Source organism: Corticium candelabrum, chromosome 1 (assembly GCF_963422355.1).
Source record: "Corticium candelabrum chromosome 1, ooCorCand1.1, whole genome shotgun sequence".
In the NCBI taxonomy this organism is placed as follows: domain Eukaryota; kingdom Metazoa; phylum Porifera; class Homoscleromorpha; order Homosclerophorida; family Plakinidae; genus Corticium; species Corticium candelabrum.
Window position 1 is genome coordinate 9,660,917 of NC_085085.1, and position 54,795 is coordinate 9,715,711.

The 54,795-nt window shown below is 42.8% G+C and overlaps 7 protein-coding genes and 1 long non-coding RNA gene across 8 annotated transcripts; 3 read left to right on the plus strand and 5 right to left on the minus strand.

Annotated features, from left to right (window-relative positions):
* Window positions 1–11,161: 11,161 nt before the first annotated feature.
* LOC134196037 (uncharacterized protein K02A2.6-like) lies at window positions 11,162–12,224 on the minus strand. The gene is made up of 2 exons (XM_062665153.1): window positions 12,185–12,224; window positions 11,162–12,123 (listed from the first exon to the last, which is right to left on the minus strand). Exons 1-2 carry the CDS (start codon window positions 12,222–12,224, stop codon window positions 11,162–11,164), a joined length of 1,002 nt encoding a protein of 333 aa, XP_062521137.1.
* Window positions 12,225–19,830: 7,606 nt separating this feature from the next.
* Window positions 19,831–22,640, minus strand: LOC134196148 (uncharacterized protein K02A2.6-like). The gene is made up of 2 exons (XM_062665250.1): window positions 20,877–22,640; window positions 19,831–20,526 (listed from the first exon to the last, which is right to left on the minus strand). The coding sequence occupies exons 1-2, from the start codon at window positions 22,638–22,640 to the stop codon at window positions 19,831–19,833; spliced, it is 2,460 nt and encodes an 819-aa protein (XP_062521234.1).
* A 9,096-nt stretch (window positions 22,641–31,736) lies between these two features.
* LOC134196329 (igE-binding protein-like) lies at window positions 31,737–32,177 on the minus strand. Its single transcript, XM_062665464.1, has one exon. The coding sequence runs from the start codon at window positions 32,175–32,177 to the stop codon at window positions 31,737–31,739; it is 441 nt and encodes a 146-aa protein (XP_062521448.1).
* A 3,754-nt stretch (window positions 32,178–35,931) lies between these two features.
* LOC134196505 (G2/M phase-specific E3 ubiquitin-protein ligase-like) lies at window positions 35,932–37,468 on the minus strand. The gene is made up of 4 exons (XM_062665686.1): window positions 37,332–37,468; window positions 36,904–37,268; window positions 36,684–36,835; window positions 35,932–36,363 (listed from the first exon to the last, which is right to left on the minus strand). Exons 1-4 carry the CDS (start codon window positions 37,466–37,468, stop codon window positions 35,932–35,934), a joined length of 1,086 nt encoding a protein of 361 aa, XP_062521670.1.
* A 214-nt stretch (window positions 37,469–37,682) lies between these two features.
* Window positions 37,683–39,200, plus strand: LOC134194221 (uncharacterized). The gene is made up of 3 exons (XR_009972169.1): window positions 37,683–37,777; window positions 37,826–38,249; window positions 38,307–39,200. It is a non-coding gene; the product is annotated as an uncharacterized LOC134194221 (long non-coding RNA).
* A 35-nt stretch (window positions 39,201–39,235) lies between these two features.
* On the minus strand, window positions 39,236–40,029 carry LOC134196591 (uncharacterized). Its single transcript, XM_062665806.1, has 3 exons — window positions 39,843–40,029; window positions 39,450–39,721; window positions 39,236–39,346 (listed from the first exon to the last, which is right to left on the minus strand). Exons 1-3 carry the CDS (start codon window positions 40,027–40,029, stop codon window positions 39,236–39,238), a joined length of 570 nt encoding a protein of 189 aa, XP_062521790.1.
* Window positions 40,030–40,589: 560 nt separating this feature from the next.
* On the plus strand, window positions 40,590–43,716 carry LOC134196673 (uncharacterized). Its single transcript, XM_062665921.1, has 10 exons — window positions 40,590–40,826; window positions 40,921–41,079; window positions 41,150–41,248; window positions 41,697–41,828; window positions 41,911–42,194; window positions 42,372–42,632; window positions 42,699–42,801; window positions 42,878–43,177; window positions 43,255–43,525; window positions 43,608–43,716. Exons 1-9 carry the CDS (start codon window positions 40,590–40,592, stop codon window positions 43,462–43,464), a joined length of 1,785 nt encoding a protein of 594 aa, XP_062521905.1. The 3' UTR covers window positions 43,465–43,525; window positions 43,608–43,716.
* A 2-nt stretch (window positions 43,717–43,718) lies between these two features.
* Window positions 43,719–44,520, plus strand: LOC134194210 (uncharacterized). Its single transcript, XM_062663139.1, has one exon. The coding sequence runs from the start codon at window positions 43,753–43,755 to the stop codon at window positions 44,338–44,340; it is 588 nt and encodes a 195-aa protein (XP_062519123.1). The 5' UTR covers window positions 43,719–43,752; the 3' UTR covers window positions 44,341–44,520.
* Window positions 44,521–54,795: the final 10,275 nt, after the last annotated feature.

The following is a 54,795-nucleotide window of genomic DNA, read 5'->3' on the forward strand; positions in this document are numbered from 1 at the left end:
AGCTGGTCCACAAAAGAACGTCCGATTCGCTTGCCAAGATGTCTACATCGCTTGAGCATTGCGACAGCCTTTTGTTTTTGTTTTTGTGCGTTTTGTTGGAAAGAGACCCCAAGCACAAAGCACGACAGTCTGGATCCATTGTGTAACTAAAAATTAACTTCCGTGGTTTTGATTACACGTTTACGTTAATGTAATTATCTGCCACCCGGAAGTCGGTGGTGGGTGGCACCACTGCTTGTGTGCAATTTCACCAAACCCTTTCCCGCTGGTAGATATAAAAATGGAGGCGTTTGGCTACGCGAGACTATCCCACAAGGTGGACGTTTCGACTCACTTCCGTCAAGAGCTTCTTGATGAGTTACTTGATCATTCTGAAAGCCCTGAGGGAAATTGAGCAAGGGCATGATGACTATGCTGCAAAAGCAAGTGGCTTGCTCAATAGAATGGAGAGGTTTGACGCATTCTTTGGTCTGCAACTTGGGCGTCGAATTTTCTTTTCTTCTGAGCAGTTGTCCTCAAACCTACAAGCCAAGGACATTACTGTACAAGAGGCAACTCGTGATGCGGCTCTACTTGTTTCTCATTTTCGAACCCTTAGGACAGAGGCCATGTTTGACCAAATTTATTTTGAAATAGTATTGGAGTCTGAAGGCTTGACTGATGAACCTGTACCGCCACGATATCGCAAGTTGTCACGAAGGTTAGATCGAGGTCAAGTTTCACATCAGTACGTATCTCTACAAGACAGATGCGCCTTGTTTCTGTGATCTTGCCCAGCATCATTCCTTCACAATTGATGTCTGATATCACATGATATTTTGGGAGCTCTTCAATGGCTGTCACAGTAGGCTTAGCACTAGAGTTGTCAATTGCAGAAAATAGTCTTGATGACTATAAGGAAAAAACAAACACACGCACATATGTGTATGTATAGCTACAGATTATACATCCTATACTACAATACGCCAACCCACGCTTCCATCTGTCTGGATGTCTAGATGGATGGATGGATGTCTGTCTGTAACGCGCCGATCGACACGACGCCGGTCTCAGGTCGTCGCGAAACGCGGAGGCCCGGTCGAGTTCGGCCGTCGGAGACGAACAGTCGAGTCGGATTTCGCTCGGACTGCTTCCGACGGCCAAAAACGAGACTTTGTCGGCCTGAAATGAGATGCGCCGGAGTTTGTTTGTTCAATTCATTAGATGTGACGTGTAATTAGATGTGACAGGTGCGCTACGACATTCTCTAATTCCACCGCCTGCGCTGGAGATGCGCCCGCTGCAGTCGCAGTTTAAGCCGGCTCACCGGCCGCTTCTGCGTGCGTGCGTCCGTCCTTCTGCCTGCGTCAGTCCGTCCTCGTCACAGAAGGTGTGTCTTCTTTGCGGAAGTGGCATGGCGTCATTCTCCACAAATGGATCCGTCCGTGAAGGTGCGTATTCTTTGACGTTACTATAGTATGTAGGAAGAGAGTACAGTACATGTGGGAAGAGTCTGACTAGAGTCTGATGGGGATGCTAGAGAGTACAGACTGTCTCCGACAACCAGAAACGAGACTTTGGCATTCTCAAATGAGATGCCCAGGAGTTTCTGTAGTCAATTAGCCGAGTGTGTGTGTGGTGTGTATGTGTGTGTGTGTGTGCGTGCGTGCGTACGTATGTCTGTCTGTGTGTGCGTGTGTGTGCGTGTGTGCGTGTGTGTGTGTGTGTGTGTGTGTGTGTGTGTGTGTGTGTGTGTGTGTGTGTGTGTGTGTGTGTGTGTGTGTGTGTTACACGGTCGATGCCACTTTTACGACTTTGTTTTATTAGGCGTTCTCTAAATAATACGTCAAGCTATAACCAGCCAACCTGAAACGTCATCAAGCTATACTTATTATAGGAACTGGAACTGAATAGCCATGATTAAAAGTTTGATATACAACTAGAGCAGTATAACCTAACATTAGTTGCTTGCAACTATGTTCTCTAACATTTGCCAATTAATATACTTATTACAGTTAGAGCGTCACAAACTGTTTGCACCTTGCATGGATCTTACAACTTCAGCCCAGTCACCATCAATATCGCGTTGGGTCACTGTACGGAATGCGCAGAGGCAAAGTTGTCTCTCTTCCGCATCCTTCCTTTTTCTTTCAACAAAGGATTTCAAATCTTGGCTTGCCTGTGTTTTCTTGAAGTTTTTCCTATCTTTCTTGGTGTCATCCTTTTTCTTTGTTTCCACTCTATAGATAACAAATACTCTGTATCATGAATTATATAGCCTTAGAAGCATTTCTCTAAGTTATCGTGTATGTAAACTCACTTTTTCCGTAATTCCTTCACAAGATGATTTGCAGTGCCTTCTCTGCACTTGGGTTTTTCTCGTTCTCTTTCTATTTTTCAACTCACTTAAACCAGGTATACCACTTTTGCTCTCGGACATATATCTTTCTACGAGTACAGTCACTGCATGAAAACGTTGAACTGTAAACCGTAATTTCGTGTGGCCAGTATACATGCATTTGCTGTGGCATGATTACACATGCATTTTACGTCCATTTCCATTTTATTACTGGTGACTTCCACATTATCTTGCGTGTGTTTATAGAGTGACGACGTTGATGTGCCAAAATTGATGACGTATCGATTTTACGTCCATTTCTCATTTACTGCATGGTTGCGACGTTGTCGTGCACGTGCTGCCTACCTAATAAGTGAATAAGTGGCAACGTTGAGGTGGGTGATGACGCAGGATTTTCACGTCCATTTCCACTTTACTGGTTTTGACTTCTACGTTACCTTGGCGGCGTGTTCTACCCACGACGTTTAGGTGGAGTGATGACGCAAGACTTTCACGTTCATTCTAATTTACTGGTATTGACAGAAGTCAATACCTTACCTACACCTACAATACCTTACCTACACCTTACCTTCACCTACCTAAGGTAGGTGAAGACACCTACCTTAGTGTCTTCACTTCTTCCTCTGTACTGCAACTCACCTGATTGATGTGGCGTAGCGGCGCAAAGATTGACGCCAGTTTCCCAAATTAGCAGAGCTCTTGCTCCTGCTTCTTTTATGCTTGCACTCGCGTTGATGTCAGACACGCAATGGTGTGTGTGAACAGTAAAAACTTACCACAATTAACATCGCTAACCAAATGCGTGGGCACTGCACGTACATTAGTATAAATAAATGCCAGTATATAGTTGCAAGCAGTTGTTATGAACATCACTATGCGTGGAACCAAACGACATCAACATTACTGTACTTCTGCAAAGCGTCAAATGACACACGATTATCACGCTGCTGCAGCACGGCAACGCCAACGACGCGCAGCAGAGAGTGCACAACAGACGACTAATCGGCTCGCCGCCCATGCAGCACGACTATGGCAACGTCGCACCGCAGAGAGTGCACAACAGACGACTGATCGGCTCGCCGCCCATGCAACACGACTACGGCAACATCGCGCAACAGAGAGTGCACAACAGACGACTGATCGCCTCAATGGAGTTTTTAACTGGACGGGAGTCTGTACACTCAATACAAAGTGTGTCACGAGGTGTCATCGATATATTTTGAAAACTTCAGACGCACCACCCACAAACGTAACGTTTACGGAGTGAAGAAAACTCGTTATTTACAGACAGCCCCTAAGGACACATCATCGCAATAATTAGAGTTTGCCTTTGTCTCAGTCAATTATTTATCTGATAAGCCCTCAAGCTTGGGTCTATCACGTCATGATCCCTAGAACCATGTTATAACTATCATTTATCTTTATTAATTTTGGTAGATATTATTAACCCGAGGCGCGCATGCGCTAGGGTTACAGTACTGCTTTTGCTGGAAATGATGAATGACTGCACAGGTGATGTCATTATGTAATTGCATCAGGGCAAGTTGCAGTTCCTTCCCCTTTTGTGTTCACCTAAACAACGTGTTGTTTAAACGGATCACATAGATTGCCTGTCTTGTCAAACATATTCTTGATGTGACTACCCACCAATCCAGCAGGTGAGCCCAGCAGGGCGCATGTTTCTGTACACACACCAGGATCAATGACTATACTAGCTAGATTAAAGAAATTGACAGTATTAAGATGATTGCCAACTCGTAAACAGCATACCCAGTGGATAAATGGGAACCAGAAAAGCACTGAAACACCATACCACAAACTCCCCAACCACAGAAAAAATGCTCAGTCTTATGTGCAATATTCCAAATGTGAAAAAGAGAAATAGACTAAGGTTCTTAGTTTTCTCTTGTCACACACTAACCATAATTAATGCAGTAGCCATTGCAGAGTTGCCACACCTTTTCTAGGAATACAGGTGGGCCTACGAATAGATATATCGTTGAGGATGCCGTGGCTATCTCACAAGCACAGCGTCTCCAAGCTTGTAGGTGCTATTCTTCTTCCTCACAAAACTATGGTCTCAGAGATTCCGAAACCGTTCTGCAAGAAGTAAACTGGGCATATTAATTAAAGGAATCATCCCGTTCACGACGTTCCGGTGGTCGTTTGTGTGCTTCCGGACTTCACAAGGCTAAAACCAGCTTGGATGCGTTCACAATCCCGGATATGTGCAGAATAAATAATAGCTAAAACTTTAGTAGCTCCTCTTCGTGGAGGATCATAAGGTGCTGAGCAAAGGAGAAATCCGGCAGTTCGACTCAGAAATGAAAGATCTCGAACTTGTATGAAGAACATAGCTTGCAAAAGCTGACTTGTCTACGCAGATTTTGAACAGTTAGTGGGTGTGGTTCCAACAAGACCAGGTGGACGTGTCACCATAGGCGACATTCGCCTACGAATTTTCAGCGGAAGAGTGTGGCAATTCTGCCTTTAGTAATGAGTGAAGCTACTTTGAACTCGTTCGTTCGCTTCAGATGAAAGCGATGCACAGTGTACGAGTTGCATGCGTTTACAGAAACGGTGTTCGCATGCGTGTGCTCTTTCGTTCTGGATGTGGAAATCTGAAAGAGAAGAAACAGCTTGAAGACATATTTGTCACAACACGTGTTTATCTTTTAACTTATTCAGGAAGAACACTATACGCAATTTAATTAAACCTCACGTATTGTGTACACCAATACTAGTTTTTCTTCAAAGTGTTTTCTTAATTGGTAGGTGAAGACTAGTTGTTCACGGAGGAATTGACGAGTTTTCGCGATTGCTGGTTTACTCGCATTGTTCAAACAACAATAAAGCGTCTACAGTACTAGCCTTGTTTCAAGAAGCTGTTGCAGAGTATGGACTGCCTTCAAGAGTTAAGTGTGATAAAGTTTGCGATAACCTTGACATGGCTAGGTATATAATTTTACACCCCAGTCGTGGTCCTGGACGTGGAAATGTCATTGTGGGCAAAAGCGTCCACAACCAGAGAATAGCGCGGCTATGGCGAGATGTCTTTGCTGGTGTACTGTATCTCTACTATGGGTTGGTCTCCCATTTGAAAGAGTCTGGACTCTTGATCCCGACAGTGACACTGATTTGTACTGCTTGCATTACGTCTACCTTGCCCGGATAAACAGCTATCTAGAATGGTGGAGGCAGGCGTGGATCGCTCACACCATTACTGGTGTTGGCAGAACACCATATCAGCTTTGGGTGGAAGGCATGCAGTCAATAGCGTTTTCTTCTTACACACCTGCTATTGAAACATTTAGAGGAGGATACGTTTGTGTTTGCTTTGCTGCTTAGTTCATTCTTATTGTCATAACTACAGTATGCTCTTTTGATCAGATTGCATATGAGGCATGGAATAGATTGGGAAGGCCCGTTGCCTCAAAGTGACCACAACCATGTCGACGTGGCAAACATTGCATCACCTGTAGATGCCCAAGAGCAGCAGGGTGTAGGCATTGACCCTCTAGCAGATAGTGATTCATTTGGCATCGATATCTATTTGGCTATGAAGGATATTGCCTAATCTCAAATAAGAGATCCTTGAATAGAATTTCGTTTAGTATTGAGTTGTCACGAATTTTGACTAGCAAAAGATTTGCCCTACGGTAGGACTCTTACACTGTATCTTGCAAAGTTAATCTTCTCTACCGCCAATAACTTGAATGTACAATCAACTCTTCTCTATATGGGTACTATACTCAGGTGGTGTAAGTCACGAGCGATCTCCAGCTCTAATACAACATTACATCTTTGTAAACACAGCGTAGTAGCGCTAACTCCAACTGTACCTATTGCCGTAAAGATCAGCCGAGCGATGGTTGCTGTAAGTCACTCCTTATTATTGAGCCTCCATCATTGAGAATGTCCATTACCATTTTCTGTTTGAACATTTCGTAGTCATTGTATTGTGTTGGGAGAACCAATTCCAATAGCACATGTAGAGGCGGTTATGAAACTTCATCTCTATTGAAATGCAGAGAAGGAGCAGAAAATAGCCCTAGTGGACCTGGGATCTCTTCGGCTTCTGTAAGAAATGCCAGCAAGTCTCGGAGTGAAGCTTCACATTCGCCACCTACAGCGGTGCAACAAACTACAAACCAAAGCGCTCAAATTGCGAGAACATCCGATACTTTCGCAATCCCCTGTGAAGTCAAGAAAAAAATATACTTTTTTTCCTCTTCCTCTCGTTCAGTAGTACCTTTGTCAGAGAATTTCCTTTGTGCAAGAGGTTTTTCAGGCAATCTGAAATATAGTAGATATAGACAAGAGCTAATATCACGTATATACAGTAAAGCTCCAGACCAAAAGTCACGTATACACAGTACAGCTCCAGACCAAAAGTCAGCGACTTTCGCTCTTCGCTGGAGAAGTATCTGGCAAATATCTTCGGGTAGCGTCTACGTCGAGCACACCCATGCATAGTGGGCAACCCTTCTCTACAAGGAAACAAAATGCTATATGTACCAACTAACAAAAGATGTTAGTATCTATATGTACCAATCAACATAAACAAATAAGTAATTTAATTAATTAATTATGATACGACATAATTCTCATCTCTACATAATTCTTGGTGACTATGTCAATTTTATCCAACTTTATTTCCAAGAAAGTTTAGAGTTTAGTTTGTAATCAAAGATGGGCTAATTAGTACATAACGTACGCTATGGCTAAAAACTTCATAAGTGGGTGTACATGTCACATATTATACAGTCATTAGCCTATAAATGTCTAAAGAAAGGGTGGCAACCCTGATTACATAATATAAGTAGAGGGAAACAATACATGCAGTAGGTCAAATAAGCAATAAACAGCAAGTTAAATTAATAATTAAGTAATCTTTATTAATTAAAATAGAAAACTAAATAGTTGGTAAACTTACTGATCGTAATGTTCTATCAGTTGATCTACAGGTTTTCCTCCATCGCTCCTTCCACTCATATTCACAGTTCGGTTGTGAGTGTGAATGAATGCAATAGGTTTTGGCCAGTCAGCTTTAAGATTTGCCAGCAGATTTGCCGCCTCGACTGAGTAGTTCTTGCATCTGGCACCTAGGAATATGATTAGCCAATACCTTTAGAAAGATAATTTTGGGCCCATTTTTCTTTCTAATGCCATCTCGTAGCTAGTGGTATAGGAAGCCCATGCACAAAATCCTCCGATGCATTTGATAAAGGTGGTCAACTTTAGTAAGGTCAGATGGGTGGGTCTTTAGGAAGAACTGTCTTGTACATGATAGCTTCTGCTGTCGCTCTTAGCCACTTGAGATTTTTTCCTTTATACACTAGATATGACATCTGTAAATAGCTTGTGACGGCAGCAAGCAGATAGGCTTCAAAGGCATGAAATAAGAGCTCGTCACGTACATAAAACACTCTGACATCCTTGCTTGCATGTCTTCTGCCACAAAAGTTCTTCAGATGACAAAGAGAGCCCCTGTCCAACTCTGACCCTCACACTGCACCAAAGACTGCTCTCATACACTCCCAGAGAAAGTGAAAATCTCCTATAATAAAGAAACACACTGAAACTACCTCTTGCCTCAGAAAGACAGTTGAAAACCAGGAAACTCACCAGGACACTCACAGGCCCTTGCAGTTTATGCAACAAGTTGCTTTCAAACGATCGATAATCCTTAGCTCTTCTGATATTACTGCAAGTGTTTTGGTCACAACAATTGCCTATAAATAACACAACAAAAAAACCAATTCAATTCACTTGTTTTGAGTATTAATCTATTGTTAATAGTTAGCATAACGAATATGCTGAGATAAAGGCAATCAGTCTAACTCTCCTAAGATATAGACAGCATTTTAATTAATTAATTAAGACACACCTGTTTTAGTGGATGATGTTTAGGAGTGTCCTTGCAAAATTGCTCCAGAATGGTTATGTTGCCATCTATATATGCCTCATCAATATCCATTATATCTAAGGCAGCCACTTCTGACTTCCTGGCATCAGTCGTTGTCCTGTCCTGCAGCTCGCTTGTCAGATGGCGAAGACAATTGAGATGCCTAACCATAAACTTCATAATGTACTTGAAGGCATCTTCAGCAAGCATCTTATCATCTGCTTCACTTGGCAAGAAATCAAGGGTTTTAAGGTCCGATCGATTCACCTATCGTATAAATTGCAGCTTAGTAAAGCTTTGTCAAATTTGCACTTAATTACAATTAAAAACAGCAAATTTTTCTAACCTGAGCTTTGTCATCCCATTCTGCAGGAAGGTTTTCTAAAAGAATAACCAATCTTGTGGTCAAATTCCACATATTTGCTTGAGAATCTGATTACAAGTTGTAAACTTTAATACTAACATAATGATAACTAAATATCAAATCTCTAGCACTTACCTTTCCGTTCATGGCGGACTCCACGGTAGATGTTTATTAGGTTGTCATAGACCCAGAGTAAAGGATGCTGTAATACATAGCTTACTTGAACTTGACTTTCTGTTGACATGCTTTGAAGTCTTCGCCACGTTTGTGGTAGGAAAGGGCAACACCCAGATGGTTTAGAGTCGTCATTGCCTCCTTCTTCGTTCCTTTAGCTATCGGAATTAAAGTTGCAAGCAGTTGCATCCCGCTAGCTTTGGCATCCCTAAACTTCAGCATCAAAGAGCTGGCAATAGTCGCTCCCACCCGAGAAGTAGCTTCCGAAGTAGGAGACGAGACAGTGGAACGACTATCCAAGTGAGGACTATACGACTGCAAGGCGTCCTGAATTTTTGGCAATGAAGACAGGTCAAGGTCAGACGGAGACAAAGGACCTTCTAGTAGAGGCGAACAGGCGGAAGCGCGCAAGCCTTCCATTTCTTCGCAAAGAGCATGTGTTACCACCTACCAGTTGACCTCAGTTACACTTTCAACTTGGCTTAGGTAGCCAGCTGCAGCGGGAAGCAATGACTGGCTTCTTGACGGGTTAGATTGTATGTGAAGAGAAGAAAGCGCGGCTAGCGAATAACTGGATGTTTCTCCACCTTGACTTGTCGGCCCTTCTCACTCGCAGGCACCGAATCCTGTTCTGATGGTGTCTCCTCAGGTGCCTCACGCAACACACAATCCCGTCGTAGACATAAGTCATTGTTTTCCTGTCCATTCTGCGGCGCAAGAATGGAAAGGCGGCGGCTACAATGCAATGGATTTCGACATTGCTGATGTCTGCTTTATAGTGTTCTAAAACCAAACGTTGCACAAAACGGACAGGAACGCCAATCGTCTTCCTACCAGGTTCTTGAGTAGGAATAAATATTGTTCTTAGCCTTTAACAAACGGTTGCAAATTACAATTTTGCCTACGTCGGGATTCTCGCAAAGCAACAAGCAAGTGCAAGTTACCATTCTGCTCTCTCCTGTCGAAAGTCTTTCTCAAGCCAAACTCGGATCCGCTACCAGTAGTCATTTTCACACGACAATAATGAGCTTGCAACTTGGGTGAGGAGAACAATCGCTAATAACCGTGTAATTGTGAAGGTAATTGCTCTGTAATGTCTTGTAATTGGATTCTACGCGTGTCTTTGTAACAACATTTTTTCGTCTCGCGTTACAGTTTTGACCAATCGACACACCGAAAACCTACCACGTGAGGAACTAGTTGTTCACGTGACATAATATGTTACTAGTCCTTCTCCAGGCAAGTGGAACAAAAAGCACGTGCCAAAACACGTGGAGCGCGCGCGAGGAGGAGGACTGGGTACGATTCTAGTTTCTTTCTGCAATGAAGGTATAAATAAAACGATGGCTCATTATCAGCAGCTCAAGTTACAAAATCATATGTTACACAAGGACACGTGTATATACTCTTGCACACACTTGATGTCTAGCTAGAGTTGTGTTTTCATACAAGGTCATTCATTTTCATTTCAATTTTTTGACTAATTTTCTCATTGTCATGCTCGTGCTACCTAGTTCAACTTGACTCTGATTGTTTTGTTTCTCTAAGTCCTGTTTTCTTTTACGTTTCATCTGCTTGCAGAGAATGTGTAAACGAACAGTCAGATACTTTGATATAGTTTCTGCTTGATATTATGACAATTGAGGAACAAATCATATACTGTTATTTCTTCAGCCTTGTCGAACAATAATCTTTTCACATTTTTTGATGTCATCAACACTGATTCATTGAAGTTCCTTAGCATGACTTCTACTTTGAGCATCATAGAGAATGCTTTCTCTGATACCTGAGTAAGGCATCTTTGCTTATACTCTTTTAGAATAGTGAACGTTGCTCATTGCTATGGAACACCAGATTCGCAAATGTCAAATCGCCTCGGAGATACATCGAAGCGATCCGCGAATTCAGCGCATCGTCGATATCAAAACAAACTGCAGATTTCTTCATTTTTCTTTATGCTGTTGTAGTAACTCAAGTTATTAGGACAAACAAAGGCTACTTCGGGCTACTTTATAATCCGAGCCCACGTGACCCGGGAGCCCCGTATTATTTAGAACGTGTAGAAGAGTCTGTCGTTTATGGCAGAGTGGACATCCATCATTTGTTCTCTTCTTCCACAGTAGGAGTAGCCTGAGGCCTGCTTGCTTGAGGCGTACCAAAACTTGCTCCAGAATGGTCAGATGTTCCGTCTCTGTCCTTCCGCCAATCAGTATGTCATCTAGGTATACCCCCACCTGCGGAATATCCTGTAATACATTCTCCATCGTTCTTTGAAATATCCCTGGCGCTGAGGCCACTCCGAAGGGTAATCGTGTCTACTGAAACAAACTCTTGTGTGTGTTCACCGTTACTATTCTTCTGGATTCTTCGTCTATTACTAACTGCTGATATGCTGCGACATATCGAGAGTCGAGAACACTGTGCAACCCGTCATTTTGGTAAAAATGTCCTCAATCCTGGGTATACGGTATCTGTCCAGCTTCACAGCGCGGTTAACTGTTAGTTTATAATCGCCACATAACCTAACAGTTTCTTTATCTTTCTTCAGGACAGCCACTACAGGTGCTGCCCAGTCAGCATGCGTCACAGGTTCAATAATCCCTAGTTCCTGCAACCGGTGAAGTTCAGTTTCCACCTTGTCCCTCAATGCAAATGGGACTGTTCTGGCTTTGCAGTATCTAGGACACTCCTTGGTGTCCACCAGTATTTTCACTTGATCGCCTGTGTACGTCCCCAGCTCTTCTCTGAAGACCTCTTCATGTCTCTTCAATACCTCCTCGAGAGACTTGTGGTACTCCACCTTGCAAATAACTCTCCAATCCAGGCGTATTTCTTTGAGCCAGTCTCGTCCCAGTTGTGTGGGACCCGACCCACTGACGACTACCAACGACAGTTTCTTGGATTGGTCTCCATATTGCACTTGCACCATTTTGCTTCCCTTCACACGGATTTGCTGCCCTGTGTATGTCTCCAATTTTACATGGGTTGGTCTTAGACTTTCATTGATGTTGGGCCACAATTTTCTGTAGGTGTCCTCCGACATGATGGTGATGGAAGCACCCGTATCGATTTCCATCTCAACACCTACCCCATTGATGTGCACTCGGACAGTAATTGGTGTTTCCCCTTTCTGGGTGGTGTTATTTATGCGATACACTTCATCATCCTCTGCATGTTCCACCTGATGTGTGGTTTGCAGTTTTGGCTGTGTTGTCATAAATCCGACTGGCTTTCTTGCCTTGCCCTTTTGATCTACAGATTTGACTGAGGTGTCCCACTTTCTTGCATGCAAAACATTTGACTTCTTTGAACCTGCATTCAGTAGGAGAATGTCCTGACCTTCCACAACGATAACAGATTTTGGGCATTTGCGGTTGCACTCGGTTTACAGCCGCTGCACCCTCCGCTTCTTCTGTCTTGTCAACAACTTTGGACGTCATTATCTCCCCGCATTCTTTCCCGCCGCTTCTGTAGCGCGCGCTATTTCCAAAGCCCGCGCAAATGACAACTCCTTTTCTGCTAATAACCGCCGCTGTGTGCGCTCATCGTCAATACCACAAACTAAACGATCGCGGAGCATCTCGTTCAGTGTCTCTCCATACCCGCAAAACTTGGATAACGCGCGCAACGCGGACACAAACTCTGCAACTGACTCACCCGTATGTCGGACTCTCGAATTGAATCGCAGTCTCTGTACCATGACCGACGGCTTGGGGTTGTAGTGGTTGGAAAGAGCTTCCCTCAGATCTGTGAAAGACCTTTTTCTCGGTTTGGCGGGAGCCGTCAAGTTGCGCAGTAACTTGTACGTGCGTGCGCCGACTGCTGACAGAAAAATTGCCTTCATTTTGGACTCATCCGTGATGCCGTTGGCTTCGAAATAGCACAACATTCGTTCCTCGTACTGCGACCACTCGTCGGACTCCACATCAAAGGCGTCTAGCCTGCCGAACGCTGCCACCGGCATTGGTGTGGCTGTTGCTATTCCACTCGCTGTGGCTTCGTCCATCCTCGTCGCCAATTGTAGTAACTCAAGTTATTAGGACAAAGAAAGGCTACTTCGGGCTACTTTATAATCCGAGCCCACGTGACCCGGGAGCCCTGTATCAACGCGGTACCACTATACTACAGCTGTGTAGGTAGTATCCTACAAAGTAATATCCTAAAGTTTTAACTCAGCCTTCTGAATGTCATCTATGCAATTTCCTTCTGATATTTCCACTTCTAGATCTTTCAGATCCAGTTCAGTACTTGGTAACTTCAATACCTGGTCAAGAAAGTTAATTGGTATGTCTCTATCATCTTCTTAGTAGTTTCCTTGATATGGATGAGGTTGTTTCAGGAACTGTGCAATGCAAATGACCTTTACTGCGTATTTAAATGCCATTGTGAAGGAATAGGATGTTTTAGCCTGACCAAACTGAAAAGATTTTCAAGGCAATCTTGAATAAGACGACTTGTCAAAAGGAACTTGTATCCCATTGAAAACAACTCTTGGATACCAAGAACACTGTTTGTAGACATCATAATCCCTGCTTGCACGGGTTTCCAGTCATTTTTATCACCAATTTTCATGCCTTGCACTACGTTGATAATAGACGTAAGAAATATTAGAGCTTCACATTTATCACAATTCGATCTGCTTAGTGCAACTGCAGGGTACCTGCTTGTCATGAAATCAAACCACCTGTTAAACACTTTCAGAAACCAAGCATCAGAAAGATATTCAACTCCTCGGCCTTCTTCTTTCACAAGGTATTGAAGTCCAGAGCTCCCTGACTTACTAAACAGATGCAGTGCATGTGATACTTTCATATTCTCAAAATGCAATGGAGAAATAGCGGCGTTAAAGTACGTTCAAAGAATGGAGAGCCCGTGAGAAAGTTCCCGTATCTCGGCAAGTACGCGCCTACGCTGTTGATAAACATATATTCGAGAGCACGTGACTAGGTGGAGTCAGATCTCTGGATAAATTAACTCTATTGATCCTTGGTTAGGGGCTACAGCATGCTTCCGGAAAGAGACTCCTCCCATGCATTACCGACAAAGAATACCACCAGTAAATGACACGCACTAGACAAATTGTATTTATCATTGTTGTCATTCTCGTATTCTCCTAGGAGGATCTTTTCACTGTCTGAAGAGTCCTCTGCACCTACTAATCTTTCTACCTCTTGTTCTACCACGCCGTCTGACGTTCTGTAATGGTTTTCCACTTTCTGAATGACGTGGTCGACACACTTTTTCCATTTCGCCGCCATCACATTTTCAACGCCTTCTTTGGCCATTTCGAATGGCAGAAAACTGTTGAACAGGACTGACCCTGACGTACTAAAGTAGATAGGTAGTAGGCAGTGAGGGCTGCGTAGCAACGATTGTTCTAATTGCTCATTTATTGATTGTTAGTATTACAATGTAGGATGATAGCAATATTGTTGTTTCCGCCCTATATGTCTTATCTGGTAACCACATTTCTCACAGGCTCTCCATTCTTTGAATAGACTTTAGTTAGCTTTGGTGCTAATTTTTAAATCATGATATGGTTCTCAAACTCACTAGATCTTTTACAGGAGTAATGGACACAAAACTACAGTTTAAGTTGTTTGCTTTAACAATATCATCAGGTAGAGTGATGACTTTGCAACTAACCAAAGCTGCCTTAAGGTTCTCTATTAGGTGAGGAACATCAGCGAGAAAATATAACCATTTGGTTTGAGGATGTACTACTTTGCTAACAGTTTTGCTGTGTCTTCCAGTCATGAGGCCAAAGCTTCTCCACAGTGCTCGGTTTGCAGATCCTATGTCACTGCTCGCAGCTATGACATGTAAACCTATCTTTGCAGCACATTCAATAATATCCAGCACAATTGGTTTCATTAGAGCTCCATCAGTGGAGTTTCCTGTGAAATGGTATGCTGTCTTTCCACCGTGATGACAGTCCTCCCAACATAAACGCAAGAGCAAGAGTGGGCACTGGCACTACCACAATGACCAGGCAAAGTCACTTTCCCAAGCAATTGTCCACTACTTGCATTATACTCAATACTAGGTGTAATTGACATTTCATCTAATGTGAGACAGCAGACTCTTTCCTCTTCACACAAATCATTTACCTTCACTGCTAAGTATTTAAAAACTTGGTTGAGTATGCTGGGCTCAAATAGAACTGTTTCCATCCGTCGTTGAACAGTTCGAAGAGATGGTTAAGGAAACTGCTGCTTTAAAAGTAAGTTATATCCAGTGGCTCCACATGCAAATTGAAGCTGTAAGGCTTTTTTTTATTGTGGCAGATGACAACCGAGTTCCTCGCATTCCTCGGGACAATGCTAGCAGCTGATCTTTAGCCAAAAGTTTTTTAATCTTTCATTCCTGACTTGCCATTTGCTTAGTGAGTGCATTATTTCTTCTTGTAATTTTGTGCAGTTTGGCTCTTGAAAATTGTAATTTGGCTTTCAATCGTACGACTTCTCTAGTTGTTGTAGAGCAATCTATTGAAAGGGTATTAGATTCATCTATATCTATCTATAGATCTCCCACACTGGTTTCATATGCTACAGAGTCGTGTTGAGTTGCCTCATCATCATTGGAATTATGTTCAGTTGTACACTAATCAATTGAGATAGATTAGTTAACTTGCATTAATTGTACTTGGTTCTTCATAGTAGTAATTTAAACAATTGAAAAATGAAAACATTAGCAAGATAAGAAACTTCTAAACTTTGAAATTATGTGTACATGTTATTAAGTAAGTGAAGAACAATTCATGCACTGATATAAACGTGTGATCTGTTGCATAGTGACTTACATTTTGAAAATGCTTCTGGTGAAACACCACTGATTGAGTACGTGTGGTCTCTCAAGACCAGATTCACTTGCTTGGAAATGTCCACTGGATGTCTTGCTAATGGTGATTTTCTAATATGTTGACGTCGTTCCTTGTGAGAAATATGGTTGGAGCAGCGTTCCACTTAAGTTTTCTTTTTCCATCAGCCCTTCTACACTCAAATTGTGATTCATCAAAGCGCTCCTTCAAAATGATGAAACTCCATTTAATTATAAAGGAGACGCTCATCATTATTTTAAAAATGTCCGCAAGTGGACCAGCTTAGCATTTAGCTGCCAGATATACCATCTAGGCAGTCTACAAATAATATTTATATTAATTAGTTCAAGATATGAGTCTACTAGAACCAAATCCGCTTTGGCAGACATCACAACGCGTATCTACTGTAGTTTAGTGCGTGAGAAACACGATAAACGTTACGGTATTTATGTACCTCGCACAGGAGCGCATAAGGCGATGCTATCCAGGTTTTGCGACTTACTCCAGCTTTCCAAACTATTTTCTTCTGGCACGATCCTTAGAATACCGAAAACATTCTGTATCCATTTCTGATGTATTACTACAGTTCCAAGCGCAGCAGTTAACCATAGTCTTGCTAGTGGTCCGCAGGCGTGGATCCAGAGACCCAAGATGGGGGTGCACAAGTAGTATCAATAAAAGTGTATTTGATATTAACAGAAACTCCACCTACAGAGGCTCATTAGTTTTGAAACGGCACTACGCCATAAACTGCCAATTAGCTATCTGAGTCTAGAATATTGATCAGTTCCATCTTTCGGGGATATTTTCTGGCAAAAACATTGATGTCTTCCTCGTAGTCTATTTCCATAGCGTAGTGAAAATGTAGCAAGGCGAGACCGTTAAGTCTTCTCTGTCCCATTGTGGAACGCAGGTAAGTTTTAAGTCGTCGTAATCCACTTATGCTGCGCTCGCAACTACAAGTGTTTACCGGTAGTGTGCAAGTAATTCTCAAGAGTGTATTTACATTTGGGAAATATGTATACTGTTCATCTGCACCGGCTGCTAGAGCTTGCTGCGGAGTTGAGGGCAAGTCTACAATTTCGAAACCCTGCCAGTAAACGTTCCAACATACCTGCTCCTCGTCAGAAGTCGTAGGACTAGGGAGATCCGTCTGGTAAAACGCTCCAGGCTCTTCAGCGTGTCTTTTCCAGAAGGGTCTGTACTCATAGCGAGAGGTACAAGGCTTGGGCCAAGCACTGACTTCTTCTGCGTGTCAGAAAATCGTTCCCTGAACAGCACAAACAAAAGAGATCGTCAAGGTACCACCAACATTTGTGTTAAATAAACACTTACTTCATTTGACCAAAGATGTGACCCAATAACGGAGTAGCAAGTCCTTCTAAAGTACTCTTCTGCCGTCTCTGCTGAACATTTGCGCGATTCCTTTGTCTACCACAACGTCGGGGTAAGGACGGCTCATAGTCCGACTCCCATACAGCTTCACGAACTTTTTCAGCCGCATATTTGAACCATCGGTCACTGTGTTCCGACATGTTGTCTCTGAAATGCTGCAGCCCTTGGCAAGTCCTGTTTACATCTTTATACGCTTTACTTATGTCTGTAGAGGACAACTGTAGCTTGACATTAAGACCCTTTACAATAGACATCACTTTGAACATCGCTGTGAAAGCCATCACGAACTCAAACTTACTTATACAATGGAGAAGGGTGGTAGCATCTGTGACGGTTTCTCTGTTCCATCCTGTAGAAGAATCCTTGATGTCTTCAAATACTACTATGAGAGTTGCAAATAGTTGGTCAAAGTTCTCTAGAGCATCGTGTCTCTGAATCCAGCGCGATTTACAAAGCCCTAGAAGTTTCGTTCTCTTTGGGGCCTGATCCTCGCCTTGCTCACAAATTTTCTTCTCCAGGAAGACCTGCCGCTTTGGTGAATATTTAAAAAAGTCAGCTACTTTGGTTATACCTCCCATGGCATTTCTGACTGCTGGTATTTGACAAGCTTCTACAATGACCAAATTAAGCTTATGGGATGCACAATGTACATACACTGCCTTGGGCAACTCTGCCTGAATTCTAGCCTTGACACCCCTGAGATTTCTGGCTATGTTTCCAGCACCATCGTAACCCTGCCCTCTGAGGAAGTCAGCATCTACCCATGTCGCCTTATTGAGTCAAGTATCAAAGAGGCTAAGGCTTCACCAGAGATGCCCTCTTCACAAGAAAAAAATCCGATAAAGTCTTCTTTCCATTCCCATTGGCTATCAACGTATCTGATGACCAGACTCCACTGCTCGATATGTGAACAGTCAGCTGCTTCATCTGCTAGTACGGCAAATTACTTGCCTTTGGAGGTTTCATTCACAATCTTCTCTCTGATCCAGTTGCCTATGATATCAATCAAGTCATTCTGGATTGTTTTTGATCGATATAGCGCGTTCTTTGGCGCAGACATGAAGTGTTCTTGTAGTTCTTTGTCGCCAGAATCAAGTCGAAAGTCAAGCAGGGCTTGGAAATTTCCAGGATTATGACCAGTTTCAGCTATCCACTTGCTGTCATCTCTATTGCCTCTGAAAGGAATATTTTGCTAACCAAGGAAGATTATGGTCTTCACTATTGAGCGCAGTATCGACCTGTTCTTATACACTCTCTTAGCAACAGCCGCCTGTGCTTCCTGAATAACTGGCAATCGTATCTGCTTCATTCTGGCAGTGAATTCAGCCAGAGCTACCAGGGCATGTCTGTGATACTGACAAGATTCATGATCTTTGAGCAGCGTCGTGGCCTTGTAGAACTTAGTGAGAGGCAAAGACACCAATGCTCCTACATTGTCTCCGGTTGCAAGCAACAGACACGGGGCACAGAATCCACCATTGCAGTGCTTCGAATAGCATAGCCATGAATACTTCTTTGGCCATGTTTGTTGAAAGCTATGCTTTTTCTTCCCATGCTCTTCGACCAAAGGGTATACAAAATCATAGCTTGGCTGGTCAATATTTTGGAGTAGACTAAACCTGAAACAAGTTGATATCAATCAATCTTGTCTCAAAGAACATTTACGTAGATACCTGTCAGCTGATGAAAGAGCCCTAGCAAATGTTAGACGTACTAATCCAACATTGTAGGGACGATTTAAGCAGCTTAGACCCAACTCACTAACGGCTGCGCAGGGTCCTGGGGTACCACTAACAACAGCTGCGCTGGTTTCACGTTCGGGGTTTCCAGTAGGTGTCTCTAGAATCTCTCCGCCTTCCGATCTCAATCGCTTCACTCCAAAGTCAGTCCAGCTGCCCTGCCGCTTTTTCATGATACTGTGCACACGTGTGACTGACCACATCCGGTAAATTTCTCAAGACACGCCCACTGAGTTGGGGGTGCACGTACACCAAGTGCACCATGCCTGGATCTGCGCCTGGGTCGAAACGCGCCTAATCCCTGATACTACAGTACACACTGCTTAGTAGAAACCACCAGGTCTGGCATCTGCTTACTAAATTATGTAAGCTCTTTCTACAAAGGAAACCAAAAGATAACACTTTTTGCATATCAAGGACATATTAGCCAAGTGGAATGGTTATTATCCAATTATTCTGTGAGATCAAGGGATCATCAACTGGAACCATTTAAGATAATTGGTGTAACATGCTCTAGTAAGCACACCTGGTGTGACCTCTACCTCATTACTCACTTCCCAGTTCAGGCTTATCGGGGATAGAAAGATAGTAGATGTACTCCAAGTAAACATACTCTCTGATAGTGCACATAGTGTGACGCCATGTCGCAACTCTATATATGGCTCTGCTTCGGACCAGAGCCGTAGAGAGAGAGAGAGAGAGAGAGAGGAGAGAGAGGAGAGAGAGGAGAGAGAGGAGACTTGCGACAACTCGTATTTTGGACGCCATTTTGACTCCAACTGCGCAACTACAATAATCTGGAAAAAATCGTATGAAACAAATGACGTTTCCATAATAAACTGAACTGTTACCCTGTAATATCTCGTGGTTCGCTATTGAAAGATCTACTACCAGGATCAAAACCCCCTGGATCACCAACACCCGGATACTACACCCCTTCCCACTACCTTTAGCTAACTACGCAACACAACAACAACTCAGTCAATTTACAGTCACAACAAGTCTAAACGGTTCGGCTCCTTCCGCATCTTTGTCGATCGTCTTGGTGCTACCGATTCCGGCGTTGACATTGGCTCAGGTGACAGTTCCCTTTCACTTGCTGATTTTAGGTGGACTTGTCATCGGTGCCCAGATGACTGGCTCTACTGGTGTAACTAGAGAATCCTCTAGTGTTAGGTCGAAAGGACCACCAGCGACCACAGGGTCTGGTGCCTTCTGAAAACTGTCCACCATCTCTGGTAGTCCTTCACCACAACTCAGTCCTTCCCTAAGTACTGGAAGTGTTACCTCTTCCTCCTTCTCCCGCAACTGATCTTGGTGTCGGCGTACTGGACGTCCATCGACTAATTGACACTCATAAGACAGTGGCCCCGTGACGGCTAATATCACCCCAGGTACCCAAATTGGGCCATTTGCATAGTTCGTGATAAATAGTCTGTCTTGTACCTGAAATGGACGGTATCTAACATGCTGGTCATGGTAATTCTTCTGTTGTAACTGTGTTTGGACCACTTTCCTCGACACATCCGGGAACAGCCTGTCTATGGATGTTGTCAGCCTTCGCCCCATTAATAGTTGCGCTGGTGCCACTCCAGTGGTTGTATGCGGGGTGGTACGATAGTTGAGTAAAAATTTTACCAACTTGGTCTTTACAGACCCTGATGATTGCTTCCGCATGCCAGCTTTAAACGACTGTACTGCCCTCTCTGCAAGGCCATTAAAGGCGGGATGATAGGGTTCTGTCCGAACATGCCTAATACCGCTGCCCTTCATAAATCCTTCGAAGTCCTGTGACAGAAACAAAGTCCATTGTCAGACGCTAATGTATCCGGCAACCCATGAGTGGCGAAAGTGTCACGTAGTTTCTCTATTGTGATGGCTGATGTTCAAGAATAGCCCGTGTAGTGAATATCAATCCATTTGGTGCGAGCATCCACAATGACAAAAAGCATGCTCCCCATAAACGGCCCTGCATAGTCGACATGCAATCTACTCCATGGCTTTTCTGGCCATTCCCATGCACACAGTGGAGCTAATGGCGGTGCTCTCGCTTGCTGCTGGCATGTAAGACACTTCCGAACAGTTCCTTCTATTTCAGAATCAATCCCTGGTCACCAAACTATGGTTCTTGCAATCACTTTCATTCTTGAAAAGCCTGGGTGCCCATCATGCAGTTGTGTGAGCACTGCCTGCCTTCCTTTCTCAGGCACTAACACGCGGGCACCCCACAGAACACAACCATCTTGCACTGACAATTCATTTACCCTGGATTTGTACGGCTTCATTGCGTCTGCAAAATCACCTAGTACGTTAGCGGGCCATCCTTGCAGCACGTATTTCAACACTCTCGCTAGTACAGGATCTTCACGTGTCCACCGTTTGATTTCGTCTGACGATACAGGACTTCCGAGAACTTCCAACCGATGCAAGAGACTAACAACTTCGGGTGGCGGCGACTCCTCTAAAACATCCGGCTGTCCTCTTAATGGCAATCTGCTCAATCCATCAGCGTTGCCATTCATGATTCCTGGTTTATGCCTGAAAGTGTAATGATAGCCAGATAACTTGAGGGCCCATCTTTGAATCCTTGCTGACGCCATTTCGGACACTCCATTTCTTTCATTAAACAGGGTCTGAAGTGGTTTATGATCTGAGACTAATGTAAAATGTCTTCCATAGATGTATTCTTGAAAACGTGTAACTCCAAACACTACTGCCAAGCCTTCCCGTTCTATCTGGGCGTAGTTTTGTTCTGCAGTCGTCAACGTCCTCGAAGCGAGTGCTATGGGACGTTCACTGCCATCGTTTTCCTGATGAGACAATACCGCCCCAATACCTACTGGTGATGCATCACAAGCTAGGATCAGAGGCTTTCGTGCATCGTAATGAATCAAAACTTTCTGAGAAATCAATACTCTTTTTGCTTCCTTGAATGCCGTTTCCTGTTCTTTTCCCCAGTGCCACTTCACTCCCTTCTTCAGTAATTTGTAGAGTGGTGCCAATACACTTGAAATATTGTGGAGGAACTTGCTGTAATAGTTTAGTAACCCAAGAAAAGCCTTGAGTTCTTTCACAGATGTTGGTGCGGGAGCTTCCTGGATAGCTCTAACTTTGTCTTTATTTGGATGAGTGCCTTCTGTATCGATGGTGACTCCCAAATACTGCACTGATGGAACCATGAACTGACATTTCACTCTCTTGAGTCGCAGCCTTGCCGCGGACAACCTCTGGAGGACTTCCTCTAACCGCTGTAAATGCTGATCCTGACACTTTCCAGTCACTAGGATATCATCAAGATATACTACCACCTCCTCAATACCTTGCAACAGATTCTCCATTGTGCGTTGAAATATGGCTGGAGCCGCAGACACACCAAAAGGTAATCGATTATATTGAAATAACCCCTTGTGGGTGTTTATAGTGACGAAGGGTTTTGACTGCTCGTCCAGTGCCAGCTGTTGGTACGCTTGTGACATGTCGAGTTTGCTAAAAACCTTTGCTCCACCCAATCGTGCAAGAAGGTCATTTATCCGTGGCAGGGGATAGCTATCAGGTTTTGCTACTTGATTGACTGTCATTTTATAATCCCCGCAAACTCTAATAGAGCCATCTGCCTTCAAAATTGGGACTATTAGTGCTGCCCATTCAGAGTGCCGTACAGGCTCGACAATTCCAGCGTCCACCAATTTGCAAAGCGCTTCTTCCACTTGTTGTCTGATTGTATGTGGTACGTTTCTTGGACGATAGAAACGGGGAGTTGCCTGAGCGTCAACGTGGATCTTGACTTCCACACCCGCAAGGAGCCCTAGTTCATCTCTAACTACCTCCTCATACTGCTCCAGGATACTATCCAGCTCCTCTCTATCCAGCCGCAAAACCTGGTGGGATGCCTGCCAGTTCATTTTCAGTTCACTCAGCCAGTCACGCCCACACAAGCTAGGGCCACTCCCTTTCACCACTAGCAATGGTAGCTCTACCCCTTTCTGGCCTGAGGGGTACTTGCCTTGACGATGATCCTCCCCAGTAAAAGAATTCTCTCCTGTATAGGTCTTCAGGACAATGGCTGTATTACGCAATGCAGGGCGCTGCTTTTTCCACAGCTGCCTATAAACAGCTTCACTGATGCACCAGTGTCGATTTCCATGTCAAGCTTTTTCCCTTCCATCATCACTGGAGTGAACCAGGGCTTCCGATTTGACTCCAATGAATTTACTATCTCCTCTTTACTCACTTTGTCAGTCATATAGTGATGATACTGTTGTGACTGTTCACCATCCTCGGGTAGTTCCCATTCTTGTTTCACTACAGCTGCTCGCTGTTCTTGCTTGCCTCCCTTCCCTTCGGCCTTGCATGCTGTAAGTATGTGCCCCATCCTTTTGCACCCGTGACAAATTGCTGACTTAAAACTGCAGCGTAGTGGAACAAGGCCCTTATAGCCACATCGATAGCAGCTTGACAGAGTGGGTTTCTGGCTGTTTCCATTTTGGGCAACCACTACTGGTGGTGTCTCAGGCTTGACATCCACACTTGCTCTAGCACTCAACTGTTCAGCATTCTTAGCTGCCAACTCCATTGCTGGAGCCACCTCGTACGCTTTCTGGAATTTCAGATCTCTGTCTGACAGCAACCGTCTCTGAATCCTCTCATCTTGAACTCCCACTACCCGTCTATCTTGCAGCAAATCACTCAACGAATCCCCAAACTCACAATATTCGGCCAGCCTACGTAATTCCGCTACGTAATTCGCCACTGATTCACTTGGCTGGCGGCTTCTGCTGTTGAATTTGAAACGTTGCATCGTAGTAAAAGGCTTTGGGTGGAAATGGACCGCCGACGTGGCAAAGATGTCTGCAAACGGCTTTCTCCTGGCTTGTCCGGATGTAACAAACTTCTCAACAGTGTATACGTACGAGCTCCCGCGCTACTAAAAAAATGGCGCGCTTTTGGCGGCATCTTCTATCTCGTTAGCCACGAAGAACTGTTGCATCCGTTCATCGTACTGCCGCCAGTTGTCTTTGGCTTCATTGAATTCTGCCAATCGCCCAAACATCGCCATCCTCGTCGCCAGTGAAATATCTCGTGATTCGCTATATATTGAAAGATCTACTACCAGGATCAAAACCCCCGGATCACCAGCACCCGGATACTACGACCCTACTCAAGCAGAATCTTGTAGCGTAAAATCAAGGTCGACTGAACGTCAGTACGTATCGCTTCTCGTTGGTCCTGGTTTCAGAAAGTAGTCGCTGAGAGATATGAAGCTTACAACAAACCACATTACACCCTAGATTTGTTTCTCGCACCCTATGCACTCTAACAGAAAACCTTTGAAGGAGAACTAGGCGATCGGAACGTCACTTTCCAAGGACTCTTGCAGAACCTCTCGTGTTAGCCTCGGAATTCGATTCATGTCACTCGCAACATGTATCTTAGATTTATCTGTGAGCAAAGTGAGACGTACAATCTTTTGAAAACGATCAGTCAGTTAAAGAAATAGACAAGCGAGACTACGCAAACTACAAACGGCAGTGTGTATTCTACGCAGTAATCATACACTATATATACATATACATATATATATATATATATATATATACACATATATATATACATATACATATATATATATATATATATATATATATATGTATATACCGTATTTCCGTGCTTTAAACGGCATGCCGGTTTATAACGGGGTCTAGCAAGTGCCGGTATACCCCAGGGCATACCGGTGTCTAGAGGGGTAAAATTACAAACATCCTTCACCAAGTGTTGAAATGGAAAGTTGCAGAGCTTTGTGTGGATAAACAGACATACTTAACATTAACACTAATACAGAAAGAGAAGCATGCACTCCCTACTGTAATGTACTACAGACAGTCTTTGTCATCGTCTTCACTTTCTTGGGAAGAGCATTCATCGTCGGAAATGCCGGTGTGCTCTTCTGTTGCCACTGATGGCAGAGCTTCATCCAGTGGTGGAAGGTCATTAAATATACTTGCGAGTCTGCAGTGGTAGTTACCAGCATCTCCTTGATTTCTGAGAATGCCACAGTTGACGAAGGACATGCTGATGATGTCTTCGGATATCTCCTTCCAAGATTGAGATACCCAATTGACTATCATCTCATAAGAAGCAGATTTTCTCTTCCCAGTTTTGGTGTAATGAGCTTCACCATCAGCTAGCCATTGTATCCATTTATCCTTCATTAGACCTTTGAAAGGTTTATTCCAAGAAACGTCCGCTGGCTGTAAGGGTGGTGTCATTCCTCCTGGAATGACTGCCACATCCGTAGAGTAATGCTGATGGAATGAAGATAGGACAGTCTTCTTGACGTGACTTGTTGCGCTGTCATAAACTATGAGAGATTTAGGTTTAAACATACCCTGAGGCCGTTTGCTCCATACCCCTCTTTTCCAGGTATTCATTAATTCAGACGTCATTGACCCTTTCGTAGCGACTTGAACAACAACATCTTTTGGAAATTTTCCCTTTGGTATGTTCTTCAAGTTTCTGAAGATCACCATAGAGGGAAGCTTTGTCCCATCTGCCATAGCTGAAAGCACCACTGTATACCGTACCTTTTCTTTGCCGGTAGTGTTAGCCTTCACTGACTTCACACCTCGAGTGTCGTAGGTCCTTGAACTCGGTAGGTCAAAGTAGAGGGGTGTCTCATCCATCCTGCCAATTGCTTTCAGGGGATATTGATACTCGGCATACTTTCCATCCAAGAAAGCAAAGAACTCCTCTGCTAGCTGCTTGGCATTGCTAGGAACTTTTTGACCCTGCGAAGTTACAGCCCTTGAAGTTAGGTTATGGCGCTTACAAAATCTGTCCAGCCAGCCGTTGGAAAAATGGAAGTAACGCCTTCTTCGTCCTCAGACATATCGTCATAGAGCTTTCGAGCTTGTAGCTTGATACATCTCCCACTGACAGTTATGCCCTCAGCACGTCTTTTGTCTACCCACGACGACAACTCCGTTTCTAGTTCAGGATACCAAGCTCTTCTCTTGGCTCCATCTGATCCAGCCATTGCGGAGGATCTTCTCCTCTTTCTTGTCGAAATCTGCTTGTCATTCTTCATTGCTTCGATCTGATTCTCAGCCTTCGACCAGTCTTGCACGCAACTTCTCGGTACTCCGCATTCCCGAGCTGTTCCCGCCACGTTTCCACCCAGCTCTGCCAACCTCGACAACACTTCCATCTTCTTCTGAATCGTGTACGATTTTCTTCCTTTCTTGGAAGAGCAGGATGTCGTCGACTGGACGTCGTCCGCCATCAGCAGGCATGCGCACTAGCATTACGTGGTCGCGCACTCGAGACCTGAGTCCAAGGCTACCCCACTCTATATCGGCATACCTCACTCTATACCGGCATGCCGGTTTAGGGTACCAGAAAGGGTTGACACTGTTCTTGGTAAACCCCGGTTTTACCGGCATGCCGTTTAAAGCGCGGAAATACGGTATATATAATAGTGTGTATACAAAAAGTCTATACAAACTGCAAACGGCAAAAATTAATAGTTGCTCTAAATGACAAAAACTCTTTATGCCCATAAAAAAGTTTTAAATTTACGTGAGTCACTTAGCAACCTAAAAGAAACAACAATAACAGCAGCAACCACCACAACAGCAACACCAACAATAACCCCTTTAAAGTAAAAGAGAAAACAAAATAACAAATTAAGTAAAACTCAAACGTTAATATTAAATTTTTAAAAATATTTAGTTAAATTTTAAATTCAAAAATATTAGGTCTTTCAAATTACTGTTTTGAAAATAAAATTAAGAATTAGAAAATAAAAACAGAAAATTACAAAGTTAAACACATAAAAACTGTAATACAAAACATATTAGGGTGCAACCGCCCATTGACCCTTTATGTCTACATAAATAAGACATGTATATTTTCATTAACTGTTGACAATGTTGTCCCTGAGGAGATGCATAGTAATTTAGTTAATACGTTAATTGATGTATATGTAAGTACAAAATGTGCTTGCTGATATACATTCCTATAGACTAGGAATAAACGTATGGACATAGTTTTGAATGCATGATGAAAAAAGACACTGAAACATACAAGTGGGTGTAATGAAAGCAATAAAACGTTTACTAATTAATCAAATATCGCAAACAAAGGGAGAGTGATGTCTTCCATTCTACATAACTACATGGTATACACAATGCACATCCTTCCTACTTCACATTCGTTATCAGTTTTCTCATTGCCATGCTTTGACTCCCCAGTTCTCCTCCTACTTTGGTTGTTTCCAAGTTCTGTTTCCTTTTCCTTTGTACTCCCTTGCAGAAAATCTGAAGACGTACTTTGAAATAACTAGCTATCAGTTTCGTCTTAATATTATGACATGTGGGATAGGCACAGTCATCAGTGAGTTCTTCAGCCATTCGTATCAAAACCTCTTTCACATTTCTGGTAGCCATTAAAGTATCTTCTGCTATACTTCGAAACATTAGCTCTACTTTCAATATCATATCAAATGTGCGACCTGTAACATGCTCAAGACTGCACTTCTTGAATTCTCTCAAACTTGTTAGTTTTGCAAAACTGCTATGATCTGGAGCTGAACTTAAGACATACTCAAGGCAAGCATCACACACTACCTCATTTTTCGTAATACTATGGACACAATAACCCACGAGATAGAACAAACTGTTACACTCCGCTTTAGTCAATTCCTCTACAGACTTGGCTTCTGAGATTTCAATTTCCATCAACTCTGGATCAGGATTCACCGATAGTCGTATTGGTTGGGAAAGGAAATCAACAGCATAATCTGTGTCGTCATCATCTTGATAGCTTTCACGATTCCACCTAGAGGTTTCATAAACTGAGCAATGCTGATGATCTTTAGTGCACATTTGAAAGCCACAGGTGATGGTACAGGATTGTTTAGCCTTACTACGCTAAAAAGGTCCTCAAGACAATCTTGAGTGAGGCGTGAAGTCAGCAGAAACTTATGTCCACTACCAAGCAACTCCTTTTGTATGTCCAGCACAGAAGTTGTTGCCATTATGACACTTGCTTGCACAGGCTTCCAGTTTTCTCTTCCATTAATCTTCAAAGACTTGAAGACTGTGACCACAGACCTCAAGAAATTTACAGCCTCCCTGTGCTTAGAAGGGTGCAATATACTTAAGGCCAACACTGGATGTCTCCTAGACATGAGGTCGAACCAATGATTGCAAATTGCAATAAACCAGGCAGTGCTGACATAGTCTGTAGAACGACATTCCTCCTTCGCCAAATAGTGTAGTCTAGATGCAACAGCATTGCTGAAGAAGTTCAAAGCATTCGAATCTTTCATTTTTTTCGAAGTGAGATGGTGCAAGGGTTGAGGTCGATAGCTTTGCAGCTAATTTCAAAGGTTGCAATTCTTGAAATTCTGCAAGATCCTTGACAGGTGCTATAGACACATTGCAGGAAGAAAGGTTATGTTCACTTACCATTGATTCTGGCAATGAAAATACGTTCCCATTGGCCAAAGCAGCCTTCAAATTTTTGATCACATGTGGAACATCTGAAAGAAAATGCAAAGATTTTTTGGGAATCCAGCGGGTGAGGTATCTTGTTAACTGTTGCACAGTGTCGCCCAGTCCTAAGGCCGAAAGATCTCCACATGGCTCTATTCATACTACCCATGTCACTAGCGACAGCAATCACATACAAGCCAATGCCTGCAGCTTTTTCTATGATTTCTAGTACGAGTGGTTTTTATGACAGTTCCATCAGAAGAGTTTCCAGTGAAATAGTAGGCCACGGTTTGCTTCCAGGGAGATGTCACCCCACCCAACATGATCACAAGAGCATGAGTGGCGACTCCACTGTGACCTTCTAAACTTACATAGCCAAGCAGTTGACCACTACTGGAGTCATTCTCCACACATGGACTTATAGACGTTTCGTCTAATGTGAGGCAACAAACCTATTCTTCCTCACACGGTTGTTTCACTTTCAGCTGTAAGTAGATGAACACCTGATCTAAAATGCCAGGACGAAAGGATACCGTTTTTAATCGTCTCTGAAGTGTTCGAACTGATGACAAAGGGTATGACTGCTGCAAGAGTAGCTGGTAGCCAGATGCTCCACAAGCAAACCCCAGTTGCAAGGTCTTCTTAACAGTAACTGCTGACCATTGAACTCCACGCATACTTTTCCGCGAGAGAGCTTGTAGTTGATCTTGACAAAACAATTTTTGTAATTTTGTCCCTTGCACTGCTTTCTGTTTCATAAGAGCTTTTGTTTTCCTTCTTAACATAACAACTGCATCTTAAGCTGCTTGATTTGCTTACACTTTTCAGATAGTTTTAGTCTACTCTTTGATGGAGAAGGGTCCCTGTCATCTGTCTTCTGGGGTGTATCAACAGAACACGCATATGCCCCTACATCAACCGACCCACAGTCAGCAAAGCAAATCAGAGGTACCATCTGCATTAGATCATTGCCACTATAATAAGCCTCCTGCAGCTGCCTTTCATTACCCGACACGTGTAACGCTAGGGATAGTAGTGCAGTCAGATCACGTGACATACTATGTACGACCATACGACCGTATCTACGACCATCTGATCTGCTACGCAACGACATAACACGTGACCAAATAAATTTCCCGTATGTTTAATATGGTGGACGCGAATCAAGCTGCATAGCTATGGCACGCGGAGGGTTTGCACTGTAGTGCTTCTTCATTATGTTAGCAGGAGTACAGCATGCCAATGAAATATGTGATGAGAAAGAGCATGCACAAACTAACATGCATTCATGATCATTTCAAACATGATGACATTTCTCAATACAGACCATTACCCTCATCAGGTGACAGATGGCCTTCTTGCATAGCATCAGCAGCATAGCTGTGATCTTGCACATCTGTTGTTACTTGGACACCAGCATTCAGAGAGTCTTCTTTCTTTGTGCTGTTTCGAGACTTTCTGCTATTCTTGGAGCCAACTTTCCGGTGGGGAAATATTGTTGGTACTGCATTCCATTTCAGTTTCTTTTTTCCATCCTTCCTGTGTTGCTCAAATCAAGACCTATCAAAATGAGCCTTGAATAAATAAACAGAAATTTTACAAGGCGCTTCTTACGGTAATTTTACTAGTATCAAACGTGGGTAGTAAATATATAGGCATACAATCGCAAAAGTTACTGCAGGTAGCGTGAGAGCAGCCAACAAGCACTAATTTCAAACCTTACCGAACTGTGTAGTGTTTTAAGGTGTACTGCAGATATACGAGCTTGTCGGCACCATCCAAAATGCCGCATGAAACTAACAATCAATTATATTCTTGTACCCTGTGCACGCAGTCTAACTACAGCACTCTAGCAGGCCTAAGACGTTTGCTAAGACGTTCTTTTGACATTTGTTCATTTGTAGCAATTCGTATCTTCTGAAATGAAGCGTACAGACTCTCAACAATGACATCCCTTCTTCCATATTTGTCTCGAAGTGTGCGAAGTGCTATGTCCTAGTTCTCTTCTGTCACAGCTATTCCTGCATGTCCCAGAATTCCTGCCAATGTAGAACAACTCCATCAAATGATAGTTGGAGTTCGGTAAAGTAACAGATTTTGGCTTCTCATGTCTGTGGTCCGTGGGCTATTGCTTCAATGACTTCTCTCATCGCTTGAATTGCTTCAGTTGCACAACATTTGTATCTCTGTTACCTAGTCTAAGTGCCAGCTCCAGCTCAACAGTTGCTATCTGTTGTTTCTTCAAGTTATCGAGTCGAGAAAGTTGGCCGTCAATCTTGACTTCCATATCATGACAATCATGTAAAACAGCAATGAAGCCAGTTTCGCCTTCAGCTACAGAAGCGTCTCTGTACTTCTGCAGTCCAGTCATCGTCTTGTAGATCCTTCAAAATATTAGCTCAATCATTATTACATCTCTCCAATAATCTGCATCCCTTTCGAATTCGACTCGAAATATCTACCAATCGTGAAACTCTTACGTCAATATCTTCTATACCCTTTCCATCCTCGACGTTTCTCTCAAGGATCGTATTTATCTCTTTGAAATATCACAGAAGTCTTGCCCTTGTTGGCCCGATCAACTGTCGTAACGGCCCAGACATTTCCTGAAGCCCTCTTCGCAGCGCCAATCTTTTGTCCGCAAGTAACACAAACGAAAAGGAGAATCTATTAATTCTCTGAGAGAAACAGAACTGATGACTCGACAACTAAGTGTCCAACAGTCTCGAAAATACAGTTACGTCTGCTACGTCAACAGTTCTTGGCTTGTGGCACAAAGTCATGACACCAAGTGTACTGTATTTGTACTTATACGCACGCACTGATTCTACACCACGGAAGACTGACGCTCTATTGCTATAGACACACCGAACTATATCAGAACGCGGAAGACAGACTCTAACAATGCAATTGCCCTACGGCTATCTTATACATGTCATCGTAACTCCGCTTCTAACTATAATTAGTACACACAATACACCACAGTCCTCCTTCCTTACTCTTGTCGGTATCTAGCAGGAGGTCTCCTGTTGGATCTCGCCGGATATCTTCTTTCTGCTCCGGGTGATAACTTGGCTGTTGCTGTCGTTGGTGTCTCCTGGCTTGATTCACCTAGTTCAGCTGTTGTGTTCTCTTCAACTGCTGCTTTATCTCGCTGTGTGTCTTGATCCAGGGCCACTGAAAAAATTGATGTTTCTTCTGTCTCTGCCACTTGTGGCATACTCCTCTCATCTCTGGATCTTAGTTGGTCCACATGTACATATCTAGTACTTCCTCCGACATTGACCAAGTAGATCGTGGGACCCAGTTTCTGAACTATGGTACCTCTTAACCACTTCCCTCTACTGTCCTGTTTCGGGTTCCAGACACTTACAGTTGAGCCTGGTTCGAGGTCTCTTGCTCGAAAGGTAGCATCTTCATATTGATCAGTCTGCAGATCTCGCATGTTGTTCTCTGTTTCAGGTCGTAAAAGAGTTAGTCCAGTTCGCAATTCTCTCTTCAACATCAGATCCGCTGGGGCTTCCCTGTTGTCGGTTTGGTGTCGTTCGATACCGCAGTAAGAATGATGACACCTGATGACTGATGGATCTCCCGGTTGGCCGACTCTTCAAACTTGAGTTCTTGGACCAGTCTTTCAGTCCGTCCATTGGATGATGGATGATAAGGAGGTGTTAACTGATGTCGAATTCCATTGGCCTTCATGAACATCTGAAATTCATGTGACCTAAATTGGGGCCCATTATCCGTCACCAACCTCCTGGGTAAACCGTGATAACTGAAGGTCCGTCTCATCGCATTTACGGTCTGCTCTTGGTGGCATGAGTGCCCAACTCGTGTACTTCTGGCCACTTTGAGAAAGCGTCGATCATCAGCAAGTACTATCTTCCCGATAGTTCCGCGAAGTAAGCATGCACCCTCTCCCAAAGCATTGCTGGGTAGATCCATGGGTGAGATGGTAAGACTCGTGCTGGTCTTCCTTTTTTACTCTGACATCTCTCACATCTCTTAGCTAAGTCTTCCAAATTTCTGTCAAGATTGGGCCACCAGATGAAGCTCCTCGCTAAAGCCTTCATCCTGACTACTCCAAGATGTTCATCATGAATTTTTTCTGCCACCACCGTACGTAATGCCCTTGGTATAATTACTCTACTCCCCCAGAGTAGGCATCCATTATCGATTGACAACTCTGTGGATCGTCTGGCGTAAGGCTCTAAACGCGAATCCTCTGAAGTTCTCCATTCACTTCGGGTATATTCATAAGCCTTTCTCAGTATCGGATCTCTGGGTTTGTCTGGCTATTTTGGTTGCCGTCACTGGCAACTGATCGCAGTAGTCCACGTGGTAAATCTCCTCATTTGGGTCAATTACTTGCATAGGTATCGGTAATCTAGACAATAAATCTGCTTTCTTATTGTCTACTCCTGACTTGAACTTCAGGTTGCAGTTGTATGCACTGAGAAGCAGTACCCATCGTTGTAACCGTGCTGCTGCCAAAGTTGCGACGCCTTCATATGGACCCAAGATCTTCAGAAGGGGTCGATGGTCTGTAAACAACGTAAATTCTCTGTCCACTAGATACTTGTGAAATTGCTTCACTGCGTATACTAATGCTAATGCCTCTTTTTCCAGTTGGGCGTACTTTTTCTCCGCTGTCGACACTGTTCTGGATGCTAAGGCTATCGGTCTCTCCTCGATATCTGGCATTATGTGTGTCAGACAGGCACCTGCCCCATAAGGTGATGCATCACAACTCAGACATACATACATACACAGATACATACATACATACATACATACATAGATACATACGTAGATACATACATAGATACATAGATACATACATACATACATACATACAAACATACATGCAATTGCGTACATAGATACACACATACCTACCTATACCTACCTACCTATACCTATCTACCTATACCTAACTACCTACCTAGACCTACCTACCTAGACCTAAATGCCTACCTAGACCTACCCATACCTATACCTACTTACTGTACCCATAGCTACCTACCCACACGTGATGGCAGCGCATCCGGGGCTGTAATCCACACTGTGTCTGGGGCGAGGCTCTACTTACCTACCCGCCTACCCGCCTACCCACCTACCTAACTACATACATATATATATATATATTTTTTTTTTTTTTTTTAAATTTTATATTTTTTATTTTATACATCAGGCTGGGATATCCCAGCCATGACAATCAATTCCATAGTCTAAATAACTACAAATCATTTTACTATTGAACTGCCACAAACGTACTGATAACTGTTGCATTAGGTTGGCAAATACTGTGCTAAAAGATTGAGTAGATCTTGTCGTCATTTTACTCGCGATCAACCTCAATGTTCTCAGACTGTCATCTGACCAAATGCCAAAGCTCTCTACAACCAGAGGGAAAAAGGAGCCACCAGCAGCATTCACTTCTTCTTCGTGATGGAAATCTTTCTCCTCTTCTCCTGCCCGAGCAGCTGCTCCTCCGGTGATTGCTGAGTGTTGAATGAATTTTGGTTGAAAGGAATTCCGAACCGACACATCGAAGTAGGCTGGACGACCGTTGAAAAAATTGGGGTGGAATACATCTCCAGGACGGTTGTTCGTATCTGGTCCACAACGTTGTTCTTTTCGAGCACCATTGTCATCCTGTAGGAGAGCATGCCAGATGATGTCCCGAAGGGCGTCGTGACGTGAGCATCGGGTTGGGTCTAGACGGCACCCTAGCAGGTGATCTCCCTCAATATCAACAAGTTGACCACAAATACATCTTGGGACCTTGGACGAAGAGAAGACTGGAAGCCCGAGCCACAGACGGAGAGCAACGAGGTATTCATGACGTGCCATGGCGAGGCCTAACTTTTCGTTTGGGATTGCCCGCAACCAACTGGCAGCATGAGGAGCAGAGACAGAGTTGAGACGAGCTCTGTCCCGAAGACTTCCTGAAGACATTAGCTGAGTGATTATAATTTTATCCGTTTCAGCTTGCAGAAGATGTTGAGTTGTTGATGGAGATAACAAGTCCAGAGCTGGTGGTGATACATTGTGTTGAAGAAAGAAGCCATTGAATAGTTCACGTGTTGACACTTCCCCTGGAATGGTAACGGTTTGGTTGGACGGGTTATCGGGGAGAAGACGTAGAAACAACTCTCTTGTTGTATTGCAACTACCAAGGTAAGCTGCCAATGCAGTTGTTCTAGCTTGTCGTAGGCCAATACCTCCCGATCGTGTTGGTAATCCTGCTTGTAGCCAGACCTGATCCGTTATGGAGCATTGAGAGATTACACCAAGAGAGCGGCGAAGCCCAGTGTCAAATCGTTTCCACTGTTGGTCGGCCATGTCTGAGGGGATTGTACGTAGAAGGTTGTTTACTTTGCAAAAACCAAGACAGCTGCGGAGGAGAAGTAATTCGATCTGTGGGTCGTGAATTTCGAAAAGAAGTGATTGATTGTCCAGAACCGAGTCGACACGTTTTCCGATAGCAGTGCTGTAGAAATCTTGTGATCCGAATATCGGGGAGCCTAGCAGTTCCATTCCGTCTTGAAGGCGGTTGATTTCTGATGGGAAATTTGGAAAAGACTGATCCCCAGCAGGCCAGAAAATTTCACATTTTCCCAAGTTAAGTTTGAGACCGAAAGAGGCACCTTTAGAGACAACAGAGCGAAATAAGGTGGAAACAGCATGGCGAGTCCCAATAAAGGTTCCATCGTCTAGGTACCACAGGCTGAGCTTGAGGTCATCGACAGGGCCCACAGAGTCCATCAATTCCATCACAACCAGTGAGAACAGGAGTGGTCCCAAGGGGTCACCCTGTTGAACACCTGACGTTGAAAGAATGCGATGAGAACCGAATCTCATTTCTCCCGCCGACTTGTAAGACCAATGAACCCAGCGAACTAGTTCAGGAAATTCTTTCTCAAGGCGAGTGAAATATGTTTGTCGGTTGCATTCGTTAAACGCATTGACCATGTCTAGTTTAAGACAGCAATAGTCTGGATTGTCTTGATTATCATGAATGAATGTTCGGCTGACATGGATGGCAGCTTCAAGACCGCCCTTGATGCCCACGCCAACTTGCCCATACGGGATGAAAGTATCCGGGAGACGAGATCTTACTGCGCTACAACAAAGACGGCTTGCAAGTCGTCGTAGAACTTCCCCCACAGCAATCGGACGAAAACCTCCCTTTTTCTTCAAAAGAGCTGTTAGTGGAGCTCCAGTAAGCCATGGGGCAATGCGGTCATCAAGTTCTCCTGCCAGCATTGAAGACATAAATCTTGTCAGTTGCTCAAGGCACAGTTGAGAAGAAGGGGCAACGGATCCAGTTACAGCGTCGAGGAGATGCTGAGCTCGTAAACGAGTTGCTCCTGGACTCGTGCCCCGAGGAAAAGCTTTCAAGGCTGTGATGACGTTAGCCGGAGTGATTGTTAAAGGCGGAGGTGACGAAGAGCTGTCCATTGAGACTGAAGGAAGAGGATTTTGAGGATGACGGTGATAGAGATCTTGAAGAGCATCTTCAGCGTTAGAAGAGGCACAACCTTGAGATGTCAGCCTGTATGTATATATATATATATATATATATATATATATATATATATATATATATATATATATATAATTTTGTAATCATACAGCTTATACCAGTCAAATAAGTAAAATTGTGTGCAATATACAACAATGCCCAAAGTGACTACTTACCAATTGTAACACCACCTCTGTTCACATCATCCAAAAAGCGATACCAATGTAAAACAATCTCTTCCTCTTTGGCTCTGCGAATACTTCCCTTTGGAGATGGTTCTGGCTGTAAACGTTTGCGCAGTTTCATGGCATTCAATGCGTCATGTTGTTGTTGGCACGTAAACAAAGCCATCGATAACCTGGTATTGCTTTCGATCAGCTTAGTCAGACTATGTGAATTGAGTCCCTCCAACAACTGATCAAGAGCTGCTGTTTTACTGTAGATGATTTTGTGCATGCAGACACCTTTCACCAACTCTTGTATGTTTTGCTTCGTGAAAGAAGCAGCTGGTTTTGAAAAGCCCAATTCAAATCTCAAATCATACTCTTCTCCTTTTTCCAAAAGTACGTGGGCTTCCTCATTGCTAGGAGCTTCAAGAAGCTGTTGAAAGAAATACAATATGTCATGGGAGAACAAAGCAGTGAACTTATATTTACGAGATGGGTATTGATCCGCACATACAATATACCCTTCCTTAAACTTAGTAAGATCTATATTCCTTTATCCATTTCCTTATGCCTAAATTTATCGATTCACTCACTCGTTATATTCTCTTTTCAATTACACGTATCGTATGCCTTTGTATTTTGGTCAATATTAGTGGGCTGCACAGTGCATCTGTATGTATGCTTTGACATCAATATGATGTGTGCGTAACAGCGTCAGCATACCCAGCAGTCATCAAGAGCATGACATTATACCTTTTTCCACAGCTGTTGTTCAGAAACATCTGGTAGTTCACTGACGGATGGATTTATGTTCTCCCAACCATTTGCTAAATATTGAGCAACAGATGGTGCTAAAAAGGTGGGAGCTGGGCCGCCCTGCAAAATTGACATAGCCATTAAGCGACCTAACCACAAACACTGAATAACCACCCAACAATAGCAATAATTATTAATTGGCAATCAGTAATCTCACCAGCTACGAAATACTTTCTTTTGCGAATGGCATCTACATTCATAGACAGCGACTTGCATAAAGGAGGTCCCAAGAAAAGATCCGATGTGACACATTCCTGAAGTGGCAAACGAAAGAACTCGCGTCGTGGGCCCCCATCATCAACAGCCTCTTCAAAAACAAAGTGCACTCGTAGCCACTTATGACCACTAAAAGTTGGAGCAGTCATGGCTTGAATGGTATCATTCCATACATGTGATCGCCTGACATCAATAGCATCTACTTTATTTGAATTGTCTTCCAAAAATTCAAGGTCTGGTAGAACCAGCTCCTGATGTTTTCGTACAATAGACTGTACTTCTTCCTTATCAGGTGCTGTACACGTCCTGAAAAGGACATATGTTGAACTGATTACAAAATGATGTACCTATACCTCAATACTCCCTTACTCAGCTGTATCTTGCATACTGGCAGAGAGTGCAGCTTGCAGGTCTAAGTCAAACTGATTGTTCTCATGGTCCTCATCATCACTGGCAAGTAGATCAATAAACATGCTAATTACAGATTCAAATAACTTTGTGACCATATTTGACACTCTAGATCTAAGATCACAATTACTCGTATGTATCACTGGACTGGTGATCACTACCAACTGATGATGACACTGGTATGGATGCTGATGATGCTGATGCCAAAGTCCTTGTACGTTTACTCTCAGATTGATCCTTGACAACTGTTACTAGTCTCGCGTAGCCAGACCCCTTTCCGCCGCGGCCTCCCCGGCGAAATGGGGTCTGGTGTACGGCCTTTGATGTCGCTGTGTGCCGCGTAGCCAGAAATCGGCTATCTAAAGACCGGATTTAGTTTCTTAAACGCTTCACTAAAGACGAGACTGGTATGCACGCAATGCAATCCTATCTCGATAGCTTCTCTTGTTTCGTAGAGAACAACTCGAAGACTACAGCTAGAGTCGTTGCTGTTTGTGAAATCTGCATGTCTACAGCAGCGATTAAACGCGGCCGCGGGGACGTTGACGTCGACAGGCTTCGATTTCATGCAGCCATGATCGACGTCGTACGATCTAGCGTTGTGCGCTCGTGTCACAACGGAGACTGAATGCGAACGTACTGGATGGATGCGAACGTACTCAGTGCTGTTTGCTGTTTTTTGACGTCTAAAGCGACCGCATACAGTCCGGAGTGAGCGATATCTGGAAGGGCTTGGAGTTGCATGACGTCATCGAAACAAGATGAGTCGTCTTTCTGTGTTTGGGTAATCATTTGATGTGTTTTGTGCATTGTTTTGGTGAACACATACAGTAGCAACCAGGAAGAGACCACGTTGACAGAAATCCTGGACGTCCCAAGGTGGTACAGATTCGATGTGTTGTTTGGAAGAGCTAGATATTACGCGTGTTTCTGCAGCGTAACTTCCAGAGTATGTGGAGCTTCAGGGAGACTACTTCCATCCAACTGTTTTCTCTTGCTCAACAAGGTGATAGCATCTGGTGGTTTCATCAAACACAAAAGCACGTCGACATGTCAGACAGTTATGTTTTATTGCATGATCTATGATATGCACGCAGCGCTACATGATCTAGAATTCTAGACAGTTATTACAACATGCAGTTATTTATTTCACTGGAAGGTCAAAGGTACAGCAGTTACCACAGTCACAACTAAGTGCACAAACATCACAACAATCACATCCTTTTCCTGCACTGTCTTCACTACCCGCAAATAGAAAATCAGCAAATAAGCACTTCCTACGACAAGTTGTAAAATTTTGTCCATACTTCCTCATCGAGGATGAAACTGTCCTGTGCAGATGTCCATATACAAGCAGTGCAGTTGCTGTCAAGCCATCCCTTCCAGCTCGCCCAGTCTCTTGGACATAATCTTCAATGAGTCTTGGAGGACTCCAATGAACAATCCACCTAATGTTGGGAATGTCAACACCCATCCCAAATGCTGTTGTAGCTATCAGAACTCTCAATGTGCTGTCTACTTTACTAAATGACATCAAAACTTTTTCTTTCATCTCGACTGTGGAGGCACTCGAATACATATCAACTAGACGAAATTCTTGCAAATCAATACAATCTGATGGAAATGTAAAGTGGGATCCCAACTTTGATCTGGGCAGAAGATACAGTGACCAACAGTTGTCGTATTTAGTACAAAAGATCACCATTTTGGGGAAGGTGTTTTGCATATGCCTCAGACCTGTGGCAAGTTTAGAACTGAAGTCATCCGGTGATGTCACTGCTTGAACAGCATATCTTATGTTGTCTCTCATGGACGAAAGCCCTACAACACTCACATTTTCCATAGACAGTCTACTCACAACATTATCATATGTGGGTTTGGTTGCTGTAGCTGACAAAGCCATGATCTGAGTCTTTTCTGGAAGTAAATTTCGAAGAGTTCCTATCATAGCGAATGCCACACGAAACTTGTCTCCCCTACATAATGACAAAGCACAAACTATTATAAACATACATATATGGAGGGTATAGTATTTTGCAACAGTGAGGCAGGTAATATATTTACTAACCATGTCTTTACACAATGGGCCTCATCAATGACAAGAGCAACAAGGTTATCTTTGTAGATCTTCTTTAAAAACATTGTTCGAAAAGTAGGATTGCCCAAAAGGTTTTCTGGGCTTATAAAAACTAATTGCACTTTGCCTGTCAAGACTTCCCCCACAGCGTTGTCATCAGTCTGAGCTTCTCCTACAAATTCACACTTCAATCCTCTAGGAAGCAGTTTGGATTTCTGATCAATCATGAGTGACGTTAGTGGGCTGACACACACAACAATACTGCCACAATGGCCTGCGCAGCCATAATTAATCTGGTTATTGTAACAATGTTATTACATGTGACAAGTGTATATGTACCCATCTAAGAAGAAATTAACTATGTATGTGCGTATATTTAAAGAGCGTCGTCTCACCTCTCATTCTGTCAAAGACAACAGGAAGCAAGCTGTAAATAACGGACTTGCCATAACCGGTAGGCAGTATTGCAAATGTATCAGATCCCTCGACGAAGTGTTTGATGGCCAACAATTGCTTATCTTTCAAGTCTGCAAACCCAAGCTGCTTTCGTGCATACTCAATGGCTTCGTAGATATCCGACATTCCTAGATTCTAGATGTCACACGCGACGGGTTTAGAATGAATGAGTGAGCCTAGCTGTCCGCGATATATCTTAATCAGTAAATTAAATATGGTCGTCTGAACCTTGCATCTTAAATTGTCAATTAATTAACTCTAATTAGAAGTAGTCTAGCTCTTTTTAGTAAGAGAACAATGCACAAACACATGAGGTCATTACCCAAACAAAGGAAGCAACTCATCTTAATTAAAATTGTTTCGATGATGTCAGCTCCAAGCCCTAGCTTTTCTAGATACAAGATGAGTTGTTTTTCTTTGTTTGGGCCATGACCTCATGTGTTTTGTGCGTTGCTCTAGTGAACACGGTAGCAACTCGGAAGAGATCACGTTGCAAATAAGGTGCTGGACGTGCCAAAGTGAAGACTATGTGTTCATTTTTGCAGGTCAAGGTTTACAGCGACGTTGCCATAGCAGTGTGTCTAACTATATATAGATGCAAGCTTAGGACGGGCGAGCAAATAGACAGCAGCTTTTCGATTAATTACTATATTGCGTTAGTTAATTGTGAGATATACTGGTTTGACATGTCGTCGTGCTTTTTGTGCTCTACACCACTTGATACTACTACCTTGTGGACCAAGAGAAAACGGTTGGATGGACGTAGTCTCACTGATGCTCGACATACTTTAGAGGTTATACTTCAAGAACACTCGGGCCTTCCACTGTCTTCGTACTTGCCACCTTCTGGTCCAGCTTATGTGTGTCACTACTGTCAAAAAGATTTGAAGAAACTAAGTGAACTTCATCTGCTGAAGGTTAAGGTGAGTCTTAGTTCATTTTGCATGTTGATCTACATAAAAATTAACTAAGAAAGATGGAACTATAATAAAACTGCATATGGTTGGTTCATTATAGATAAAACAACAATTGGCACACTTGCCTGTCTATGTATGTGGTACAGCTTCAAAGAGGCAACGACTTGAAGTACCTGGGGATAAAGATGGAGACGAAATGACAGGTAGCCAACCAGAAATGCTTCAACAGAGGATCCAAAAAGTGTCTCCAAAAGTAAAGGTCAGAGGATATCTGAGTCATCAAACTTGCATCTAGCTTACAAATCATTGATTGAATGCATAACTTCTAGGTGGTTGTAAAATACAAGTCTGGAATGAGAGCATACAACCTTGCTTCTCCAAGAAGAAAGCAGGCAGTAAAGAGATGTGTTCGCGGGAATTTGTTCTCGGTGAATTTTGCCACGACTTCTGCAGAAGCATGCAACACAGTCATTACGTCACTAAAGAAGAAAACTGCTAAAGAAATTAATCAGATTAGGAAACTTGGCAAGAGAAGTGTATTCATGGACAGTGAAGCTCTTTTGCACTTTTCGTGGGATAGAATTTGGTTGGAGCTGAAAAAATATACTCCCACATTGTTGCATGTGATTAGCATCTTAGTGTCTGAAAGTGCTGAGAGGTGCAAGCCCCTTGTTTGCTTCATTGCATCAATGGCCTTGAAACAGCGGTACCAGCAGTTTTCTATAGTTCAACGTGTCATCTCTCTTTTGTTGTATGGCAATGGAACTGCTAAGCAAGTATATATATATATATATATATGTATATATACATATATATACATATACACACATATAAAAGTTGGACATTTTGCAATTTTAATATTTTTTCTATCACTAGGTGTTTTCTTGTTTGCAACCCCTAATGGTCTGCATATCACACAAAGGTACTCTTAAAATTTTGGATAGAATCAGTGACAACTTTGATTCCGAAGTGAAATCATGGTCAGAAAACTTAAAGCATCACTTTCCAGTAAGTTATAACATTAGTTTTAATTTAATTGTTTCTCTGATTTAAGTTAACTTAATCAAGGTCTTTGTTTTTATATATTAAGACAGAAATGAGGATAATTGGTGTGGCCAAGTCAAGTGAATTAGCCCAGTCTTCTTTGTCTAGCAACCAGTCAGAATACAGATTAGACACTGACAATCAAACAGACCACTGTACAGAAAACCAAACAGTTGACAAGACTGTCTCTACAGACTCTGAATTGAAAACTGAAATTTTGGAGAGTGATGGGCATTCTTCAAGAAAGTCTACATCCGACCTGGATTCACCCTCTAGTCAATTAAGTGACATTGATGTGGAAAATTGTTTACTTGAAGATGACACTGGAAGGTAAATAGATGACTGTACAGTGTGTAGTGTGTAGTGTGGTGTGGTGTGGTGTATGTGCGTGTGTGTGTGTGTGTGTGTGTGTGTGTGTGTGTGTGTGTGTGTCTGTGTGTGTGTGTGCATTATATACATGTGTTAGGTTAAAAGTATTTTAGTTTGTGTATGATTGCATGTGTGTAGAGAAGTCATTCAATGTCAATGGACTGGATTTAAGATTGTGGGTGATAATATTGACAAAAACGTTAGACCATCCAATCAAAGAGTTGACCATCAAACTCGTTCTTATCACTATTTTCATTCCTTTGCGGTCTTGGACAGAATCGATCTGAGCATTTCATCGAATAGAGCTCCTAACACATTCAATCTAACCATTGATGATTTCTTAATAAATAGCCACGACATCATGCAGCTGGAAAGAGACTTTGAAGTACTTCTTTCCAGGTACTTGTGCAATTGATTGTGAGCTGTTTACTGATTAATTAATACTAGGCTATACGACTATGGCAGAGTTCTTGTGAGACGACTCCCAGACTTTGAACACCAAGCAGCTGATGTAGTGTGGCACATTCCATGCAAGTATCAAAAGGAGATGTCAAGTAAATCGAAGATGGTGAATAGACTGTTGCATGGTTTTCTGTATAGCCAGGGCTCCAGCTGAGTATTTGTCTTTGTATTTGCTTAATTAGGTGCCATTGGGAGTGCTTCTCCACAGTGAAATTTACCTGCCAGAAATGTGCAAGATACTTGGTTCGCTACAAGAATATGTCCCCTCTCGTGTAGTGAACAGTACTCTTGACGTGGGAGATAAGTCATTGTGCTTGAAAAACGTCGATTTCTTGCCTATTTTGATGGGAGGCGATCAACTTACAGCAGCCAGGGCTAGAGGGGCCAAGTCTCTAAGAAGTAGCCATGACAATGCAAAAGATAGATTGGAAGGATTGCTGCCTGTTGTTGAAGATTGGCATGCTCGCCTCACCTTGACAAAGGTATATTATTGGTGTTGATGGTAACCTATAGGATTAGCTATATATACAGTATTAGCTTACTTTCTATATTTGTGCAGGCTATATGGAAGCGCTTATATTGGGACGATTCTAGCAGAGACAAAGGCACTTTACACCATCTAAAACATGTGCTAAATAGGACCAGCGTGCATAAAGATCCTGGTAAAGACCTCAAGGCTGCTGAGGACTTTTTTACCCTTGTATGGGAAGCTCATGTGGTGTCAGCAGCACAGTCTGTAAAATCAACACAGGGGAAGAAGAGACCTTAGCACCCTTCTGCAGAAAAGTCATGGATTCTTTTGTGTTGCTGTCATCCTTACTAGCACAGAGGTAAGGCACTGTAGCCATAGAGTCGATCTACAAGTTGTAGTACAATGAAATATATTATTATTATTATTTATCTATTATACAGGGAACATTCTACTGCTTTCGATGCAGTCCATGTTTATGCACTTGACATCCTGAATCTTGGCCTCATCTACAAGGGTTTTCATGACGCACATGACGCAGTCAAAGAGGGGGATGGTGATAGAGTGATACGATACTGGAAAGTGCTCATGGTGCTATTTAAAGAAACCGGTAAACGAAATTATAGCAAGGCGGCATTTCTGCTAATCCTCCAACTTCACTCGTTATCTGAAAGAGCAGCCACAGAAGTAAAATGGAGCCGGTTTGTAAATAGAAGGGGCCAAATTGGATGCAACATACCTTGCGATTTGGCTATGGAACACCTAAACAGACGGCTGAAGGGTATCATCCGTAATATGGGAGCTAATGTTGTCCCTTCAGCATTAGCTCGTGCAGCAAAATCAATAGGTAGTGTAGACTGTGTGTGCGACTTGTTCGAACAGTCGGTTATGGCTCAGCAGACATCTAGCAAACACACCATCGCTCAAGACAGCAAAGACTTTCAGCTAGTGCTGGAAATATTAAATGAAAAAAAATTCAAGGAAGAGATTGGAAGGCATCATAGCCGCTTTCGATACTCATGCACCCTCCTGGAACAAAGCAGGAAAGAAACTCTTTGCACATGGCTACAGAAGTTGCTGCAAGAGCACATTGGTTTCGTACCTGAGGATGATGACAATGATGATGATGATGATGATGATGATGATGTAGATGTACATTTTAATGACACCGAGTGAACCTAAAGTATTATTGTTATTATGTGCTATGTATTGTAAGCATGAAAACTCTAGACTAGCTATGTATGGACTACCATATATGAGCTGTACGTATATCTATGAATTAATACATGATGATCATGCAGTATACGCATGCAGTGTTGATCGTCACGTAAAGTTTACTCAGGGCCAGGCAGATATCATATCACGTCAGTAGTAGAGACTTGCGTGTTCCACAGATTGACATGCAGTGTCAGAAGTGAAGTCTGCAACCCAAGCTGCTTCCGTTCATATTACTCCAATCACAACGTGGTCTCTTCCTGGTTGCTACTGTATGTGTTCACCAAAACAATGCACAAAACACATCAAATGATTACCCGAACACAGAAAGACGACTCATCTTGTTTCGATGACGTCATGCAACTCCAAGCCCTTCCAGATATCGCTCACTCCGGACTGTATGCGGTCGCTTTAGACGTCAAAAAACAGCAAACAGCACTGAGTACGTTCGCATCCATCCAGTACGTTCGCATTCAGTCTCCGTTGTGACACGAGCGCACAACGCTAGATCGTACGACGTCGATCATGGCTGCATGAAATCGAAGCCTGTCGACGTCAACGTCCCCGCGGCCGCGTTTAATCGCTGCTGTAGACATGCAGATTTCACAAACAGCAACGACTCTAGCTGTAGTCTTCGAGTTGTTCTCTACGAAACAAGAGAAGCTATCGAGATAGGATTGCATTGCGTGCATACCAGTCTCGTCTTTAGTGAAGCGTTTAAGAAACTAAATCCGGTCTTTAGATAGCCGATTTCTGGCTACGCGGCACACAGCGACATCAAAGGCCGTACACCAGACCCCATTTCGCCGGGGTGGCCGCGGCGGAAAGGGGTCTGGCTACGCGAGACTAAACTGTTACCTCCTGTAATACACAAACAGTATACCAACACTAATATTCTCTTTCAAATCTAGACAATTGGTTATGTAAAAAGTACCTCGTCAAAGAATGAAGCTGTAGAACCCAGTCTCTTGTTACGCTCATCTCCAAGTTTTACCTCTGGACGCAAATAGACTATTTTTTGTCCATAGACTTGATGCAGGGTCTGACCATCCGTCACCTGAGATGACATTAGACGAGGTTTCACAAGCTTGTTTCCACACACCATAAGAAACTGAAATCTATAATCACACAGTGCATTTAATTATTAATAATTGCTACGGCCTTTATTGTCAAATACCATCAGTGACAGTCTGTGACCCTGGTCCTTGGCCATTTTAACTTATAATTTTCAAATTTTATTTACTAATTCTTATTTAATTATTTCCCCATATTTGGTTTATCTTTCATATTTTGTTGTGATCAATTATTTTTCAAACAATATTTTTAAATTTTGTAATTGCAATTTTTAATTTTTTATGTTTTTTGTTCTAATTTATATTCTAAATTCCAATTTTGATTTAATTGATTTGGCATCGCTGAGTTCAGTTAGTTCATGCTGTTGCTAGGAAATGAGTGAGGTGACAAAAAAAATTGAACAGCAAGACTACAAATAACGTACACACATGAACAGCTCTGTGCGGCACACACATGAACAGCTCTGTGCGGCATATACGCAGTCGGGAGGCCATCTCAGGTACGACGATCTCAGGTACGACGCGTGCCATATGTTATTCCCAGCCCAGTAGGGAGTCGTTTCCCATTTTAGCGCGTGCCAACTAGAGCTTTGTCAACTGCTCAACGACGCTGCACACAGGCGGCCATGACCGGGCCCTACGGGCCCTAACGGTCTAGCTGTCAGCAGGCGAGGCGTCTCTTCCACATACGTATAACGTCGTCCTGACCTCCCTAGCTAGTAAACTAGATACATATATAGACTAGGTCATGTGGATAACGTAGACACAGTGCGTACGTGAGAACTAAACGACAAGCGACATGTGCAGGGCCGTCTATCTATCTTGCGTCAAGTTGATTTCTTTCGATCTCGTTACAGAAGAGATTGCAACGGTGTTCTGTATTAATTATATCATCGTTGAACAAAGCCATTGACGCAAAAAAGGCAACAGCCCGTCCTCTAGCACCACGCGCTGGAATGGTAAACGATCGACTCCCTTCCTGACCAAGACGTACTTCTTGATGCGTACGTCGCACGCGGCTGTTTAGACTTTTATTTTGCTCCGTTCAGTTTCTTTCAACCACTGACTCATATATTGATCGCTCAATGAACTGCTTGAATTCAGCGATTGTAAATCAAATCAAACCAAATTTAAAATCGAACAATTAAAAATAATTAGAAATACAAAACTCATTTTTAAAATAAACTAAAAGTATATTTGCAAATTCCAAAATAAAAACATTGTAAATTCAATTTAGCCTGAAAAACAATTAGGATATATAACTAAAAAATCCCAAAACTTAAAAATTAAATAAATTAAAATTTTGAAATCAAAGCAGTCGTTGCCAAGCAGTCGTTGCCAAGCAGTCGTTGCCCGTCACGGAGCGCAGAAGAGTTACGTGAAAGCTTGTGGTTTATAGTCACTTTACTCACCTACAAATTTGATCTTCTGAGTCAGGTTCCAAAGATAGAGAAACCTTCAGTTTAGTAAGAAACGCTTGCTCTAACGCTCGATACAGCTCTCTTGCACTCCACTGCTTGTCTACCAAGAAAGCATTCAAAACATATTCGTCTTGTATCAAGCGGGCTTTGGTAGACTGTCTGAGTACGTAATCCCAACTAGGATCTGGAAGCAATACCACTTCCTTTGCGCAGCTAGAGGTGGAAGGTTTTCTAGAAAACGTCGTCGAACGACGACTTCTGGATCGAGATGTTTGCTGGGTCTGCCAAAACGGACGTCGTGAGCCAGCCATTGAATCGTCGCTGCGGTCACTAGGCCTGCAGGTCCTCCTTCCACGTTGAAACAAAAATGGCAGCTCTTGATTGGCACTTTCGAATCGTCCAGAATCTTGATTTGACGAAGTTGAGCTCGAGCGTGATCTTTGTTCAACTGTTACAGATTGACGTTGTGGCTCTTCCTCACGACTTGGCGGTGCCCTGCGACGTGCAACTGACTCACTAAGCGCAGAACGAAAGTGTGGATGGCGCACGATATCTCTTGCAAGCTCATCCACTTCTCTTGAATTTTCCCTAGCCATACTACCGCCAACTCTCAACGTCGAGTCTGTACGTTTGCGCAAAGGCATGCACGTGCTCGGATATTTTAACCGCTGAGACAGATTACGGGTAAACTAAGATGTGACTTGCTAAACACTAGCTGTATACATTGCAACAATGTGGAAAACGCAGTTGCCTACGTAGTTGCTGGCAGCACTGCATTGAAGGGTTGTAATACAATTGCTTAATTATATAACAGTATTAGAGGTACACGAGCACGGCTACTCGATGTACATAGTAGATCACGTCATACACAGAATTTGCGTTAACTTTGCAATTGCTGTCTGTACACATTCAAAGTATTGATACTGGATCAGAGTGAGGTTTTATGATGAGATGAGACGCAGACGTTATGCTTTGTGGAGTATGAAACCGCAGTGATGCATTGATGGCTTACTGGATCGAGTCCTATGAGGATTACTATTTGTCCAAGTGCTTATCTGCGAGTACACCTTGGGTTATATAGGTAACAAGATCTAATGTTTCATTTATATATATATATATATATATCATTATGAATTTTAATTACATTGTATAACCTCTTTCAACATTCTTATTAATTCTTAACACAGCATTAATGTTATTGCCTATGATCTGGTTTATGTGTTTGATCAAAGCATATGAACACGTAATTAAAACAACAATCTACGACTATGTGGTAGAACAAAAATACAGTATCCCCATTGAAGGTTTCTTTGGCAGGTGTAAATAGAGATATTATGCGTTGAACGGGCATGAACGTAGAAGGACCAAGAATAACGTGACTGTGAGCGCACCAAATTTCAACATCAACAAACTTATTTTTATTGGGATGAGGCTGAAACCATGAAATGTTGGCTATTAAATGCTCTTCCCATTGTCCATTTCGATAAATGCTGTGTTCTAGAAAATGATCAATTCTGCCTGGCCATTGTGTTTCCAGTTGTACTTCGCCTGTTGGCCCAGTCCATTTGGCAGTGATATAACTCGAACGGTCGAGTGGGGAAATTGCTGATCCAATGTTTACTCCTGCTATTTCAACAGACTTCACAATTGTGTACACCTCAGGAATGACACAGTTTGGTGATATTGGACCTAGCAATTTAGCGTACATATTTTTTATAAACTGCAGTTCTGAGGGTGAGAATGCAGAAGTTGTATATGTTGACCTTCTTAGGTAGCTTTTGCTTGTTTTTAACCAAATTGATATGTCTGTTTGTGGATTCTGCACATAGGAGGTTTGGAGATCTAATAGACTGATAAGTGAAGATGACTCTGTTTGTGTATGGCATTGGATCCAACATCAGCACAGCTTTGATCTAAAAGCTCTCGCAACAATGGCAACATTTCTGCACGAAAATCCAGTGGAAAGTCAGAGTCACATACTGCAGTTGAGTAGAGAAACTTTCTCATTATTTGTATTTCGGCAGATTTGTTGTTGGTTTTGTATGCTCCAAGGATGCCATTGAGTCTCTCAAAGGTGAATAACCAAAAAGAATATGTTGGACCATAACTTATGATGGAATTGCAAAGGTGGTAGTGCAAATGCATGTTTGGTGTTAAAGGCCTTTTGTACAGTCTGACAATATCTTGGCAAACTCTTCAAGAAAATGTTGAATTTGTTGGATGTCATTGATCGTGATTATTGTTGAGCATAGCAAGCGACAGGCATTGACAAACTTTAGCCAACAGTGATTGTGTTCTGCTGGAAGGATATCTCTCAATGCATATAGGGAATGAATGGTGGTCCAGGTTTTCCACTGGTCAGCAGTAAATCCAGAAAAACTTGATGCTATTTTTAAGGGAATTCGACCAATTGTTGAAGGAAGTTTAACTGCATCAACACGATGTTGTATTTTTCAAAGTCTTGTTTTGAAATTAATGCGTTTTCGTCACTCAGCCAAATATCTTTCAGCATTGTCTTGGCAGTTCCCAAAAACAAGCTATGCATTGGGTCTATTACCAGAAATTCAATGGGTTTATAGTAAGGTAGACGAAGTAGCTCAGTGTATCGTACTCCTGATTGACTTTCTAGTGCTTCTTGTTCTTGTTTAGTTTTTGCATTCACAATTTCTTCCACTAATTGTCGATTTTCATCATCAGTTCGAAGTGGACAGGTGCCATGAGAATATGTATCTGGAGAAGATGATCCCAAGGTAGAAAACTTTTGCAAGAACTTGTTGCATCCCAATCTAGCTGAATGGCTTAGAAACCCTCCTACTTTCCGGGAAGCAGGAATATCACATGCCACACAAAGTAAACCACAATAGTATCTATTGGAGAACCATGGAGATGAGAATGATCTGCAGCAAATACCAGTTTTCCACAATAGTTTCAGTTCATCAACCAATGGCTTCAAGTAGGTGTTAATTGTGAGAGAAGGCTCATTGGGACCAGGAATGAGTTCTACAAGAAAAATGTTATCTTTCTTGTAGCGTAATTGTCTTGGAAGATTCATCAGAGACAAGTAGATTGCACCAATAGTTGATGGAGTGTGCTTGTATGGTCGAAACCAGTCTACATTCATCATGAAAGCATAATTTCTAGGTGTGGAAAGAAAAGGACGTCCATCAACTACCTGAAACTGTGACCAAACTCTCCCATCGTACACATCTGCATAGTACCCTTGTGCAAAATTTCGATGACGCCAGCTTTCACAGAGTTCTTCAAACTGAGGCCTCAAGAGATATTTCTTTAGAGTATTAGAGATGTTATATGCATAGATTTTCTTTGGAACAAAGTGTTTGTACCGTCTTTCAGAATGATGGTATCAAGCAATTCAGCAGAACAATGCCGTCTATGGTATTGCTGTGGATGATTGGGATATGCCACAAAAATGCATTGCCGAGGAACTCTTCTGTTACCAATAGTGATAAAGCACTCTTCCATGTCATATAACGAATGACACCGTGGACACAGTGTATTTAATAAACTTGTCACTGTGAAACTTCTGCCTTGCTAGTTGAACAGAGGTAGGAAGCAAGTGTGATATCAAATTTGCTTGTGGCAAAACTATTCTCAGTATGCCAAAGAACACAACAATGAATCTAAGAAGCTTGTTTATAGCAGAATCGGACACTCCAAATCGATGTTGCCATGACAGTAAGTACCAAACTAACCATTCCACCATTGTTTTGAAAGGACCACTTGTTATTTCTTCTTCTACTCCATCCATCTGCTCAACTCCTGAACCATCATCTTTATCACTTTCGTAATAACTCAATATCAAAGTCATTTTCCTGTACATATAATAACTCCATATCACAGTCAAATTCATCAAATGTTCTAAAAATTTACTTCATGGTTGTTAGAAAAAGCGTCTGGATTGTCAGTTGTAAGTTGCTTATTAGTGTCAACTATCTCATCAGCTGTGTAGGTAACAGTCTCATCAGCTGTGTAGGTAACGGTCTCATCAGCTGTGTAGGTAACGGTCTCATCAGCTGGGTAGGTAACGGTCTCATCAGCTGGGTAGGTAACGGTCTCATCAGCTGGGTAGGTAACGGTCTCATCAGCTGGGTAGGTAACGGTCTCATCAGCTGGGTAGGTAACGGTCTCATCAGCTGTATAACACTCACACTCACTGGCTCTGTTATTCTCTTCAATATCTAAGTAAAAGTGATTAGTCGGTTTGCATACTTGCACAGGAAGTTAGAAATAATTACGGACCTGTTATCTCGTTGTCAGATCTATGGGCTGATTGCTCAGAATCAGATTGACTTGAAGAATCCGTCCTTGCTAACGTCCAGCGTTTTGTTGATTTGTTGTAATATTTTTCCTTGTGCTTTGTGAAAGTACGATAGGCAACAGATTCATTGCAGTGTGGACAGAACGTGTCTGCATTCATCTTCCGCAACTTCCGCAATAGGTAGAATGTCGTTGAACTCAACTAGGGCGCGAAATTCGTCAACTGTAGCAAAGCAATTTCTCTCATAGTCTATTCTAGATTGTTTTGTGTCACGCTCTCAACGTCTGTAGCTTAGCTCAGGAATTCTAAATTCCGACAAGAGATGGTTGGTCATGCAGCTAGAAATCCGTACATGCTACAACGTTTCTACTGATTGTGCCAGTTGTGCTGCGCGATGGTCGTAAAACTTTTTACATTTTCAGAGTCGCTTTGCGGGATCGTTCACCAGTCGTGCAAGATTTTATAGAGGAGAAGCAAGCGCTGCTGCGCCGTCGGTGAACACGTCTTTATCAGTCCCTAGTGCCCACTTTAGATCGTCAGCTGATAGCAGATCGACTTTCGCGCCGTCGGTGCCACTCACAGAGACGCAAAGCGAAGAGCTAGCCAAGCTTCTTCAGCAGTCTTTGGAGCAGTAGACGCAACTGATAGAAATATTTTAAGTAAGCACGCCAAAAGCGTTGTATTAGTCTAACTACAGGGAAACCTCCGCGAACTGGCGTGTTGGCACGTGCATGCAAATTGGTATCATACGTGTGACAGTAGGTCCCGGTCCTACATGCAAGCTTTTTAGAAACAGCGAGCAGAGCAAGATCAGCCTACTAACCAAAGCAGTGTCAACCAAAGTGAAGCAAAGCGAAGTAGGCGCATTACACTGGAGGTTTCAGTAAGTTCATTTAATTGCTCTAATTGAGTTATCAACGAAATCAATAAATTAAACAGATTTCTAGCCTTGAATAGAGCTATATATAGATTTGGGCTATATCTACTGGAATCGACTACTGTCTAGAGCTAGCTGGTCAAATGCAGGTGCATCTAAATCTAATGCTACATAATGTTAATAATTAGCGGCTTATGACAACGATTTATGATGATTGTTGTTTGCGGAGTTATGTACACCTATGGAATTTGTTTCTAATTTATTAACTCTATCTGTTAGAGAGCTTTCCATCGGGTATTCAAGAGTTTAGTGGAGGAAGACGTAGAAATTACTGGATGGAACTTCAGACAAACGTATTGATATGTCCTTGTTTTCCTGCACTACTCTTTTTACATATGGCTCGTATTAATTTTAGCTTTTCTTCTGATGAGAATAAAGTGTTGACAAACAAGATCGTGGAAAATGTCAGCAGTTTGAACCCCTCCTTTGACACTAGTGTGATACGAGATATGCTGTATGTTTTAGTTTGTTGATATATATTGTATATAACTGTATACAAATGTCTATTAGAACTTACTCTAAGCCTAGCTTAGAGTGATTAATTATGTCACTCAGGGGCTTAGCTATTACACTCTTACACTATCTTTCTTTTTATTTTACCGTATAAGATAAAATATTGGCAGGAATTTATTTTGGCGGATGGGCAGATTTTTCAACAACCACCGGGGTATGTTGATGGTATCACCCATGTGGATCAGACATCATATGGATCAGACATCATATGGCGATGTGATGGTACTTCAGACGGATGAGGCCACAGATGGTAGGTAATCTCTGCTTGCCGTCTGTTGTGCCTATGAATAAGCTAGATGAGGCTATAGATGAAGCTGAACTATCACGTTCATGCAGGTCTTGCTATTTGCACTGACACAGCAGTTCTTCATCCCTATGCAGTAATTGGAGACCAGTAAGTTAGGGAAATGTGAGCCACGAACACATCTGTCGATCGCAAACTTCTCCATGACCACTTATGGTAAGACATATATCCGTTATCAAACATCGACGTCCAAATACCAAAATAAAGTTCACCAATTTGCTTTTGTTCATCAATTTCTTAGCAAACCGCCAAACTAAATTCCTGCCAATGTTTCATCTTATACCTTATTTTACAACTGGCGGATGCAGACTTTGACTAGAAGGGTGGCACAAAGATGCTTAGAACTAGTATGGCATCCCCAAAAGATTCTCCTCGGCTGGGTTAGCCTAAATTGTTACACTCGTCGGCTGGGCTAGCATAGCATGTTCCACTTGTCATTTGATATCTCAGCCCAGCCAACAAGAAGTGCGTCGACTGTGTCAAATATGCCATCGGAAGTGAGGTCGCCGTTGACAATATGGCAACTGCAGGGAATGGGTTCCGATGACGCATGCGAACGATATATCAGGGGATCCAAGTTGCAGATGGACTCACAACTGCTACTCGCGGCTAGATCGATTGCAAGTGCAAGTGCTTGTGTTGGAGATTTCCCGAAGACGGACGCAGCACCGTATCGAGAGAGGACGCGTAGGCTACCCAACGGTTGACCGTGCCGTATACTGTAAACGCAATCTTAATCAACTTCCACTTGCTACTGCTACCCAGTCAAATCTCTAACTCAATCAGAATCAATACCGCTTTTTATACTACCCTAGCTCAGTCAAACACAATACCGGTCCAATGACCAATCACAATCACCAACGTATATGTCACATGTCTCTACGTCACACAAATCTCGTACTCACGTAGTAGACATCGACGTCATCCCATGCGGCTGAGAAAATCAGCCTTGTTCTCTGTCCCTTTACCATTTCAATCTTCATGTGGTAATTCTGTAAATATAGCGCCCAACGCATCACTCGATTGTTTAGAAATCTTGTTTGCTTGAGGTATGTTAGAGGCTGGTGATCTGTTTGAAGGACAAATTCTCTTCCATACAAAAATGTTCTTAACTTCTTCACACTCCAGACGATTGCCAAGCATTCTCTTTCAATCGTTGAGAAGCGTTTCTCCCTTTCAGTAAGCTTTTTGCTTATGTAGGTGACTGGAAACATCTTGCCCCCATGTTGCTGCATGAGCACAGTCCCAATGCCTATCTCAGAAGCATCTGTCTGCAAGAAGAATGGCTTGCTATGATCAGGAAGGTGAAGAATTGAGTGACTTGTTATCATAGCCTTCAATGTCGTGTAGGCCTTCTCCTGAGCATCACCCCAGATTACTTGGTTGCATTGTCCCTTCCTAGTAGCATCAGTCAACGGTACAGCTACGGCTGCATAATTTGGGACGAATTCACGGTAGTACCCGGTCCGGCCAAGAAATGACCGCACGTCCTTCTTAGTCAATGGCCTACTGGCATTTCTCACCTTTCGATGGTTCTCTTCGAGTGGTGCACTTGTTCCGCAACTGACTTGATGGCCGACAAAAGTAGTTGTTTCTGCCCCAATAACAGTCTTAGATGGTCTGACTGTAAATTTGGCCTTAGCCAGTCGTCTCAACAGCTCTCGGAGCGTCGCCACATGACAATCCCACATAGTTGTATAAGCTAAAATGTCATCGACATAATGCTTTGCGTTTTCCATTCCTTTCAACAATTTCCTGATAGCTCTGGTCAACGTTGCTCCTGAGTTCACCATGCTGAATGGCATCCGAATAAACTCATACACCCCATCTGGTGTGGAGATCGCTGTTTTTGGATGTCGCCAGGTGCCACAGGTACTTGCCAGTAACTC

Excerpts from the sequence above, each read along its gene's own strand:
- LOC134196037 (XM_062665153.1), bottom strand. The coding sequence starts at position 12,224 with ATGACGTCCAAAGTTGTTGACAAGACAGAAGAAGCGGAGG. Across the intron at positions 12,124-12,184 it reads CAAGACAGAAGAAGCGGAGG|GTCAGGACATTCTCCTACTG; the intron begins GTGCAGCGGCTG and ends TCGTTGTGGAAG.
- LOC134196148 (XM_062665250.1), bottom strand. The coding sequence starts at position 22,640 with ATGAACTGGCAGGCATCCCACCAGGTTTTGCGGCTGGATAGAGAGGAG. Across the intron at positions 20,527-20,876 it reads CAGGCTTTTCAAGAATGAAA|GACTTCGAAGGATTTATGAA; the intron begins GTGATTGCAAGA and ends TTTCTGTCACAG.
- LOC134196329 (XM_062665464.1), bottom strand. The coding sequence starts at position 32,177 with ATGGATCTACCCAGCAATGCTTTGGGAGAGGGTGCATGCTTACTTCGC.
- LOC134196505 (XM_062665686.1), bottom strand. The coding sequence starts at position 37,468 with ATGGTCACAAAGTTATTTGAATCTGTAATTAGCATGTTTATTGATCTA. Across the intron at positions 36,836-36,903 it reads AAGAAAGTATTTCGTAGCTG|GTCGCTTAATGGCTATGTCA; the intron begins GTGAGATTACTG and ends GTTTGTGGTTAG. Across the intron at positions 36,364-36,683 it reads AACAACAGCTGTGGAAAAAG|CTTCTTGAAGCTCCTAGCAA; the intron begins GTATAATGTCAT and ends TTCTTTCAACAG.
- LOC134196591 (XM_062665806.1), bottom strand. The coding sequence starts at position 40,029 with ATGTCGGATATCTACGAAGCCATTGAGTATGCACGAAAGCAGCTTGGG. Across the intron at positions 39,722-39,842 it reads TGTCTTTGACAGAATGAGAG|GCCATTGTGGCAGTATTGTT; the intron begins GTGAGACGACGC and ends ATGGCTGCGCAG. Across the intron at positions 39,347-39,449 it reads TCATTGATGAGGCCCATTGT|GGGAGACAAGTTTCGTGTGG; the intron begins GTAAAGACATGG and ends GTCATTATGTAG.
- LOC134196673 (XM_062665921.1), top strand. The coding sequence starts at position 40,590 with ATGTCGTCGTGCTTTTTGTGCTCTACACCACTTGATACTACTACCTTG. Across the intron at positions 42,802-42,877 it reads TGTCAAGTAAATCGAAGATG|GTGCCATTGGGAGTGCTTCT; the intron begins GTGAATAGACTG and ends TTGCTTAATTAG. Across the intron at positions 43,178-43,254 it reads CTCGCCTCACCTTGACAAAG|GCTATATGGAAGCGCTTATA; the intron begins GTATATTATTGG and ends ATATTTGTGCAG.
- LOC134194210 (XM_062663139.1), top strand. The coding sequence starts at position 43,753 with ATGGTGCTATTTAAAGAAACCGGTAAACGAAATTATAGCAAGGCGGCA.